Here is a 72089-nt window from a genome sequence, read left to right as displayed (position 1 = left end):
ATCTTTCATAGACCCATCTGCTGACATATCTGCTCCCAAATATACAAATACATCTATTGCTTCAAGACTCCCTCCTTTCAGTCTAATACATATTTAACCTATCATTGCCTTGACATTTTGCTATCCTCAGTAATTTCTTTGCAATCTAATGGGACATTTGCTGTTTGTTGAATTATTACAATGTTACTAAAAACTATGGTTACACAAACTTTGCTCATTACAGTTTGCTGTATCTTCACCATCTCTGTTCAGAATAATCACTCTACAAAACTGAAGATCATTTAATCAGTTTAAATAATATATAATTCTTTTGTAATTGGCCTTTTGTTATTAGCTACCTTTCTTATCGTACTTATGATTGTAGTTAATTGCATAACAGTCCTGCTTTCTTTGTGCTTACTATTGCATTATTTCATTTTAACTACATTATTTGTACGGCGTAAAGAAATAAATGTTATTATTAATAATATTACTGTATATTATTTATGAAAGCAATAAAATTGAACATTTCTGTTTTTAATTAAATTTCTCATTGGCAGATATACTTTAGGAGTGGACATGTGGAGCCTTGGATGCATTCTTGGAGAAATGCTGCTTGGTAAACCAATGTTTCCTGGTTCCTCGACACTTGACCAAATTGAGAGAATTATGTCAATTATATCTCCTCCGTCCAGAGAAGGTAATTGTTGTTACATAAAATTATTTTTAATTAATGTTGCCACAGAGGTTTTCTTTTTCCATCATTTTTAACGAATATTGATATCCACGTTTTATGCGAATTTTCGTAGGTTTTAAATAAAATTTTATAGGGCAAAATTGTCCAGCTGCTAATACTAGTAGAAAAAAATAAAAATATCAGTAGTTGTTGAGAATAGAAGCCAACAGCTTTTTGATTGAGTCAAAGGCATCAGGAAGAACATTGGCTAGTAGTTTGCCCAGTAGAATGTCTTAGTTGGGTAACACAGAAAACTTATGACTTTATTTATGATTGGTCTAACTGGTTAGCAGAGAAAACTTTTACGAACAATTTAGTTTTTCTGTTGCAAATTGGATTCTAGAAAGACTTAAAGCCTATTGTATCTGTAGATAAAATTTGAATTATATGAACCAAAGAGGTGATAATTATGTTTAAATCTGATAACCTGTTGAGTGTGCTTTGAGAATTTGACAACTTAAGTTATCTTGCTAATTATCTATTATAACATTCATGGTGCAGTGAAAAACTCATAGGGATCACACACTGCCTGGAGAAATGGAAAGCAATCTGGATTGATTCAAGGAAGGGGAGGTCAGGTTTGGTTCCTTTGATCAGGAGCCCCTCGGTAGCATCAAGGAACCTCCCATGAGGAATTATTATACTAAGCTTCATTCGTTTTCCACAGATCTCCATCTTGTTTCATCCCAGTACGCCTCTACACTGCTCAGTAAACCCCATGGAGGTCGAACCCCCAAGCCACTCAAAGATGTACTGGCAGGTGCACCCAACGATGCCATAGATTTGATTGAAAAGTTGCTGGTATTTAGTCCTGATAAAAGACTAACAGCAGAGCAAGCTCTGAAGCACCCTTATGTTGCAAGGTACTGTAAAAGTTTTAATATTATATGTAAGTACATGTATCTCTTAACCCTTTGAGGGTTTCGGACGTACTAGTACGGCTTACGACCCAGGGTTTTTGACGTACTAGTATGCCTAAATTCTAGCGCCCTCAAATCTAGTGGGAGAAAGCTGGTTGGCCTCCATATGAAAGAATGGGTCTATGTGGTCAGTGTGCATGGTATAAAAAAAATCCTGCAGCACACAGTGCATAATGAAAAAAAAAAAACTTTGACCATTTTTTTGGAATAAAACAGCGACTTTGCACTGTATTTTCGTATGGTATTTATTGTTGTATTCTAGTTTTCTTGGTCTCATTTTATAGAATGGAAGGCATATCATAGAAATTGAGATGATTTTGACTGGTTTTACAATGAAAAGTACCTTGAAATTGAGCTCAAAGTAGCAGAAATGTTCGATTTTTACCAAAGTTCAAAAGTAAACAAATCATGCCAAGCGTCCAATACACGTCAACTGGTGAGTCTAATATTCTTTTGCAAGTGCGCCAATATGATTCATACCATTTTTTACACTACTGCAGTAGTCTGCATAACAGTAAATCTTCTATTTTTTGTGAGAATAAAAATTCAAAGTGGAAAGCAAAAGAATGTAAGAGGGGCCTTGAGACATGACTAATGAACAGAGGAAATGTCATTTTAGTGCCAGGAATGTATTTCTTGTTTGTTCTGGACCCTATTCAGAAATTGGCATCTTTTGAAATTTGTGTGAAATTGGCAAAATTGCTAAATTCTGACCACTGTACTGGATAGTTGAAATTGGTAAATGGATGGTTTCTTGCACTTTCAATAGAAAAAAATGGAGTTCTAGCGACATATTCATGTTTTTTGTCGACTAGTACAGTGGAAATGGCCGAAAATGGGGCTCAAAGTGGGCAAAATTGCCGATCCGTAAACATCGCCGAGACCGCTAACTTCGCGAGAGCATAATTCCGTAAGTTTTCCATCAAATTTCATATTGTTGGTGTCATTATGATCGGGAAAAGATTCTCTATCTTTCATAAGAATTTTTTTTTTTTTTTTTTTTTTAAATTTGGCCGACCCTGAGAACGAGTCTTGGAGAGGGCCTGTCGACCCTCAAAGGGTTAACTTTAAAACTGATATCACCTCTATTGCTTACTATTTCCTCTCCCAACTATAGGGGATAAAGCAAATTATGTATACATCATAATAGAACAAATAATTTTTTTTAAGTGCATTGTTGCATTTCTCTTTATTATATTTTTTCAACACACCAGCTGTATCCCACTGAGGCAGGGTGCCCTGAAAAAAAAATCAGAAGTTTCTCTTAAAATTTAGTAATTTATACAGGAGAAAGGGTTGCTGACCCCTTGCTCCTGGCATTTTAGTCACCTCATGACAGGCATGGCTTATGGTGGAAGAATTCTTTTCCACTTCCCCATGGAAAGAAGCAGAAATAAAGAAGAACAAGACCTATTAAGAAAATAGAAGAAAACCCAGGTGTGTGTGTGTGTATACATATACATATGTGTGTATATGCATGTGTAGTGTGACCTAAGTGTTAGTAGAAGTAGCAAGACGTACCTGAAATCTTTTTGCTGTTTTTTACTTGTACATATTTTTTATGCAATGTGGTTTTCACTGGCAGAACTATATGTTGATTTGGAAAGCAGAAAGTTGATAAGACATGCCTGTATATTTTTTCACACAAGATTATTTACCTTCTTTACATGTATTGTTTCTATTAACAGATTTCACAATGTTGCTAATGAGCCTTGCCTGGAGCATGCAGTGGTGCCTTGTATTCGTGATGATGTGCAGCTTAGTGTTGATATCTACCGAAACAAATTGTATGAATTAATTGCCTCTAGAAAAACTCGTTTAAAGAATTCATCGAGTAGTGAGCGGGCTAATGGTGTCTACAGTTCAAGAAGCAATACCAGTCAGGCAAATGTTGCTCACAACTCAAAAGATCACAGCAGCTCACAATCTAAGTATAATAACCAAAATAATACTTCAAATTCTCAAAATACAAATCACCTCACCCCAATAAGAGGTACACAGACCTTTCAAACAAATCAGCCCATTAAAGTAAAAGTTGTTGCACGCAAGCTAGATAGACACTCCGTGGGTAACTTTGAAGAATGTGCTCGCCAGTCCTCAAAAGATAGTGATAAATCTTCAGCCAAATCATCAGCTAAATCATCATGTAGCTCTAGTCCAGCCAGCAATGGTCGTCACAAGTCTATATCTCCTGTAATCTCGAAGCCTGCAGAGTTAACACCAGAGAAAAGACGTGAAAGAACCTACAGTCAGCATCCTACAGGTGTGTGATTATATAGCTAATTATTGTATGTGCTTATTGATGATAAGGATGAGTTTATTTTGAATAAAAAGGCACAATACCATGACTGGAACAACAGGCACATAACCTGCACATGGACTGGTGTGTGACTCATTAATGTTCCAAGTCCAATTAAAATGCTCTCATAAGTTACTTTCTCTTATGTTCGGGTTGTTTGTGTATGAGTTTATTTTATTATACAGTTAGCCACTGTATCATAGATTTACTGCATGTGAAAGTTTGCATTTTTATTTCAGATGTATCGCAAAAGCATCGGAGTCTTGAAGGAGTTAATGCCATGGGTGGGGTAGTGCCTGTAGCAAGATCAGGAGGAGTGACAGTGACAGTTGGTGGGGGAGGTGGGTCAGGTGAGAAGCGTGGGCCTTTCACTAGGTCTGTATCCCTCACCTTCCCTGCTGCAAATGAGGGTTCACCCACCAAGGTTATTACTAGTTATAACAAACAAGTGAGTATGTCATGGTGCACTGATGCTGCTATCATATTCAAAGTAGATTTAGTGGAAAAGTTTACATCCTTTACAAAGTATGTAGCTCTCACATTTATCTAAAAAAATTAACTACTGTATATATGGGAAATCTATAATTAAAATGCAATTTTTGGAGCTAACTTGCAAAATATCTTATTGGCTCTTGGGACCTAAGAAAAATTTATTTTCCTGCCTACAAATTTAGTCAGTAAAGTCTTTTTTCGTTGTTCCATTTGTATATAATCTATGCATAATATTTTTGCTGATGAACAGCACTAAATTGATGCAGTTCTATAATTGAAGAGAAAGCTTTGGATAAAATATTAAATGAAAATCTGTCAGTGTAGCCTTCAGAATATGGCTGGAGTGCTGATGTAAGATGCATATAGCCACACAATACTCATATGATATGTCTTTTCATATTCTTTCCTTGATTAATACACAATATATACAAGGCTTCCGGTTAGCCAGACTTGAGTCCTGGAAATGGGAATTACAATGCCTGCACATTAAAGGAGGAGTTTGGGATATTGGCAGTTTGGAGGGACATCAAAATTGTCATATCTGAGCACCTCTATAAAGTCAGTGATTATGTATGAGTGATGGTTAAAATGTTGAATGATGATGAAAGTTTTTTCTTTCTTTTTGGGTCATCCTGCCTCAGTGGGAAATGACCAAACTTTCTAAAAAAAAAAAAAAATCAAGCTAATGAAGTGATGGATGGATGATGTAATTTGATACATATAAGGGACATATAATGTAAATAGAATAAGGTGATAACAGAGCACATGAAAATATTAATATTGATTGTGTGAACATTGAAATCACTGGACAGATAGAGGGATCTCTAAGTATTTTTTCTGTAATAATAAATAAAAGATTGTCACTCAAGTTTATAAAATTTTACAAATGAAATATTGAGAAACTCGTATACTATGCTGGTAAACTCCTAAAAGGTTTCAGATATGTGGATGGGGAAATACTTAAAATGCTGTTCTAATTGTATGTTAGACAACAATTTTAATATGTAATAGAAGTGGGTGGCTTCACCTGAAAAATGTAATGTGGAAAAAGTTCACAGGATATGACACTCAGAACAGAGATAACAGTAGTGATGAAGAAAGACTTAAAACACTAAAATTTCTTTGTGGATTGATAGGAAAAAATTGTAAGACATGGTAAGCTCAAAAATTCTGATTATAAAACTGATTATAATTTTGATGATAAAATTTTGATGAATAAAGATTTTTTAAAACCATTAAGAAAGAAATAATAGGTCATACTGGAGAAAATAATAATACCAAATGGATACTAAAATATTGTTTTACAAAGTGTTCGTATACTGGAATGAGATCCAGAAGGAGGAAGTATTGTATGTACTGCAATAACTGGAATTCATTTAACATTGGGAAGTGTTCAACCCACAGGGGTCATGTAGTGCCTGGGGAATGCTAAGCATTCAAGCTCGATCCATGGAACATAAGGGAAACCACTTGTTTGGATCAAGAGCCCCTTACCTGACATCAAGGTGCCCTCCACAACATCTGAAAACTTTAGCATTTAGTTTGTTATTAAATATTTTAAAGAGAAGGTCTCAAAAGCATATCTTTATTTTTATAACTAAAAATAAGTACTGTAATTAGTTCTAGATTTTTTCAACAAAAAAAAAAAAAAAAAAAAAAAAAAGAGGTAGAATATGCCAAAAACCTTTGAAGCTTAAAACACTGATATCAAATTAAATAAAAATTAGGGGATACTGTGAGCATAGCTCAACTCATCAAACATAATTTGAGGTTGCTTAATTGTAATTCTAAAAGATTAACCTCACAGATCACTTTTTTTGCCAATTCTATACTTATGATTATACAATACTGCACTCAAGTATTTTTTTTCTAAGTGTTTGCAGACTAAATATTGCTGCTTTCTTGTACATATAAACTAGAATTATTGCAGCTTTGCACAGGGTATCAAAAGAATTTGGAGAGTCCAGTTATTGAAACAAATTTTTAGCTTAGTTCAGAAATTTCAACTGTAACATTAACCTTGGTGGGAAAAGGGAAGGTTGTCGTATTATTGCACTTATGCACTGATATTCAGCCACTGATTTATGAGTATATCTCACAACATATTGAGGACATTTCTGTATGCAGTATACTATTCTAAACACTATGCACACTCCAAATTTGCCTTTAGCACAGCTCAGTTATCTTCCTTCTTTAGTTTTAATGTCCATGTTTAACTACAATATCTCTTTTCTTAGTCACCGTTGCTTCTTTCATCATCTCATCTGCACTGCCATATACTTTGTTATATCACAAAATTCCTCTTATTTAAGATATGACTCTTCATTAAGCAGTCTGGTGAAGTCTACTTCGGTGCTAGCTTTGCTGTCATCTTGGATTTGGATTGAAAACTCTTTCTCTCTCTTATATTTGCAACCAAACAAAACCTTTACACATTGCAAGGTATAAAAAATGAAATCGTAAGTAATAAAATGTGTTTGAACACTGTATCTAAGATTTCATTAAGTACTGTACATGTGCATCATATTTTGTTTGTGTTAATGTTTCCACATAAGAAAAATGTTTTTACTAAGAGTAATCTTGTCCTGTCTTGACATTCGTGTGTGTTCGTATTTGTAGTGTGAGTTTTAAGTTGCACACAGGTAGACTGCAAGACTGAGCAACTACTCATAGTATCACACACACAATCTCTCGTGTACTGTGCTTGAAAGTAGACCTTGCATGTTTCACACTTTTCTGCTTATTGTATGCATTCACGTGAATTAATATAATGCTTTACAGTTTAAGTACTGTACTGTATGCTTTTAGAGCAAAAAATTATTTCTTAGAATCTCATGGGGCCATTTTGAAAAAAAGATATACAGGTTGGCCATCACAAATCCAGCATCATCGGGACCTGTAGGGTACCGGATTAGTGACTGCCGGATTACCCAATTTATGCCCTATTTTTGGCCTATTCCATTGTTTCAGTCTACCAAACTCATAGCTATTTTGTTAGTATTTCTTCTGTAGTGCTGTTTAAATTCAGCAAGGTTTATACAAGCGTTGCACTGAACCTTCGCTACAGTGCAACTCTTGCAAGAACAGATCTTGCAAAAGTTCTTGCAAGATCTGTTCTTGTTTCTGGTTTGTTATACAAAATGGCTAGCTGGTTTATTATGCGTTAAAGCCCATCAACTACACGATGGTCTTTAAGGCCCGCAATAGAAATAAATCACTTTGTCTAGCTTTTTTGGGTTATCCTAGGTTCTCTATACATGCTGCTATGTTTGATAATCTATGTATCTGTATTTGTGTATACCCAAACATACATGTACATGTTTATTGTATACACACTCATCTGAGTTTTCTTTGATAATATCGTAATAGTTCTTGTTCTTATTGCTTTTCCTTTCATATCCATGGGGAAAAAGAATAAGAATCTTTCCTTTGTAAGCCATGCGTGTTGTAAAAGTCAACTAAAATGCCGGGAACAATGAGCTAGTAACCCTTTTTCCGCAGGGTAATATTTAGTGAAGGGATTCAGGGAAACCGGTTATTTTCATGTAGTCGGACTTGAGTCCTGGAAATGGGAAGTACAATGCCTGCACTTTAAAGGAGGGGTTTGGGATATTGGCAGTTTGGAGGGATATGTTGTGTATCTTTATATGTATATGCTTCTAAACTGTTGTATTCTGAGCACCTCTGCAAGAACAGTGATAATGTGTGAGTGTGGTGAAAGTGTTGAATGATGATGAAAGTATTTTCTTTTTGGGGATTTTCTTTGTTTTTTGGGTCACCCTGCCTCGGTGGGAGACGGCTGACTTGTTGAAAAAAAAAAAAATGTATGAAAGAGGGGAAGGTACCTAGGGATTGGCCGAGAGCATGTATAGTTCCTTTATATAAAGGGAAGGGGGACAAGAGAGATTGTAAAAATTATAGGGGAATAAGTTTAATGAGAAAAGTATACAGTAGAGTTATATTTGAAAGAATTAGAGGTAAGACAGAGAGTAGGATTGCAGATGAGCAAGGAGGCTTTAGAGTGGGTAGGGGATGTGTAGATCAAGTGTTTACATTGAAGCATGTATGTGAACAGTATTTAGATAAAAATAGGGAAGTTTTCATTGCATTTATGGATTTAGAAAAGGCATATGATAGAGTGGATAGGGGAGCAATGTATCAGATGTTGCAAGTGTATGGAATAGGTAGTAAGTCACTAAATCCTGTAAAGAGTTTTTGTGAGGATAGTGAGGCTCTGGTTAGGGTGTAGGAGAGAGGGAGATTACTTCCTGGTAAAAGCAGGTCTTAGACAGGGATGTGTAATGCCACCATGGTTGTTTAATATATTTATAGATGAGGTCGTAAAAGAAGTAAATGCTGGGATGTTGGGGAGAGCGGTGGGATTAAATTATGGGGAATCAAATACAAAATGAGAGTTGACACAGTTACTTTTTGCTGATGATACTATGCTTATGGGAGATTCTAAAGAAAAGTTGCAAAGGTTAGTGGACGAGTTTGGGAGGGCGTGTAAAGGTAGAAAGTTGAAAGTGAACATAGACAAGAGTAAGGTGAAAGGTGATGAGGGTATCAAATGATTTAGATAAAGAAAAATTGGATATCACATGAAATATTGAGAAGGAGTATGGCAGTAGTAAATGTTTTCAGATATTTGGGAGTTGACTTGTCAGTGGATGGGTTTATGAAGGATGAGGTTAACCATTGAATTAATGAAGGAAAAAGGCGAGTGGTGCGTTGAGGCATCTGTGGAGACAAAAAACATTATTCATGTTATATGGGTGTGAACCTTGGGTTGCAAATGCTGCAGCGAGGAGGCGGCTGGAGGCAGTGGAGATGTCCCGTCTAAGGACAATGTGTAAATATTATGCAGGGAATTTGGAGTGTGGAAATTAGGAGGTGTGGAGTTACTAAAAGTATTAGTCAGAGGGATGAAGAGGGGTTGTTGAGGTGGTTTGGTCATTTAGAGAGAATGGATCAAAGTAGAATGACTTGGAGAGCATATAAATTTGTAGAGGAAGGAAGATGGGGTAGGGATCGTCCTCGAAAAGGTTGGAGGGAGGGGGTAAAGGAGGTTTTGTGGGCGAGGCACTTGAACTTTCAGCAAGTATGTGTGAGCGTGTTAGATAGGAGTGAATGGAGACAGATGGTTTTTAGGAACTGACGAGCTGTTGGAGTGTGAGCAGGGAAGTTTGGAGAGGTATGTTATATATGCTTCTAAAGTGTTGTATCTGGGTGCCTCTCCAAAGACAGTGATTATGTGTGAGTGAGGTGAAGATGTTGAATGATGATGAAAGTATTTTCTTTTGGGGAATTTTCTTTCTTTTTGGGTCACCCTGCCTCAGTGGGAGACGGCTGACTTGTTGGAAAAAAAAATTATTTATTATGTCATATTAGATGAATTGCGATAGGTAAATAAGCCGTAGTGTTGATGTTAGCATAATAATAAAGTATATTCCCCTGCATCACGAGACTGAGCTCATGGCAACTGACAGTGTCTTCAAAGTCACCTTATCTTTGTACTGTGTATGTGCTTTACAAAACAAGAAGCATTTCTTTTATTTGTTGGAAACATGGCTAGGGCTAAAAGTAAGCAGGTTATAACAATAAATGGAGAAAAAGAAATTGGAGTGACTTATGCAGCAAGTAGCACCACCAAACAGTAGTAGCAGGTTGGTGTGGCGACCCTGGAAATTTGAAATTACCCTAGCCGAAATTAGTGCCGGATAACTGATGGAACCGGATGACTGATTGCCAGATTTGTGATGGCCGACCTGTAGTATAATAAAATAAATACTTAATAAATTGTTCTCAGGTAATACTTAACAGTTTGCAGTACACTTTGAAAAACTGGCATGCTCAAGCATGAGGCCATGCTGGTTTCTCAAAAAAGAAAAGGAATACATATACCTACTTGTTTTTTAGAGAAATACAGTAATGCTTTATGTAAGCAAAAATAAATGATCAGATATGCTAAGTAAAAATGGTTGACATGTCAGTTTCTCAAAAATTTACATGTTAGAGGCAGTCCTATTATGTGCTAATTTCCCAATATTTTGGTGCTAGTTTGAACAGATTTCTGTATTGTATGTATTTGTTGAGTCTGTGTGTAAACATAGAAATCAAAACTAGGGTTCAGTATCATTTGATTTTTTATGCATGCACTCTGAAACATCCCATTCCAAATATTGCAATTATCTCATGCATCCTCATATCTTTATTATTAACATTTTTTTTTACTCAGTAGCCATCTCCACCAAAGTAAGAGTGACCACAAAAGAGGAAATACATTCACAATCATTCATACAAGTACTGTCTTGATAGAAGTTTGTTGACATCACATCTAGGATTACCTTCTGACTGAAACATCCCTTCCCCTCTATCAGAGTGCAGGCACTAACCTTCCCACCTCCAGGACTTAAGTCCAGCTAACCAGTTCCCATGAATCCCTTCATAAATGTTACCTGTTCACTTTCCAGCAGCATATCCATCAAAGCCTCCAACCATTCCTGGAATGACCTCCCTGCCCCTCCCAACTTCTACTTCAGATTTATACAACCATTTTGTTTTACATCATATTCCTTTCCATCAGATAGGATGTGCACTTGTGCACGAGTATGGTTGTCGTAGAAGATAATGGATACATTACTTAAAAGTGCATGGAAATTTTGATTAGCTTGTCGTATGGGAAAAATTATGGTACAGTATTAATTTATCAATATATAAAACCACTTATTAAAAGGTAAGTTTTATTATTTATTATATTGCATGTTGACTGAATTATTTTGTGTTTTATAACACAGTATTAATTTTTTTATTAAAGTTATACAGGTATATGTATATGTTCAGTTTATATATAGAGTATATTTATTTTCACGGTAGGCATCATAAATATGCCCATGCATAAACACTTCACGAAAGAAAATGAGACCTCTCACCATAACCTACTGTCTTAGAAATAAAATAAAATATATGTGGGTTTCCTACCTAGGCTATTATTTTGTAGGATTACCTTGCTTCTTGATGCACTTTGAAGTCTCCTAGGCACTGATAAGACTAGTTTATGGAGGATAGAAGTCAATACCTTGCCACACCTGCTTACTGGCACTCAAGATTTTGGGGTTAGAAGACATGTCCATGCCTTGAAACTTACATTTAATAAGGTTCTCAATGTTTTTTTTTCAGATTTAAGTCGATTGATTTTCAGGGCAGTCATTAATTTATAGTAAATTACAATATTTTAGTCATTCTTTGTCTTTGGCAGTGTAGCAAGGAACAATGTCTTCCATACAAAAGTTGCACTGGTGCTTCGTAAAACTGTCAGGCAAAAACTCTGATAAAAGCTTACATATGTACATGCATATTTATGATGTCTGTATAACTAATGGCTATTATTATAACCTTAATTTTTAAAATGGTGGACTGTTAAGCCAGTGGAAGTGGAAGGCCTTAGTCAGATGACCAAAAGCTCCAATGGTGGGTCATCATATGACTAAGACCTACATCAGGAAACACTTGTACTGTGTTATGATGAATCTTACCTAACCTATACTTCTGTATAATATGCATTATATTATTTATCCAAACAAAAATCAAATTTGTCATTGATAGTAAAAAAAAAATGAGCATTACTAACAGACTTGCCTATAATATCAATGAATGAGTGTCTTAAATTTTAATAAATTTAATATTTTCTTATTTACAGGCATCACTTCAAAAAATAAGTCCCACTAAAATGCCTTCAACAGCTGTCTCACCAGTCAGTAGACACACACACACCAACATTTTTGGGCATGAAGCAGTGTACAGATCTCCAACAAAATACTCCACTACAGTTTATAGTACCAAGCCCTCGCATCCTTTATTTGCTACATATTCACAACATGCGACGATATCATCGGCAGCTTACAGGGAGCTACGCCAAGGGGTAAAATAAAATATAAGTGAGAGAAATGGTGAAATTGTGAGAGAAAACTTGAGTAGTTGTCAGCATAATGATTAGGAAAATGTTCAGCTGTGTATGGCAAAAAGGGAAAATTGTGTATCACATTTAGTAAAATCAGGAGGGAAAATTCAAGCAATGATAAAGATTTTGATGATATTTGGAGATGCAGCTTATATGACAAGAGTGTTAAAATTTGGTATATAGTATTGCTATTTTATAAACATACAGGTAAACTAATGGTTTTACAAAGTCATTTAGTACACAAGGTTTGACAAGGTTAAGGATCCCTAGCTTTATTGACAAGCTATTTACAAGTTAAGGATTCCTAACTTTATTGGCAAGCTAAGAGCTGTTACCTACATCAGCTCATTTGAAAGCATTTTTATTGTTATGAGACATACAAGTAGGGAACAGGATGAAGTTGGAGCCATCTGTGGGCCAGCATTTTCATTTGATCAACTGACTTTATCTCGTTGACATCATTATGTTGTACGAATGTGTTCCATACTCGAGTCATCCTGGGTATATATGATCTCAGATGGAGTGATGTTCTGGAGAAGTGTACAGCCAGAGTGAAGTTGCTGCTTTCTGCCCATCTTGTGGCATAAAAGCTTGTTTCACACTGTCCTCGAAGTGGATCCAAGTGTGGTACTTTGACAATATTGGCCTTGTACATAATAGTAAGGCCACCCACATCCCTCCTATGTTGAAGGCTCTGCTGAAATGACAGATCTATCCAGGATGGGTCCAGGCGAGAGATGAGACGTCTTGCTCTGTTCTCTACTCTGTCAAGCAGTCGCAGATGAGAGGGGGGGCAGGCAAACCAAGAAAGTGGAGCATACTCAAGGTGTGAGCGTACTTGTGCCTCGTACAGGATCTTGCAACCCCTACTGTCAAGCAGATACGAGATACGGCGAAGTGCTGTAAGCTTCCTGGCTGCCTTGTTTGCAAGATTCGATTTTTTCTCTCTCTCTCTCTCTCTCTCTCTCTCTCTCTCTCTCTCTCTCTCTCTCTCTCTCTCTCTCTCTCTCTCTCTCTCACTCTCTCTCCCTCCTACCCTCCCTCTCTCTCACTCTCTCTCCCTCCTACTCTCCCTCTCTCTCACTCTCTCTCTCTCTCTCTCTCTCTCTCTCTTTTCCCCCATCTCTTTTCCCCCATCTCTCTTCCCCCATCTCTCTTCCCTCCCTCTCTCTTCCCTCCCTCTCTCTTCCCTCCCTCTCTCTTCCCTCCCTCTCTCTTCCCTCCCTCTCTCTTCCCTCCCTCTCTCTTCCCTCCCTCTCTCTTCCCCCCTTCTTTTTCCCCCCTCTCTCTTCCCCCCTCTCTTCCTCCCTCTCTCTTCCCCCTCTCTCTTCTTCCTCCTCTCTCTTCCCCCCTCTCTCTTCCTCCCCTCTCTCTTCCTCCCCTCTCTCTTCCCCCCCCTCTCTTCCCTCCTCTCTCTTCCCCCCTCGCTCGCTCCTCTCTCTTCCCTCTCTCCTCTTTCTCCCCTTCCCCTCTCTCTTTCTCCCCCTCTCTCTCTTTCTCCCCCCCTCTCTCTCTTCCCCCCTCTCTTCCCCCCTCTCTTCCCCTTCTCTCTTCCCCTTCTCTTCCCCCTCTCTCTTTCCCCTCTCTCTTCCCCCTCTCTTCCCCCCTCTCTCTTCCCCCCTCTCTCTTCCCCCCTCTCTCATCCCCTCTCTCTCTCTTCCCCCCTCTCTCTTCCCTCCTCTCTCTTCCCCCCTCTCTCTTCCCTCCTCTCTCTTCCCCTCTCTCCTCTTTCTCCCCTCCCCCTCTCTCTTTCTCCCCCTCTCTCTCTTTCTCCCCCCCTCTCTCTCTTCCCCCCTCTCTCTTCTCCCCTCTCTCTTCCCCCCTCTCTCTTCCTCCCTCCCTCTCTCTTCCCTCCCTCTCTCTTCCCTCCCTCTCTCTTCCCTCCCTCTCTCTTCCCCTTCTCTCTTCCCCCCTCTTTCTTCCCCCCCTCTCTCTTCCCCCCTCTCTCTTCCCCCCTCTCTCTTTCCCCCTCTCTCTTTCCCCCTCTCTCTTCCCATCTCTCTCTTCCCCCCTCTCTCTTCACCCCTCTCTCTTCCCCCTCTCTCTTCCCCCCTCACTCTTCCCCCTCACTCTTCCCCCCTCTCTCTTCCCCCCTCTCTCTTCCCCCTCCCCCTCTCTTCCCCCTCTCTCTTCCCCCTCTCTCTCTTCCCCCCTCTCCTCTTTCTCCTCTCATCCCCTCTCTCTCTCTTCCCCCCTCTCTCTCTTTCTCCCCTCCCCTCTCTCTCTTTCTCCCCTCCCCCTCTCTCTCTCTCTCCCTCTCTCACACACACCACACCCACGCACACACCACACACACGCTACCTAGTAGCGACTAGTGAAGAGGCGGGGCCAGGAGCTAGGATTCGACCCCTGCAACCTCAACTAGGTGAGTACACACACACACACACACACACACACACACACACAGGAGAGATAGGGGGGACATGATAACGACATACAAAATACTGAGAGGAATTGACAAGGTGGACAAAGACAGGATGTTCCAGAGATTGGACACAGTAACAAGGGGACACAGTTGGAAGCTGAAGACACAGATGAATCACAGGGATGTTAGGAAGTATTTCTTCAGCCACAGAGTAGTCAGTAAGTGGAATAGTTTGGGAAGCGATGTAGTGGAGGCAGGATCCATACATAGCTTTAAGCAGAGGTATGATAAAGCTCACGGCTCAGGGAGAGTGACCTAGTAGCGATCAGTGAAGAGGCGGGGCCAGGAGCTCGGACTCGACCCCCGCAACCTCAACTAGGTAAGTACACACACACACACACACCACACACACACCACACACACCACACACACCCCACACACACCACACACACCACACACACCACACACACCACACACACCACACACACTACACACACACATACCACAAACACTACACACACACACACACACACACACACACACACACACACACACACACACACACACACACACACACACACACACACACACACACACACACACACACACACACACCACACCACACACATCTGGCAAACCTACGGATAGCATTCCGATACCTCAGTAAGGAATCGTTCAAGATTCTGTATACCATTTACGTCAGGCCCATACTGGAGTATGCAGCACCAGTTTGGAATCCACACCAGGTCAAGCACGTCAAGAAATTAGAGAAAGTGCAAAGGTTTGCGGCAAGGTTAGCTTCAGAGCTAAGGAAAATGTCCTACGAAGAAAGGTCAAGGGAAATCAGCCTGACAACACTGGAGGACAGGAGGGTTAGAGGAGACATGATAAAGACATACAAAATACTGCATGGAATAGACAAGGTGGACAGAGACAGGATATTCCAGAGATGGGACACAGAAACGAGGGGTCACACTTGGCAGCTGAAGACTCTGATGAGTCAAAGGGATGTTAGGAAGTATTTCTTCAGTCATAAAGTAGTCAGGAAGTGGAATACTCTAGCAAGTGATGTAGTGGAGGCAGGAACCATACATAGCTTTAAGACGAGGTATGATAAAGCTCATGGAGCAGGGAGAGAGAGGACCTAGTAGCATTCAGTGAAGAGGCAGGGCCAGGAGCTGAGTCTCGACCCCTGCAACCACAATTAGGTGAATTACGTGAGTACACACACACCCACACACTGAAAATGCAAGGCTGCAGTGCCATATCAGTAAGACCAGACTTCTGCAAGGAAGAGTGGATAAAAATATGATAAGTTGTTGACTCTGACAATCAGCATATTAAATTTAAAGATGATATGCCATGAGCATAGCTCTACTCTAGTAACAACAAATAAGAGGCAGTCATACTGCATGTGTGTGTAACTATCTGCTGTAATTGTAAGTGCTGTATTGTAACTGTTCAAGTTTGTTGGGAGGTGAGCTAGAGTTCTTAGTCCAGCCTCTTAACTCTCGACTGACTGTCATAATTGAGCCTTAGCCATGTTATTTTAACCCCTGTATGGAGTTTGCTTCCACTGTTTGTGTGTGTGTGTGTGTGTATGCATGCATGCATGTGTGTGTTTGCTCACATGTGTGAGCACATGCATGAAGTTATTAACTTGTTTACTGTGTAAACAATGCTAGGTGTCATCCATGCTGTTTGCCTGATCAAAATTAAGCTATGTAAAGAAAAGGGTTTAGCACACAATGTTTTGATATATGTACTTTATTTGGTATGCAAATTTAAATATTGAATAATGTGCCATAGAGGATTTGTGGATTAATAGGAAAGTTTTTAAACTAGTCTGTCCAGCAGTGGGCACTACACTGGCATTTAATTTATTGTACATGTTCATAATTTAAAAGAAAATTGTGGTGATGATTGAGCTGTGTGTAACACTTGCATTTGACAAAAAAAAAAATTATACTTTTAAGAAATTTAAGTCATTATAGTTTTCCTACATGTTTCTGTGGGCATAATCAAAGTTTGTTAATGTTGTATTTGAACATTAGTCTATATTTATTCACAAGGCTGAAGTCAGTACAGTGGAACCTCGGTTTTCGAATGCCCTAGTTTGTATGTAAAACTATGGTTATGTTCTGTAAAATGTATTTTTTGTTAATATTTTTGGGTGTCTGGAATGGATTAATTGGATTTGCATCATTTCTTACGGGAAATATTAACAAAAAATTAATTTTATAGAGAATAATTATTGTTTTACATACAAACTAGGGCATACAAAACCGAGGTTTCATTGTATTTTAATCCATCTGTAAACCACAGAGGTTCAAATTTTTACTGTATATTAAATATAGCATTGCTGTATGTTACCTCTGTGCAAATTTTTACATATAAACCTATTTCAAGCTCCTGATGTGTTGAGTGAAACACAAAAGACCTAGAGCTATCATTCAACTCCCCTCGTGGTTGTTGTGCATCTTGTATCACATGTTCATGTTTTTTGCATATAGTACAGTCAATTTGTAAAGAGCATTTTCTCAGTCCTTTACAAGAGGTGTTACTAATTCATACTTAAACACATCAGTACACCTTTTTCTTTTTGAATCTTTTGTGTCATACACTGAAGAGATGGGTCAAGTTACTGTGCTTATTCCTTAACTGTCCAGTATTTGCTTACATTTTGAATAATGTAAATTTAATCTGTTCCTTTAAGCTTAATTTTAATTTATAAACCATGATATAATTATTACTTCACAGGAGCAGCACTAAACTCGTAGGGGTTATACAGCACCTTTGGGAATGGGAAGCAGTCAGGTTTGGTCCAAGGAAAGGAAGGATATATTCAGTTTTGCAATCAGCTTCAATTCTAGAAATGAGAGGATGGATTCTATTCCTTAAATCAAAAGCTTTTTACTAGTATCAAAGTACCATTGTAGAGGGAAGACCATAATGTTGATATAGCTTACTTAATTTTAAAATTTAACAAAATCTTAGAAATTACAAAACAAGATTAATATTTCATATACCATACAGTTCCTTCCTCTGGACTTGTATTTCAACAGCACAGTTGTTTGGTTATCTGGTTTCCTTTTACTCTTAGATATCTCTATCATTCCTGCACTACTTTGTTCACTTTAATTTACAGGCTGAGCTCAGCCCTATGTAAATTATACTGTCACTTCTCAGAATGCCACCCACAACAGTCAAATAACACATAGATACCAAGTTACTACTAGGTGAACAGGGGCCACACATGCAAGGAAATATGCAAAATATCTCACATGACCCAGTATTGAACCCAGGACTTTCATTTGTGATCTGAAGGTGCTATCACTGAGTCATGAGCCATCTTTGTGAAACACCGTTTTTTTTTTTTAAGAGATTTCATCTCTCATTTCTTAGTTTATTCTGTAAAAGTTATCCATATACAGAAATTAAAATAAAACTGTCAAACCATTTATTATACTTTGACTCATTGTTAATATTTATGTTTTCATTTGTTTTCAATTATCATTTGATTTTTTACATATAGTAAGTGTCCTATTTGAATACTTTTTAATTGTTTCCCTATCCAAACTAATCCATACATAGCCAGGTATAATCATTCATTAGCCTTTTATGCTAGTCATTGAATTTTTTTTTTATTAATAAATCGGCCGCTTCCCACCAAGGTACGGTAGGCCGAAAAAGAAAAACTTTCACCATCATTCACTCCATCACCGTCTTGCCAGAGGCTTGCTTACACTACAGTTATAAATCTGCAACATTAGCATCCCTCCTTCAGAATGCAAGTACTTTCTATCTCCAGGAATCAAGTCTGGCCTGCTGGTTTCCTTGAATCCCTTCACAAATATTACCCTGCTCACACTCCAACAGCATGTCAAGTTCTAAAAACCATTCGTCTCCATTCACTCATATCTAACACGCTCATGCATGCTTGCTGAAAGTTCATGCCCCTCTCACACAAAATCTCCTTTACCCCCTCCCTCCAACCTTTCCTAGGCCGACCTCTACCTCAACAGTCTCTGTCCAGGCTGACTGTCTTACTAGATTGAATCTGTTATTCATTTCATCTCATTTACCTTGGGAACTGAAAGACTTGATTTTTTTCACCTTCATTTGGCTTTGGCCTTATCTGATCTGGATTAATGGAGCCAGGTGTACACCTCTACAGGTTCCTGTTTTAATTTGGATGCCATCCATCATTAGGGTCTGTGTTTATGTTGACATTATGATATTTTCCTGTTGAAAGTTTTGTATAGTCTAGTGTCCTGTTTTGTTACAAGATTGCAACATTACCCACTGTTGTCATTCCTATGTTTGTTTCTACAAGCCCTCTTATATGTTACAGTAGCAAAATCCTAATAATTTCTGTCATTGTTGCATCTTTTGAATCTTAGCATTCAATCCCAAGTAGATTATCTTTCTGTTTCTTGTTTTACTATTCTTCCTTCCTCTTCTGACTCCCACCTTGTAAAATCCCTGTGCCTCACATATGCCCTTCTTTTCTTTTCCAAAAACTTGTTTACTTTGGATTTGCAATATCTTTCATAATTCACATCACACATACATTTGATGTTTTTTATTTTTAACATGCCATCCATTTTCCACTAAGGCTTGGTGACCTAAAAAAGACAAAAATGCTTTCACCATCACTCACACAGTCACTTGTCTTGCCAAAGGTGCACTAATACTATAGTTCAGATGCATCTCAAAACTGCAAATATTCTCACCCCTCCTTCCTGCCTCCAGCACTCAAGTCCAGCTAACTGGCTTCCCTGAACCCCTTCATGAAAATTACCTTGATTGTACTCCATCAGCTCATCATGTCATAAAAGCAACTACCCTCCACTTACTCCTATCTAACACATTCACACACATCTGCTGGATATCCAAGCATTTACTGTATACACTGTTATATTTATCAAGGGTTTGAAAAATTTGAGCATCTGCATACTTTTCAGTCATCCTCCCTAAAAATGTAGTTTTATACGTGGATGACTTTTACATTTATTGGCAAGCTACTTTTTTATTGTCTTTAATTACCTTTATTCATTCATTTCCTCTATTCCTATGCCTTCTAATTGGCCAATGCTTGCTGATCTTTGATGCTGTTGTTTGTCTTATGTTGTGCAGTGCTGAATTACCCCCATGAGTTTATTGCTTTTTATTATTGATGAGAAATAGACAAATTCATTTACATGGATACTTTATTGATAATTTTTCACCCATGAAGGGACTTTATTAAGCTGCAAACTTATGACATGATAAATTCCCAGCACATGTTAACACTGTTAAAAGTTTCCACATTTCTACATTTGCTTCTGTTTCTTATCTTTTTGGTATTTTATATCATACCCTTTTTTTTTTTTTCAAAAAATTGACCATATCCCACCAAGGCAGGGTGACCTAAAAAGAAAAACAAAAATTTATCTTTAAATTTAGTAATACATACAGGAGAAGGGGATTACTAGCCCCTTGCTCCCGGCATTTTAATCACCTCTTACAACTTGTATGGTTTACAGAGGAAGAATTCTGTTTCACTACCTCATGCAGACCGTACCTTCCTATTATTAAATACTCCAGACTAATGTGCCTTTCTTTTTATTCTATTATTTTCATTATACTGTGTTTTAATAAGAGCTTGAGTCATTCAGCCATTTCTTTACTGAGTTATTTGACACTGAATATTATTTGATTCCCAGATGTTTGTTTTAAGGTATATTATGTTTGCATTTTTCCATGATCAACTCTCATGAAAGGTCAAATTTGGAATACTATGTACAGTATAATATGTATAATTATTCACTAGAGGTCTTTAATACTTTTTTCTTTTACAACCATTTACATCTTTCAATCAATAACTCAAGTCATGAGATACATTTACAACTGAACAACAAGTTGCATTTGAATATTTTGTTCAAGTATTTGACATTAACCAAAGGTAGTAGTAAATTTGCTGTCTTCTATGGAAGATCCATAAATTACTCATAATTTTGAACTATCCTATTTTGAATTCTATAATATAAAAATTTTGCTTCAGGTGATTGCTTTCTTGATCAGTTTGCCCTGTTTTTTTGCAAGGTCATTAATATTGCTCAATAATGATGCTACAGTGTTGGTGTTACTACCACCACACATCAGAAGAAAGATTGACTAGTTTTCGCAACTTTCATGGAGGTTTAGTCAGATGTTGCCCACAATATTTCTGATGAAGAATTAGGCATATGTGCAATATCTTTATTGTAGCCATTTTGTCATTCAGTGGCTTTATCAATACAAATTCAAGGACATAATTGGAAGACAATAGAACTATATACAGAAGATGAGTTAATCAATCCCTCATCCTTGGACTTGGTGAAGAGTACCATAGTTGTGAAGACTCCTCACCAACTCCAAGGCTGAGGGACTGATTACCTCATCTTTTGTATATAGTTTTACTGTCTTCCAGTTGTGTCCTTGAATTTGTGTTGATTAAGCCACTGGATGGCAAAACGTCTACAACAAGGATACCCATATATTGAACGTGTGTCAAAGTCTTCATCTTGTTGGTATTTGATACCATACATGTACACACAATATTTCTGTAGTTAGATAATTGACCAGCCATGAGATAACTTTAGAATTTCTGTAGTTGTTAGAATGCTCTGCAAGTCAATCACTTCATAGTTTGTGTATATTTAAATATTTTTGCACAATAGGTATTGGATATATGATCAAGTTTAGGTCTATATTTTCAGAATATTAGTACATTAAAACTTATATATAGAACTCTGTGTATAAAATAGCATATTGTCAAAGCTGAATTTGTTGTAATGTTGAAGATTCCATTTTTTATCTTTACAGCTAAAAATTTTGTAGGTTCTCATTATTCCCACCTGTGTACAATTACTTATGCTTATGTGTTGGTGAGACTAAAGAATTGTTTTTAACTGACCTTTGAATCTTTCATTTTGTAAGGCTTTCCAGCCTCCTTGTAACGTATACCGTCCATCATGCAAGAGCCTCCCAGTACTTCTTCCTTCTTGATAGTGCTTGTGTTTCAGTTTTGTAGAGCTTGTACAGTAAATATTTCCTATATAACTGCAATTAATCAATAAATTACTGTTCACTCATTAACTTCTTTAATATTTTCTAAGTAAGTATATAATTTAGAAACTAGAATTTGTATCACAGGATATCAGAACTTAACAGATGTTGTAATCTGGTGATAAATATTTTTTTTTTTTTTTTTTTTATTATTATCACACCGGCCGATTCCCACCAAGGCAGGGTGGCCCGAAAAAGAAAAACTTTCACCATCATTCACTCCATCACTGTCTTGCCAGAAGGGTGCTTTACACTACAGTTCCTAAACTGCAACATTAACACCCCTCCTTCAGAGTGCAGGCACTGTACTTCCCATCTCCAGGACTCAAGTCCGGCCTGCCGGTTTCCCTGAATCCCTTCATAAATGTTACTTTGCTCACACTCCAACAGCACGTCAAGTATTAAAAACCATTTGTCTCCATTCACTCCTATCAAACACGCTCACGCATGCCTGCTGGAAGTCCAAGCCCCTCGCACACAAAACCTCCTTTACCCCCTCCCTCCAACCCTTCCTAGGCCGACCCCTACCCCGCCTTCCTTCCACTACAGACTGATACACTCTTGAAGTCATTCTGTTTTGCTCCATTCTCTCTACATGTCCGAACCACCTCAACAACCCTTCCTCAGCCCTCTGGACAACAGTTTTGGTAATCCCGCACCTCCTCCTAACTTCCAAACTACGAATTCTCTGCATTATATTCACACCACACATTGCCCTCAGACATGACATCTCCACTGCCTCCAGCCTTCTCCTCGCTGCAACATTCATCACCCACGCTTCACACCCATATAAGAGCGTTGGTAAAACTATACTCTCATACATTCCCCTCTTTGCCTCCAAGGACAAAGTTCTTTGTCTCCACAGACTCCTAAGTGCACCACTCACTCTTTTTCCCTCATCAATTCTATGATTCACCTCATCTTTCATAGACCCATCCGCTGACACGTCCACTCCCAAATATCTGAATACGTTCACCTCCTCCATACTCTCTCCCTCCAATCTGATATTCAATCTTTCATCACCTAATCTTTTTGTTATCCTCATAACCTTACTCTTTCCTGTATTCACCTTTAATTTTCTTCTTTTGCACACCCTACCAAATTCATCCACCAATCTCTGCATAAATATACATGTATATTTCAGTGAGTTTTTTCCATAGAAAAACACTTAAGAGGAATATTAAATTGTAAAAACAGCAGGTCAGATTGCTGCTTTATCTAAATGAAACTCCCAATAATTGTTTTTTTATCTGATATAAACTACATCAAATGGTAGGGAATTACAGTTTTTTTTTTTTCAGATTCGTTAGGTAGGAAATTAAAGAATTTGGCTCTTAAAAAGTACCCGAACTACATTATTACCCTATTGTGTTGCACAGCCTCAGGAGCAGTTTTCATTTTTCTTAGTGAAACTAAGTGTTGTCAATTTGTTACATAAATTTTCTGAGATTTTAAATTAAACATTATTATTATTTCTATACTGTATATTAAAAAAATGAGGATTTACATCAATGAAAATGTTAAATTTTGTATTTTAATCTTAATTTTCAGTTTGTGCCTATATATTTCATAAATAATTTACTGTAACTTATATTAAATTTTAGATATAATGTGAATTTTTTTTGTTTAATCAAGAAATGCTACACAAGTTTTTGGACTCATCACAATGTATGTGAAACTCGTTTTGAGAATAAAGGTGTTCCTCAACTTAAAAATGAGGTTATGTTCTGACAAAACACATTGTAAGTCGAAAATATTGTAAATTGAATAGGAACATGATATGATAAATATTGTCACTGAATAAGTAAATAAATATTTACTATAAGTAACTAAATACCAATATTGAAAAGTAAATGAATACAAGTTACTGACTTGCTGCCTTCATGTTGGGTAATTATCTTTAGTTTCATCTCCATAGTAATGGTTTTTGCAATTGCAAGTATGCTTGAGCATGTTAGATAGTAGCGAATGAAGACGAATGGTTTTTAGGACTTGATGTGCTGTTAGAATGTTAGCAAGGTAACATTTATGAAAGGATTCTGGGAAACCGGTGGGCTGGACTTGAGTCCTGGAGATGGGAAGTACAGTGTCTGCACTCTGATGGAGGAGTGTTAATGTTGCAGTTTTATAACTGTAGTGTGAGCGTGCTTCTGGCAAGATAATGATAGAGTGAATGATGATGAAAGTTTTTCTTTTTCGGGTCACCCTGCCTTGGTGGGAAACGGCCAGTGTATTAATAAAAAAATAATAGTAATTGCTTTTGCATCATTGTGAAGTTGAAATAACGTAAGTTGAACCATCGTAAGTCTAGGAGCACATGTTCTTTTAAATAATGAGCATGCAAGGTATGCCTCAGTCACCTCAATCAACCACTAATGTAGTAATGTTGTTATGGTTGGGGTATATGAGTGATAGGGTGACTCTTGTGCTGTAAAAGCACACTTGGCTAGGAATGGTGGTTAGAGGCTTTCCTGGCTATTTAGGCTTTACATTGGTGGTCACTAGTGGGAACTTCCTGAGGATGCAAGAGCCCCACCCCCATCAGACCCCTTGGGAGTATTCTTGTTTAGTTATTACTACTTTGGATTTGTGTACCACCTTTAGGAGTTTAATGTGTGGGTGACCTGGGCTGCAAGTTGCCTTTACTCTGTTTGGAAACTCCCTAATGAATTTCTCCATCATTATGCTATTCCTCAAAATTTATTATTGATTATTGTTATTATTATTTTTACAGGGGTTAACCACTTAATGATGGCAGTTATATAGTAAAGAGTGCAGTTATTTCCCTGTACATGAGGATAGGACAGATATTGGTTATTATAATCATGGGAAAGCATAAAACCCACAGTGGTTGTACAGAGCCTGGGGAATGGGGGTTTCTTAATATTGATTCAGTGAAGCAGAGTGTAGATAAAGTTCCATGTATCAAAACCCTTTATGAACATCAAGACTTTCCCTTGAAGGGGAAAGAGAAGGGTAGATAGTCATATACTGCAGATATACCGCATGAAATTTCAGCTACCTTTAAGTGTCAATTGTACCTTGAAGTGGCTATGCTTAAAATATACTAAAGCTATTAAAAATTATTCATAAAAATTTAATTTTATGAACACAAACCGGCTTTTCATTGGCACGATTTCATAGATTTGTATTGCAGTTTGAAGTATCACATGAATTGTGATATCTGCATCAAGTATCAAGTGAACTGTGATGTCTGCATCATGTGAATTGTGATGTCTGCATCATGTGAATTGTGATGTTTGCATCAAGCATCATGTGAATTGTGATGTCTGCATCAAGTATCAAGTGAATTGTGATGCCTGCATCAAGTATCATATGAATTGTGATGTCTGCATCAGATATATGAATTGTGATGTCTGCATCAAGTATCATATGAATTGTGATGTCTGCATCAAGTATCATATGAATTGTAATGTCTGCATCAAGTACAGTAGTACCTCGGTATTCGAACTAAAGGCTGTTCGAGTGCCGATCTGTTTGAGTACCAAACTGATTTTTCCCAACCAATTTTCTTTTTGGGTGGCTGTTATCACTAATCTTCTTAGGCCCCATGGTGACTTATTTATACAAGTAATATAAAAAGGCACCAAAAAAATGCGAAGAAACACGAAATAGTTTACAGCAAAGTTCTGGCAGGTCATGTTTGGTCGAGTGGCAAACAGTCAACTCCTGAGCGATTTTTTTATCGAACAAAGTGTTTGAGTAGGGAGCTGTTCGAGTACCGAGGTACTACTGTACCGTATGAATTGTGATGTCTGTACATTTGACAAGACAGCTACTGAATGAGTGACTGATGGTGAATGTGTTCCTTCTTAAGGTCACCCGACCTTGGTGGGAAACTGCTGATGTTGTCAGGGACATGTAAAAAGTAAAATTTGCTAATAGACATGAAAAATTTAACATTGCTGTACCATGATATTTATTGTAAATAGAATTAATATACATTTAATTAACAAACAGATACTGTACTGTACTTGAATATTATTAATGTCATACTTATTTCAAAGAATATTGAGATTAAAGCTGGGAATACAGAATACAGTATAAAATATGCAGTTTAGTTTAGTTAAAATATCCCAGAAATTTATTCACCTCTGTTTTTCATGCATTTTGTATTTCTATATAGCCTTTTAGCTATTACTGTTGCTTTTTTGGATTATTGCAAGGCAGGTTATTGGCCAATACACACACACAGTATCATACTTCTTTATGTATATGTACACCTACATGAATGCATATGCTCATATATATACGTATAGGCATACATGTGATCTTTCACATAAGTGTATATATGTGTATGTGTATACACAAAATAGGGAAGATATACATGCACATCCAATGTAAATATGTATTTGTTCTAGAGATAGAATACAAGTAAATGTATATACATTTCTCATTTGCAATACAGTAGCAGGAACTTTTTACTTAATGTACCATTGTAATTAAAAAGTATCATAAAAAATTAGGGAATATCCTGAGTTTAAAATAAAATGAATTTGAGCTTAATTTTATTTTTTGTCTTACGTGTTATTTTAATAATTATGAAAACTATTATAATTGGAATGAGCTATAAAAATTACCACTGTTTTACTTGATGTTTAATAGCAAGTTTGTAATTAAAAAGAATATTGTTTAGACATAGATTTACTCATTGCTCATTTAAAAAAAAACAGCACACTTATGTGTAATTTAACTGTAGTTTATGTATTGCAAATAATTAATTTATAAAATGCTTGAGTATGAAATACAAACATAATTCCCTGTATCATAACATTAATGATACATAATGCCAACAGGTTGATGAATTTGATAAAGATACCCAAGTGTTGCACATGTGTTTAATTCATCATTATTATTTGTGAACAGTATATTATATTACATTGAAGATATTAAAGGTTCTTGGTAGTGCCTTGTACCATCGTAAGCATTTCATTGGCCAATAAATGAATAAGCACACTTCAGTAAAGGCCTGAGCAGTAGACATTTTAAGGCTCATCTCAAAGCAACTACTGTATTGTCCTTTCTTTGCATTAAAAAGTATTTGTATAGACACTGCATTTGAAGTACATTGTAACTTTGTAGACTATAACAAACTTCTGTTGATAAAAAGAAAGTTGTTATGAGTACACTATAACTGTACAGTATACAGCATAACAAGTGGCTCACTTTTTATGTAACATAAACATTTTAAGCCAGTTAAAGCTACTGAAATGCTCATATCCTAATGAACCTTAATATTAGCCAATTTTATTAAATAAAAAACACAAATTTACATGTAGAGTATATTTACTAATATCTGACAGGATCCAGTGTGCCTATTTTATATCTTAATAAAATCATGGAAGCTCTTTTAATTTGTTCTAATTTATATTAATTTTGAAACTATACTCCTTTCCCAAATACTGGAGAAAACTTCTTAATACAGTACTTATAATTCCTTAAAGGATTTCATTCAAGCAAAATTCAGTAGGGTAGTTCAGTCTAGTATTTTTTTCATATTTAAAAAAATCCAATTTAATGATTGAGGTCCATGACTAGTGGTCCTATTCTGAGTTGGTGCCGTGTGATGGTCTTTCATGTAGATGTTAAGGTACTATTGTGTTCATGTTCTGTTACGAGTTTTTGTGCCATACACAGAAATGGCTACATTTTTATTTCCCACTGGAAGCTGTGATATATAACTCCCAATATGAAGAAATATTTATATTCAAATACGTACATTGTTTCCTTTGATAGGGCATACTTTCAAAATAATTATTTGTGCAATGGTACTGATCTCATGCTTATAACTAACAATTATATAGCTGTGCATAATTTATGTAAATTGTAGAACACAAAATGTTATGCATAATAGTATAATCAGTATTTATTCTGATCTCAGAACAAAAATTAATGTGTGATCCACCGAAGACATATTTAAAATAAAAATGGAATAAATTTTTATTTGTTTATGTGTTCCTTTTATTCTGTAAGCACTTTACTGAGATGTCAGTGTTATACAACAATATTGTCTCTTCAGTATTTAATCTAAGGTTTAAAACTACTAGAAATGTACGAGTGCTACAAATTTAATTTGTTGAGAATGACATGCAGCAATTTTGAATGATCTCGAGAAAGATGAAGGAATGCATTGTTAAAGTGAGTTCAGTATGTTCTAAGAAATATTAAGGTCATAAAATTATAAAAAAAATTGCTACAAAACTCTTTTAATACTAAGTGCTATATGACCCTTATGGGTTTAGCACTTGGTATGATTATAATAATGAAGATATTTACAATAAATAATACTGTATATTTACAGTAAAAACAAGCTCTAAACACATTCATCACAATAATAAGAAGACAGAATATATACTTTCTGTACTCCTTAAACTTCCCTTGCTAACTCTTCCTCTGTTATACTTTTCACTCTCACTAGAGCTCGCAGGATTTACTTCCAATGCTGCCACTGCCCTATCACTCTTACCTTATCTTCCCTTCTTGCAGACGGCTCTACTTTTGACATACAATCACTCTTTGACTTTTTGTCAGCAACTGCTTTTACTATACTAACTTTGACACATAGCCCTTAGCATCCCTCTCTGCATAGCTGTTTATAGCCCCAGCACTATTTTCTGCCCTGCAGTGCTGTATGACGTCAGTTTAGCACTTTCTTTGATTATAATAATAATTCACTCTCGCTAGTCTTGGATCAGGTATATTACACCTTTTAGGACACCCTACTCTGCAGTGCTGTATGACCTTCTGGGTTTAGTGCTTGGCTATGATTATAATAATAATGTACTCTTGGACATTAAAAATTCAGTCAAATATCTAACATTTCTAAGATTCTTAAAATATTGGTGGTAATGAATTAACGGTCAAAATTTTGGGTAATTGAGCACTGTATGAGACTAATTTGCTGTGTGACCCTTGTAGGATAAGTGCTTCATTTTTTATTATAATAATGAGGCTTCTTAATACCCCATTCAATTGAAATAAAATGTTATTTAATAGGAAAATGAGCTTGTAGGATTTAGTAATGAGAAGGTAAAAAAAATATAGACAAAGTGACTGGTCAAGCAGAGGAAAAATTGTTAAAAAAAAAAAAGTGTGGGTGCGAGAGAGACCTGTAGATTGTAATTATAAATTAGATAAGACCTGTCAATGGAAACCCTTCAAGGGAGGTTCCTGGATGCTGATGAAAGGCTCTTGATCTAAGATATTGGTCCTGACCTTCCAATTCTTTGACTAAATATGATTGTTTACTATTTCCCCTGGCACTGCATGATATGACTCCTACAGGTTTAGGATTGTGGCCTCCCCTCCACGAATGTAATAATGAGAAGATCTCTCATTTCATTGATAGAAACCCTTCCAAGGCCTCAACCACTAATGACATCACTCAAAATCTTTTATTTCATGGGTAGAAACCATCACAAGGCTCCTCCCCCTAATGACATCACTCAATAATTCACATTTCATTGGTAGAAACCATCACAAGGCTCCGCCCACTAAGGACAACACAGAACAGCTTCTTATGACTTTCTGTTGTTCTCTCTTAGTCATAAATTCTCATTAAATGTTATCTACTAAAAAAATTCACTCATTAACTTTTATGCTATGAATCCAAGCAGTCCCGACCAGGCATTATTTTTACATGTATATATATGACTGTGTAAGGTGCAAAACATATTTCTCAAATTAAAAAATATTGAACTGACAAATTTTGGGATTTTATAATTATACTTATGAAGCGCTAAACCTGTAGTTAGGCGGGCATACAGTGCAGGGTACTGAGGGATGATTAGGTTTGATCCAAGGAAAGGAGGTAGCGCTAATTTCTTGGAAAAAGCCCTTCACTAGAATCAAGTTACCCTTTGTTAATAATAATAATAATAATAACCATTAGATAATCTTCATTTCACCACATACATGTACGAGGTATACAGTACTGGCTGACATCAGTGACATACTATATATAAAGCTTCCTGTTATCCAGAGCATTTCGGGCAAATTAAGTCAATTTTGTCCCAGGATGCGACCCACACCTGTCGACTAACACCCAGTAAAATAGGTGTGCTAGCCACACCTATTTTACTGCTAGGCGAACATGGACAGCAGGTGTCAAGGAAACACATCCTAATGTTTCCACCCGTACTGGAGATCGACCTGCGGACCCCAGTGTTTGAACTGTGTACAGTATTATTATTATAATAAAAAGGAAGCGCTAAGCCACAAGGGCTATATGTGTACAGTAATTGTTCAATAAATATTCAATAACACAAGTTATCAACAGCGAGTCATATTATTATTATTATTATTATTATAATCAAGGGGAAGCGCTAAACCCGGAGGATTATACAGCGCCTGGGGGGGGGGATGTGGAAGGCATTCAGGCTTAATTCGGGGAACTGGAGCACAGATCCAATTTCCTAAATCAAGAGCCCCTCACCAACATCAAGGAACCTTCCTTGAGGGGAGCGAGTCATATGAGTCACTTCAACACTTGCATTTCATTCCCAGAAACTCTTTATTTACATCCAGTACAACAACCAGTCACACTGAGGATAAAGTATTACAGCATTGTGAATGCCTAAAACAGCTACTAACTTTAATTCAATTTTCCAAATCCACCATCATAATACACTTATTATCTCTTACATCATTAAAAGTTGATAATGAGATTCCTGCTGGCAAACAGATGAATAAATAAAACAATCAATCAGTCATCTCTCATTTTATTCATTAATGTGGTTGGTTTATTATATATATAATGTCTAAAAACTGCAAGAGGTGTGAAACAGCAAGTCATAGGAAAGGGTTGTTGCCCAGATCAACCCTTGTGACATCATTCATAGGCGGAGCTTTGAAACAAGCCCCTCCCTCTAATGACGTCACTCAAAATCTCACATTTCATTGGTAGAAACCCTCAGAAGGCTCCGCCCACTAAGGACAGACTCAAAACCACAGCTTCTTATGAGTTGCTGTTGCTCTCTCTTGGTTATAAATTCTCTCACTAGATGGCATCTGCTAAAAAATGCACAATTTAACAACCTACTCACAGCCACAAACAAACAAACATGATGGTTGATCCAAGCTGTCTCAGAACCTAGGCAGTTAGGGTGTCAATTTTTATTTTCTCTCTACTGATTTTACAGGAGCAAATACAATTATTATTATTATTATAATCATGGCTTAGTTTAGGGAACTGGAGCACAGATCCATTTCCCTTGATCAAGGGCCCCTCACTAGCATCAAGGAACATCTCTCTTGATGGGGAGCGAATACTAGCAAGTTTAAGTTCAAAAGTACTAATTAGGCAGGCAATAGTTTTTTATTCAGTTATATGTACAAAGCGCTAAACTTGTAAGTGCTCATACATCGCAGGATACCGAGGGGTAATTATGTTTTATCCAAGGATGAGGAGGTAGTTCCAGTTCCCTGGATAAAGAGCCCTTCACCATAATAATAAAAATAATAATTTATCCCACGATGATGCCATTTATAACTAATAAATTGTCATCAGCACGTCATAAATAAGAGAGAATTGTTAATATGCATACAAATTGTTTTTTTCTTCCTAAGAAGCTTTTTTTTCTGTGTTAAAAAATATTGTTTCAGCGCCATCTATTGGCATCAATAACACTAACAAGTTGTCAACAGCAAGTCATAAGAGAGGGTTGCTAAGATGACAAACTTCCCTGTGACGTCACTTTAAAGCTCACATTTCATTGGTAGAAACTATTTTCATCTCCAGTATAACAACCAATCACAGTAAGGATAAACATATTGCTGATGCATGAACGCCTAAAAGGCTAGTAACGTGACTGCTGATTGGTTGTTTCTTAATGTAAATATTAAAAGTGGACAATAGTATAGTAGAGTGCGCTTTATAACCTGCTGTTGAAATTATATTATTATTATTATTATTATTATTATTATTATTATTATTATTATATTCGTGGGGGAGCACTAACCCGTTGGAGTCATTCAGCGCCTGGGGAAATAAGTGGTATTCGATTAAGGGAAACTCAAATTCTTTGGATCAAGAGCCTTTTCCTGGCCTCATCTACCTTGAAGGAACATTGCAAGTCAAACGAGGTATTTTTTGCTTTTGAAATGTCCTCAAAAGATGCTTGACACCTCTAAAACCAACCAATAAAAACAATTAAATTTTTATGTACATTATTATACCAATAGGTGTCATCTATTATTATAATCAATAAAAGCGCTAAACCTACAAGGGTATGTGTCATCTAGCGCCGGAGATGGGGGTGAATGGGATGCAATCAAGTTCGATCCAAGGAAACGGAGAACAAATCAATTTCCCTGGATCAAGAGCCCCTCACCACCTTCAAAGAACCTCCCTTGAGAGGTATTGTTCTACTAATTATTATTTTATTAATATAATCAAGGGGGAAGTGCCAAACTAGTAAGATTAAATAGCGCCTGTGGGGTAGGGGGACAGAAGGTACTCAGGCTTAATTCAGGGAACTGAACACAGATTCAGTTCCCTAGATTGTTGTTCTACTAATATAGGTTAAGAACAGTTTGTGCATAATTTTGTGTAACTGTCATCGATTTGTACGATTTAAATTATATTAAAATGAAAACTAAGCGCTATACCCACCAGTGGGTGGAGAGTAGACAGTGTCAAAGTTATCTTTATATGCAACATGGATCTTTTGGGTTACCTTACTCTTGGCTCTCTGGTAACCAGATTTCTGGCACTTGAAGTATTGTACATTATTAATAGGGGAATTATTATAATTATGGGGGAGCGCTAAACCCGTAGGACTATACAGCGCATGTGGGGAGATGGAGGTATTCAGGCTCAGTTCAGGGAACTGGAGCACAGATCCAATTACCTAGATCAAGAGCTCTTCACCAGCGTCAAGAGAGGATTTATATGGGAACCATTAAACTCGTAGGAGTCATACAGCACCTGAGGGAATGAAAGGCATTCAAGTTTGATTCACGAAATTGGAGCATAGGTCAAATTCCTGGGATTAAGAACCCCTCATCAGCATCATGAACATTCTTTGAAATCCAAAGCATTATGCATGGAAGGAAACAGGCTAATATTCAGGTCCCTTCACCCAGTTATATTATTCCTGGGGGGATTGGGAGGACGAGGGGAGGGGAAGAACTGAACTTGTGGAGGCTATATACAGCACCTGGAAAACAATAGCCAATCGGGTTCTGTCCAATAATAATTAAAAAGCGCTAAACTCAAAAGGGTTACAAAGCGCTGCAGGGAACATGGGTAAACTAACTTGAACTATAAGCCTCTACCTTGAATCAAGGAACCCTCCTTGAGGGTTCTCAACCCACGATCTATGCAGAGATTTCATGTCTAATAACCTCAAGAATATGCTCGACTAATCTCCTGAAAACTATGCCATGACACTGGTTTAGATAACCAGTGGCAAGCACACATTCTCCACCGTCACCATGATGCAAGATATCAAGGGCCTACCAAGGTCCAGAAAGTCTAATCACTGGACTGTTCGTTGAGATCTGTCAGATGTTAGGCCACAAGATATCTCCACATTATGGCTCTGCCACTTTAAGATTTAGTTATGCTCTCAAATTCATGGTCAATGGCCAGTGTGCAGTAGGCACAAGTGTCTCTGGAACCAGAGCCAGAGAGAAGCACTAAACCCATAGGGGACAGAGTACCAGAGGAAAGGAAGGCATTCAGATTCCATGTAAAGGAAGGATGCACCAACCACCAAGTCATCGAATTAGTAAAACATCAGCAACAGCATTGTTAGCAAAGGTAATAATCAACAAGCATGTTAGCTAAGCACTATTCCAGGATGGCTTGCTCAGAATCAAGAGCAAGGCTTAGCAAAATTCTATTTAGCAATCATTAAATCAATAAAAAGCAAAACAGGAGATCTAAATAACTTGCCACCATTCATATATATAAAAGCAGCTCATGTAATGTCACCCATTATTTTAACACTGTTTAACAAGTCTGTCAAGTCCTCAACCTTCCCATCCACACTCAAGACAGCAAGGGTTACCCTGATCCTTAAAGGAGGTGATCCAACTGATCTGAACAACTATAGACTTACATCAAACTTGCCCTTACTTTCTAAAATATTCAAAAAAATAATACACAAACGACTTTACTCCTACCTCATATCCAACAACATACTTCACCCCTGCCAGTTTGGATTTAGACCAAAAAAAAAAGTACAAATGATGCGATCATACAAATGCTTGAACTAATGTATACAGCCTTCAATAAAAATGAATATCCACTGGGGCTCTTCATTGACCTTCGGAAAACATTCGATACAGTGGACCACAATCTCCTGCACCTGAAACTAAATCATTACAGCATCAGAGGACATTCCCTCAATTACCTAAAATCTCATCTTAATGGTAGACACCAGTATGTATATGCATATGCAAATGGAGTCAATTCCACTATCCAGCCTGTAGCTGTCAAAGTGCCCCAGGGTAGTGTCCTAGGCCCACTCCTCTTTCTCATCTACATCAGTGATCTCCCGAATGCATCTGAACTCCTTAAACCAGTTCTATTCGCAGATGCCACTATTTATGTCTACTCCCACTCAAACCCAGTTATACTTAGACAACATAAACGAGCTGCTAAAAATACACACACACGTACATGGATGATGACCAACAAACTCTCTCAACATAGACAAAACATACTTCATGCTATTTGGAAACAGAGTCTTAAATATCCAACTTAACATATCGATAAATAGTTTCCCTATTACAAGACACACTGAGAGTAAATTTCTAGGTCTTCTCCTTGACTGTAATCTTAATCTCATTCCCATATCCAGTATATATCCAAGAAAATTTCCAAATCAGTAGGCCTCCTTTCAAAGATATGATACTATGTACCCCAAACACTCCTTACCCTATACCATTCTTTATTATATCCCTGCCTCACCTATGGTATTTGTGCCTGGGGATCAACCTCAGCCAACCACCTTAAACCTTTAATAACCCAACAAAAAGTTGCTGTGCAGACGATTACTAGCTCCTGTGCCAGACAGTACACCCCACTACTTTACAAAAGCTTGAATCTACTAAATATACAAGACATACACTCATTATTGTGCCCACTATATACATATACAGAGCATTAAATTTTACTAGCTGAACCAGTAGTTCCCCTGACAACATACAAATTTAAGGCTATGCTTAAAAGTCATCTCATCTCCCAATATTAACCAATAACAACTTTAACCAGTTTGATGCAACTCCCAAATATTATATATGACCTCAAGTCTATTAAAACATCTGCCAATCCATGAATTATTGCTGTCTGCTCCATTAATTGTAATATTGTTTTTATGTGTAACTTCAAAATAATAATTCTTATAAACCCCCACTTAGACTACCTCACATTAGTATTAAGATAAAATAAAGATTTATTAAAAATTTAACCATACTTAATCTTGTCTAGACTTAGGTATTAGGATAAGTCTGCCCAAAATGCCCCAGGATGATAGTGGCTTTCTTTGTACTTAATATTGTAAATACACTTTGTAACCTTGCAAAGAAATAAAATCTATCTTTCATTTATGGGGAAAATGTTAAACCTACAGGCGAGTTTACCTAGCAACAGGCAATAGCAAACCAGGAAGATAGCAAAGCTGCCCACTTTGTCACCATTTCTGGATATGCAGGTGCTAAACCCATTGGGATCATGTAACACCTGGGAAAGGGGAGGATGTATCTGGTTCCTTGGATCAAGAGCCCTCACCAGCAACCAAGTCACTTCTTTGAAGGGTAGCAACTTCTAATACTTCCACCACCTGACATACTACTAGGTTCACTTGACAGTCCCATCTTGGGGTGGAGCAAACCATCTCAGCACTGCAATTAGTGGAAGATAATACATTTAGGGTGCAGTGCTAAACCCACCGGGTTCCTAGTGCCTGGAAAATGGGAAGCAGCCACATTTGATCCAAGGAAAGAAAGTACAATTCCTTGGCCAAACACTCACGAACATTGTAACTATCTTCGCCAGAAGCAAGGAACCTACCTTCATGGGAAATTGGTGGGATGAATAACAATGATCCAATTCATAATTCCCCTCAGGAAAATTTAATAAATGGGGGCAAATCCCCATTATGTAACCCAAATAAAGGAAAGAGGGTGGCCTAGTTTAAGGGGCTTAGTCTCTTAAACTATGCCACCAAGTTAAGGTATCCTAGTGTTGGGAAATCCCCACATGGAGTTCTTCCCAGGTGCCCCTGTATCCTCTGATAGTATACGAGTAAAAGGTGGCTATGAATTTGGGTGCTCATTTACATGAGCTGGATTTCACAAGAGAGAAAAATTTCACTCTCAATGATTAGGTTCAACTGAGAAAGGGGTTAGGGTATTTAGACAATCCAAGAAAGGGGTTTAAGAGGTCCATTCCTCAGATCAAGAACCCCCTCACTGATGCATGAAACTTTTCTGAACTGTTTAAGAGTACATGTTGTAATGTAAGCACTAACACCATTAAAAAAATTATCTGCCAGATTTAGCACCAGACACCATGAGCATTTCTCTGCTCCAGTAATTAGTCAACCACATCATCTGATTCTCTGTATCTAGTAATCGAAAAGTTTATTTTGAATAAGCACTAAATTGTCCATATTTTTATCATTAAACCATTAATAATGAGACTAGTATCATATACTATAAAATATGCATTATAACCATGGCAGTAAAAATCAGTGAGGCACAAGGCTATAGAAAATCTAATAAATTAGAGTTTTGCCAAAACTATACAATAGGAAAAAAATTGTTACTTCAATTTAGTGACCACAGTAGTGAGAAGGGTATGTTACATAAGAGAGGAGGGCCACTGCAGCAGGCCTATTGGCCCATACTAGGCAGGTCCTTCACAATCCATCCCACTACACCTACACAAATAATCTTACAATTACTTCCATGTAGTCCTATTATTATTATTATAATCAAAAAGAAGCGCTAAGCCACAAGGGCTATACAGCGCTGCAGGGTAGGGAAGGAAGCGAGGGTATTGGATGGCAGAAGGGAGGAGGGATGATCAGTAGGTTACAGAAAACAGCGGGGCAGGGGATAGTACGGGGGTAGAGGGTAGCAAGAGATTGAAGTAGAAAGGGCTGAAGGTATCAGAATTTGTGAAGTAAGTCAGTTGTTGTCAAAAAGTCAATGAGAGAGTCTGGATGAAAGGTGGGTCCATCAGCGAGAAGGGAAGATAAAGAGAGAGCAGCAGAGCGAAGACGACGACGGAGGTAAATTCTGCGTGCTCGTTGATAGAGTGGGCAGTCCAACAGAATGTGGCTGACTGATAATGGAACTTGGCAATTCTCACAGAGAGGAGCAGGGCACCTCTCCATGAGATATCCATGAGTAAGATGAGTATGGCCAATGCGAAGACGGGAGAGAGTAGTCTCCCAACCTCGACACTGGTGATAAGAAGACGGCCAGTAACCTATACTCGGTTTAATAGATTGAAGTTTGTTGCCGAGCATAGTAGACCAACGTTGTTGCCAACGGGTGTGAAGTTGGGAAGATATTGCAGCAAAATAGTCCGTAAATGGAATACCTCTACATGAAACTGGTAGGTCATGTACTGCTGACCGCGCAGCAGTGTCTGCCTGTTCATTGCCCTGTACGTCAACATGACCAGGGACCCAACAAAAAACAATATCTTTATGCTTGGTAAAGATGCGGCGTAGCCAAAGTTGGATACGGAGGACTAAGGGGTGAGGTGTATCAAATTTCTGTATAGCCTGTAAAGCACTAAGGGAGTCTGAGACAACCACAAATGATGACACAGGCATAGATGCAATACGGATAAGTGCTGTAAGGATGGCATACAATTCAGCAGTAAAAATACTAGCCGAAGATAGTAAATGCCCTTGTATGATGCTGTCCGGAAACACTGCTGCGAATCCTACGCCGTCAGAAGACTTAGAGCCATCTGTGTACACAGCAATGGCATGAGAATGAGAGTGAAAGTGGTCAAGAAAAAGAGAGCGGGAGGAGACCGTAGACAGTTGGGCTTTCGAGCAAGGGAGAGAGAAAGAACAGACTCGAACAGCTGGAACTTCCCAGGGGGGTAGGGAAAAGTGAGATGCTACATGTACATAGAAAGGTGGTAATTGAAGAGAAGACGAGCGAATGAAGGCGAAGAGAGAAGGGACGGAGTAAACAGGGGCGGCGAACAAATAAAGAATGTCTACTAATATCAGTGACCATTCTATAAATGGAAGGATTGCGGAGATCATGAGAGCGTACATAGTAGCGAAGGCAATGGGCATCACGGCGATCGGATAAGGATGGAACGTTCGCTTCTGCATAGAGGCTCTCGACAGGGGAAGAGCGAAAAGCACCAAGGCATAAACGTAATCCTTGGTGATGAATGGGGTTAAGGCTAGAGAGAGTAGCAGGAGATGCTGCTGAATAGATCTGGTCACCATAATCAAGTTTCGATAAAATAAGGGTGGAATGTAGGCGAAGGAGGGTTCGACGATCAGCTCCCCATGAAAGATGAGCAAGGGTTTTAAGAAGGTTCAGCCGGCTGTGACAAGTTGCCTTCAGAGAGGTAATGTGAGGTTTCCAGGATAACCTACGATCAAAGAGGAGGCCCAGAAACTTGACTGTATCACGTTCAGGGATACGGGAGCCATAGAGGTACAAAGGATGATCGGAGATGACAGAGCGTCTAGTGAAAGTAATTTGGTGGGTTTTAGTGCTGGAAAATTTAAACCCACGTGTGGTGGCCCAATTGGAAACACGGTCGACTGCATGCTGGAGAGAAACTGTAATAAGATGACAGTCAGCGCCTGCACAGGCAATAGCGAAGTCATCAACATAGAGTGATGACCAAATATTTGATGGAAGACTAGAGGCCAAATCATTAATAGCAAGGAGAAAAAGTGTTGTGCTCAGAACACATCCCTGGGGGACACCTTCAGCTTGGATAAAGTCCGGGGAGAGCACATTATTAACCCGAACACGGAAATGCCTGTCAGTTAAAAAGTTCTTAAGGAAGGATGGAAGATTGCCTTGAAGGCCTAAGGAGTGGGCTTGGGCTAAAATATTATACCTCCAAGTTGTGTCATATGCCTTCTCAAGGTCAAAAAATATGGCAATAACTGAGTGGTTATTTGCAAAGGCATTACGAACATACGTATCCAAGCGTAGTAAGGGGTCTATGGTAGAACGTCCCTTACGAAAGCCATATTGACGAGTGGAGAGACTGTTGTGTGTCTCTAAATACCATACTAAACGTCTATTTACTAGGCGTTCCATCACTTTGCAAACTGCACTGGTAAGAGCAATGGGACGATAGTGGGAGGTTTCATGTCCCATAGTGCCTGGTTTGCGGAAAGGGAGGACAATGGCGGATTTCCGCAGCTGTGGAAGAACTCCTTTGACCAAATAAGATTGTAAAGGCGTAATAGGACTGCAAGGGCTGACTGATGTAAATGTTGTAGCATATGAATATGAATGTCGTCGGGCCCAGCTGCCGATGATCGGCAAGCTGAGAGTGTTGCCTCCAGTTCTTGAAGTGTAAAAGGCACATTATACTGTTCTTCTCTGAGAGAAGAAAAGTCCAAGGGTGCTAACTCTCTGGCAGACTTTGAGGAAAGAAATGAGGGGCATAGATGGAGTCCCTGAGAAATACGGACCAGATGATTGCCAATTTCATTGGCAACATCTAGTGGGTTTGCTATATCAACACCGGCAACCCGCAGAACAGGAGCCGGGTCAGGAGAATATTTACCACTCAGTTTTCGTACTTTTTTCTAGACTTCACTCATAGAGGAAGCAGAGGTGATGGTGGAGACAATCTCGCCAGCAAGTGCGTTTAGCATCACAGATGACACGGCGAGCGATCGCACGCTTCTGCTTAAAATCAAGAAGTCTCTCTGTGGTTCTATTGTACCGGTACCTGCCCCATGCAGCACGTTTCAAACGTACTGCACGAGCACAAGCAGGAGACCACCAAGGCACGCATTTCTGAGAATGCCTGCCCGAAGTTTGGGGTATAGAATGAGAAGCTGCGGTTAAAACGGAGGACGAGAAGAGGTGTAAAAGCTCATCGATGGAGGACGAAGAAGGAACCTCTCTAAAAACAGTTAGGTGTGAGTAAAGGTTCCAATTTGCCTGATCAAATTGCCAGCGTGGGATGCGAAGAGATGTTGAATATGAAGGGGAAGTAAGAATGATTGGGAAATGATCGCTGTCCTGTAAGTCCGGAAGAACAGACCAAGTGAAGTCTAATGCGGCGGAGGAAGAGCAGACTGAGAGATTGATGCAAGAGTGTGAGTCCGAGGATCAAAATGGGTGTGAGTACCTGTATTTAAAACATGGAGGGGGTGGGTGGCAAGAAAAGCCTCTAACTGAATGCCACGGGAATCACAGCGAGACCCCCCCCCCCCCCAGAGGAAATGGTGGGCATTAAAATCACCAAGTAACAGAATCGGTGGTGGTAATGACGAAACAAGAAAGGCAATATCCGGAATAGATAATGCCCGAGAAGGAGAGAGATATAAAGAACAGAGCGTATACCACCTATGCAAGTGGATACGGGCTGCTGTGTAATGCAGCGAAGTACGAACAAATAGCTGATGGTACAGAATATCAGTGCATAGAAGAAGGGCACTTTCATTAAAGGTCCCATCAGGAAAAGGATCTGAAGAATACAATAAATTATAGCCTGAGATGGGAGAGATAACAGCAGAGTGTAATTTTGGTTCCTGTAAGCAAACACCAACAGGGGAAAACTGGGAGAGTAACATCTGAAGCTCACCCCGATTACCCCTGAGGCCGCGTATATTCCACTGTAAATAGGCCATGATTGGCAATGATAAAGATACCTGAAATCCGCAGGTAAGGTTTCCTACGGACTAGAGGGGTTAGAAAAGTCCACATGCGGAGGCAGTGGAAAACGTTCAAGCAGCGAAGGAACGGTGCGCTGTGAAGAAAGGAGCTGTGCAGATGGAGTAGAGGAGAGAGAAGGAGTGGAGGGTGGATCAGTGTCCATTGATGGTTTGGTCTCTGCAATAAATTCAGAGATTGCTTCAAGTGTTTCAGAATTCAGAGACGACGTATAGGAGACAATATTGGAAATGGTAGGGGGAGGATGAGTAAAGATTGGAACGGTAATGGACTGTACCAAGGTAGGGGGGGGCGAAAGGGTGGAGGGAACTGGAGAAGCGTGGAAGGGGACAGAAGAGGCAGAAACCTGGGAGGTGGCAGAAGAGGAAGAAACCTGGGAGGTGGCAGAAGAGGAAGAAACTTGGGAGGGAACAGGGGAGGAAGGTGAACCTCTACACTTGTAACCGAGCCAGTGAGAGGGGGAGAACCAGGTACAGAGACAGGGAAGGGAAAATGAGGTGGAAGATGGGTAGGAGGTGTTAACGGACCTTTTTTTTACTTTTGAGAAGTAGAGGGACGATTGGGAGGTGTCACACGAGATCTCGTCGCTACTGAGGCTTGTGAGAGAGAGAACACGAAGAAGCGAGATCAGACACAGACACTGAAGTAGGGAAGTCTGAGCCGAGGACAGCAAAAGAATTAGCTACAGGAGTGACTATGGGAGAGGTAACCACAGAGGTGGGTGCAGAAGATGGGATACCAGAAGTGGGGGGACGTTTTGAAACACGGGAATAAGAAACACGAGGTAGTCTCCCTTGGAGGCGGAGATGAGAAACTGCCATGGCATAAGGGAGACCTTCTGCCTCTTTGAGGTAACGGATTTCCCGCTCGTTTAAGTAGACTTGACAACGGCGAGAGTACGAAGGGTGAGCCTCATGACAATTAAGGCAAGAGGGAGGTCGATTGCAAGACGTATTAGAATGGTCATCGGCACCACAGACTGGGCATTCAGCGATAGATCTGCAATATTTCGCTGGATGGCCAAATCGCCAGCAATTTCTACACTGTTGCGGTGTAGGGATCACCTTTCGAACTTGTAACCGATGTCCTGCTACATAAACTGAGGATGGGAGTTCACGGCTGTCAAAAGTTAAACGAGCCACATTGCTAGGGTATCGTCTCCGCCTGCGGGCAGGAAGAGCATAAGTGTCTACCTTGAGGATTGGGAGATCTTGGAGTTCCAGCTCTTCAAGAATGTCAGTGCCACGTCTGGAAATTTTGTTGAACTATGGTATGGGGCAGAATGACGGTACAAGAATTGAGGGAATGATGCTTTTCAATAGTTACAGGAACAGTATCGATATGGGAAAGACGAGAAAGCTCATGAGCCTGGGTAGCATTCTGTACGGTGACGATGCACGTACCGCTCTTAAGAGCATGAAAAGAAATATCTTTACCAACATGGCGTAGGAGTGCCTTGCCAATACTGTGGTCAGAAAGATAGGCAGTAGAGGAAGTCGGTCGTAAAGTGAAGAATTTAGTCCATTGTGCAGTCTGAAACTGAGCGTGGAAAGGTAGTGAAGGACGTGTCGATCTTTTCTGAGAAGAACGAGAAGGTGGAGCAGTATCATCAGCAGGTAATTGTCATTGGCATTTAGGCGTGGGACCAGAGTTGGTCCGACGTGGAACAGGCCGGCGATTCGAAAATTGCCGCACCGTAGAGGGAGAGGCCGGAAGCAGTCAGAGGAGAGTGAAGGTCAGATAAATCGAAAGAGTCAGTCGAGGCCTCAGTACCTGAAGCAGGTGAGGAAACAGCACCGGCAAGAGGTACAGAGGCATGAGGAGTGTCCGAAGAGTGGTCCAAATTATTATAATCAAAAAAGAAGCGCTAAGCCACAAGGGCTATACAGCAGAGTGGTCCAAAGATGAGGCGGGGTCAGAACGGGGTGCGGTATCAAGAAGAGGCCCCGGGGATAGCAGGTTCATGGACTAGGGCTGCCATGGTTAGGTTACTTCTTTCTTTTTGTTTTTAAGAAAAAAAAAAGAAAGAAAATAAAAATAAAAAAAAGAATAAAAAAAGGGGGGACCGGGGAGGGATAGTTCCTAGGAGGAATGAAAGGGCCAGAAATCTCCCTCCGCGCCCAAGAGGACCTCAGCACCGCAAGTAGCGCAGATGCAGCATGGAACCCGTGCCATACCCTACCCATCATGCCAATAATCCGGCAATCCGGGATAGCAACCTCACATCTGCCGAGCTACCTCGGTGGACAAAAGAGAGGGCGGCCGGAAATCCGCCACAAAGCATACCTCCTTCGGCCACCACCCCCGGAATCCAAAAGGTGGCTTCCAGAGATACACCCGTCGCCCGAGACACCCAAAGCCACCCTCCGGGATACCGGAGAGGGATCAGGACATCCCCAGGCAATCCAGATTCCACGGCAAACTACGCCACCGCCAAGAACCTCAACGGAATGGGATGGACCCCGGTACCCTTTCCCCTATCTAGGAACTAGCGTGCCTGTGGGGGAAAAAAAAAAAAAACCAAAGGCCAAAAAGGGAGGGGTGGGGAGGAGGAGGAAAGGAAAAAGGGGAGAATGGGATAGGGAACGGGGGACTGGGGGGTAATTAGGTTCGGTCTGAGGAAGTAGACCGACAGGTCTAATTCCTCAGACCAAGAGCCTCTTCACCACGCCAAGGAGCCCCCCTTGAAGAGGCATGTAGTCCTAGGATTGCCACATGCACTAATCATTACTGTTAATCTCACAGAACTGAAAATGCCAACTTGAGAACAAGATCAGCATTTGCTCATGACTCAATGTTTGTCAATAGCAGCTAATATTTTAGTTTTGAATAATACCTAGTGAGGACCCCACAAGCACAGACTGATACATTACTACTACAGCAATTTTCTTTTTAGATTATAATCAGAACTAAATACTAAATCTACAAGGGTCATACAGTGCTGCTGCTTTTTTTTTAGAATACTCACTTGGAAAGTGATCCCCAGGCACCTCTTACTAGAGGAGAGTCTAGTCATTCAACTATGCTGAATAGCTACAGCATCAACAAATAATCTCATTGATTTTTCATATCTAATTTTAATGTTATATTCAGGCCTATGAAAAAATGTGATCCCAAATACACTATCACAGATTAGGTGCAATAATCAAATTTATACACAAAGAAATGCTAAACCCATGAGCACTATACAACTATATGAAATGAAGTTGGAGCTGGTAAACCTAAGAATAAAATGAATGTTGATTATATACAAAATAGTAAATAGGTCTATGAACTTATTGAATGGGACAGTCAAAAATTCCTATGAAGTAATTTACAGATTTAAGAAGACTGACAGCATACCATGCACAAAGAATTTTGAAAAGTAACTGTATATTATGAAGAAAATGCTAAAGTAAGAGAATTGAATTCCATACACATTATAATTATCATGGGGGAGCACTAAACCCATAGGATTATACAGCGCGTGGGAGGGGTGTAAGGTATTCAGGGAACCGGAGCACAGATCCAATTCCCTAGATCAAGAGCCCCTCACCAGTCAAAGAAACTCCCCTGAGGGGAATTCTATACATAAAATACTAAAATGTCATAAACTACTCTGTCATCCTGGACAAAATAAATTAACATACCTGGTTAAACTTTTATTTTTATAATGCACAGGAATAAGTTAGAATACACTTGTGTCACTGCTTAACTTTTTTACCATTATCTACATAAATGACAAATGTACAAATCAAGTATCTACAACACTGCCACAATTCTTTATTTTAAAAATGAACTCCCATAGAAAGTATATATATTGTTAACAAGTCAATCTTTCAAATGAGTATAGAGGAAGTGATGGAATGCCATTAAAAGCAATGAGTTATTCTTTATTTTACTGAAGGAATCTTTAAAAGATAAATGCTTTTTTTTTTTTGTTAGTGTGTATCTTGAGACCGAGTCTCAAGTTTGTCTGATTAGCAGCCTATGACTCCTATCTTCACAAACAAACTGGAGACCCAATCTCAAGATATTACAAATGCACGTAGATGAGGCAATTTAAAACAAGAATGTACATTCTTTTCAGATTTTTCCAGAGAAGATTCTGAACTCCAACTAGTCATTCCAATTTTTTATCCAGGCACTGGGAAATAGATGAGAAAACTTTCTTGAAGTAATTGCAGGGCTCAATCTTCACCCTTAATTTTCTGGCATCTGTGATAGTCAACAAAGCTCTTGTAGCAGTACCTAATGATAAAAAATTGCATTAATGTCATATAGGAATATAGAGTAATAACAAAAAAAAGGGTAGTATTGTATTACTAGATAAACTGAATCTAACTGAAATGACCATGAAAGGGTACTAGCTAAATTTTACTTCAGATAGGAATACAAATATTTTAACAAAATATGTATGCCTGGCCATGGCTGAGATTACATATGGTGATTAACAGTGACTAGTATGTAAGAAACATGCAGCAAACAGGATATTTATTAAGGAAACATTTTGCCATCCAGAGGCTGTCAATCCAATACTGGGACCAGAAAACTGAGACTGATCAGGTGGTGCACCACCTGACCAGACCCATTATATTTTTTTTTTTTTCAACAAGTTGGTTGTCTCCCACCAAGGCAGGGTGACCCAAAAAAGAAAGAAAATCCCCAAAAAGAAAATACTTTCATCATCATTCAACACTTTCACCACACTCACACATTATCACTGCTTTTGCAGAGGTCCTCAGAATACAACAGTTTAGAAGCATATACGTATAAAGATACACAACATATCCCTCCAAACTGCCAATATCCCAAACCCCTCCTTTAAAGTGCAGGCATTGTACTTCCCATTTCCAGGACTCAAGTCCGACTATGAGAAAATAACCGGTTTCCCTGAATCCCTTCACTAAATATTACCCTGCTCACACTTCAACAGATCGTCATTATATACACTATATACATTATATACCCATTATATACACTCAGCAATTGCTCTTGTTGCCCAATCTCAGATCATGCCTCCTAAATCAGAAAAAATATTAAAATAAGAATTAATAAGAAACTAGAAACTGTGTAAGATTTACCCGTTACATAACCGTTTGACAAAAAAAAAAAAAAAAAAAAAAAAAAAAAAAAAAAAAAAAAAAAAAAAAAAAAAAAAAAAGGCAATCTTGCCACTACCACACATTTAACATGCTTCAGTCTCTCTCACAAAGAAAACATAAATGGAGGGTAATTGAGGGTCCAAGCCGTAGATCTACGTCATGAGCTCGGCTCGCACAGATAAGCTGGGAGCAGTAAATTTGGGCCTAGATATGAGAGAATGCATCTATGTGGTAAGTGTGCACCATATAAAACAAATCCTGCAGCAACCAGTAAATAATGAAAAAAAAAATGCAACTGTTTTTTGAATTAACCCTTTGACTGTCAGTGTTGTATATATACGTCTTACGAGCCAGTGTCGGTGATGTATTAATACTGCAAAATTCTAATGGCTTCAAATCAAGCGGGAGAAAGCTGGTAGGACCACATTTGAGAGAATGGGTGTATGTGGTTAGTGCACAGTGCATAATGAGAGAGAGAAAAAAAAAAAAAAAAAGCCGACCGTGTTTTTTTGGATTAAAACAGAATTTGAGGTGTATTTTCATGTAGTATTTATGGTTGTATTCTCATTTTCTTGGTCTCATTTGACAGAATGGAAGTCAAATTACAGAAATAGAGATGATTTTGACTGGTTTCACAATGAAAAGGACCTTGAAATTGAGCTAAAAGTAGCGGAAATGTTCGATTTTTGCAGATGTTCAAGAGTAAACATCCGATAAGTCTCCAACTAGCCGTTCTAATATGCAATCATAAATGGGTTGACATTATTTATGCAATTATTACAATAATGCAGTAGTCTGCATAACAGTAAATCTTCTATTTTTTGTGTGAATAAAAATTCAAAATAGATAGCAAGAGTAATTTAAGAGGGGCCTGGAGACGTGACTAATGAACAGAGAAAATTTTATTTTAGTGCCAGGAATGTCTGCACTGTTTATTCTGGACCCTATTTTCAAATTGGCATCTTTTTAATTTGTGTGAAATTGGCCAAATTACCAATTTGTCATTTTCTTGGGTAGTGTAAATAGCTGACTGGGCAGTTTCTTGTGCTCAATCGATAAAATAAAGTAATACTAGCGAATTAGCTAAGAATTTGGTTGACTGGAATAATTTAATAGGCCTAAAATAGGAGTCAAGGTGGGCAAAATCGCTGATGCAGCAAAATTCAAGATAGTGTAATTTCGTCAATTTTCCATAAAATTTTGTGCTTTTTGTTTTATTACCTTCAGAGAAGATTCTCAACCAGTCTTTTCAGATTTTTCCAGGGAAGATTCCAGACTCCAACTGGTCATTCCAATTTTCTATCCAGGCATTGGGACATATAGAAGAGAAGACTTTTTTGAAGTAATTGCAGGGCTCATAATCTTCACCCTTAATTTTCTGGCATCTGTGATAGTCAACAAAGCTCTGGTAGCAGTACCTAATGAGAAAAAATTGCATTAATGTCATATAGGAATATAGAGTAATAACAGAAAAAAGGGTAATACTGTGTTACTAGATAAACTGATCAATCTAACTGAAATGACCATGAAAAGGTTCTGGCTAAATTCTACTTCAGATAGGAATACAGTGGACCCTCCATTTTTGTTAAGCTCTGTTTCTGTGATTTTCAGTTATCACCGACTTTTTTCATAAAAATATAGGCTCTGTTTTCGTTACTTTCCTGTATTCGTTGGTCATACAGAACACATCCGAGTGGCCGTGCGCACACACAGCCTCCCACACACCCATTCAGAGGCAGTCTGGCATTGTTTCTCACCAAGTGAACATAACCCTGTGAGGACATACGAAACATTTCGTAATAATCCATGGTTTTTTGCACTTGGTTATTGTGTGACTGCTAAATAAGCCATCATGGGCCCAAAGAGAGCACCAAGTTCCAGACCTTTTGTAAAGAAGGTGAGAAACACGATAGAGCTCAAGAAAGAAGTTATAGCAAAATACGAAAGTGGCATAATTCTTATTTTCAAAGCAGAAGACAAGTCGTTACCATTGCATAAGCGTCTCAATCTTCAAGAAAAACAAGTGTCATCAAGAGTAAATTGTGTGCGATGTGGAAGGCTAACAATAAGGCATGGGTCACGAGGGAAATTTTCCTTGATTGGTTCAATGAAGTGTTTGGCCCGAGTGTGAAGAAATACCTTGTAGAAAATAAATTGTCACTCGTGTGCCTCCTGGTAATGGACAACGCTCTTGCTCATCCTCCAGACTTGGATGACCAACTGTTGGAGTTCAGTTCCATTACAGTGAAGTTCTTGCCCCTAATACCACTCCTCTCATCCAGCCCATGGACCAGCAGATCATTTCAAACTTCAAAAAACTCTACACCAAAGCAATGTTTCAAAGGTGCTTTGACGTGACCTCAGACACTGAATTGACCCTAAGTGTGTTCTGGAGGGATCATTTCAATATCCTCTTGCTTGGAGAAAACTGTGGCCAGAATGTGTCCAAGAGAAGGATTTTGAAGGGTTTGGGGCTGACCCTGTCGATCCTATGCCTGTTGTGGAATCTACTGTTTTGTGCCATTGGGGAATTCCATGGGGTTGGATATGAGTGGCCAGGATGTGGAAGAGTTGGTGGAGGACCACAGTGAGAGGAACTAACCACTGAAGAGCTGCAAGACCTTCATCTGCAACAGCAACAGAGCACAGCTGAGGAAATTGCTTCAGAGGAGGAAGAGGGAGGGAAGAAGGTGCCTTCTTCAAAGATTAAGGACATTTGTGCAAAGTGGAGCGAGGTGCAAACACTTGTGGAGGAACATCACCCTAACAAAGCAATTGTAGGCCATGTCTGCAACATGTTCAATGACAATGCCTTGTCCTATTTTAGGCAAATCTTAGAGATGCCAGAAACAGAGCTCTCTGGAACAATTTTTTGTGCAACAGGGGTCCAGTGATTCAAGCTGGTCCTAGTGCCAATGAAAAACAAAGAAGGGAAGTAAACATGGATAAGGACTTGGTACCTAAAGTCTTCATAGAAGGGGATTCCCCTTCCAAACAAAAATCAGTGCTCCCTCTCCCCTCCATGTCTTCCATACACCAACAAGTCTTTTCAATAAAGGTAAGCTTGATGTTAAATGTTCATTTATACATGTTATTAGTGCTTTATATTTATTTGTCATTCTTTTCTGTATATTATATTTAATCTCTAAAAAATTATATTTTGTTAATACTTTTGGGTGTCTGGAACAGATTAATTGGATTTACATTATTTCTTATGGGGAAAATGGTTTCAGTTTTCGAGAACTTCAGATTTCATCACTCTCTCTGGAATGGATTAATCATGAAAAGGGAGGGTCCACTGTACAAACATTTTAACAAAATATGTAGGCCTGGCCATGGCTGATATTACACATGGTGATTAACAGTGACTAGTATGTAAGAAACATGCAGCAAATAGGACATTTTATTAAGGAAACCTTTTGCCATCCAGTGGCTGTCAATCCAATACTGGAACCAGAAAACAGACTGATCAGGTGGTGCACCACCACATGATTCAGTTTCACTCACATAAAAGAAAACATTAATGGAGGGTCCAAGCTGCAGATCTACATCATGAGCTCAGCTCACTCATATAAGCTGTGAGCAGTAAATTTGGGCCTAGATATGAGAGAGTGCATCTACCTGGAGGTTATTCTGGGGATCAACGCCCCCGCGGCCCGGTCCATGACCAGGCCTCCTGATGGATAAGGGCCTGATCAACTAGGCTGTTACTGCTAGCCGCACGCAGTCCAACGTACGAGCCACAGCCCGGCTGATCCGGCACTGATTTTAGGTATCTGTCCAGCTCTCTTGAAGGCAGCCAGGGGTTTATTGGCAATTCCCCTAATGTTTGATGGTAGGCTGTTGAACAGTCTTGGGCCCTGGACACTTATGGTGTTTTCCCTTAGTGTACCAATGGTGCCCCTACTTTTAATTGGGGGCATTTTGCATCGCCTGCCCAATCTTTTACTTTCGTAGGGAGTGATTTCTGTGTGCAGATTTGGGACCATTCCTTCCAGGATTTTCCAAATGTAGATTATGATATATCTCTCCCTCCTGCGTTCCAACGAGTACAAGTCAAGTGCTTCCAAGCGTTCCCAGTAGTTAAGGTGCTTGACAGAACTTATACGTGCAGTAAAGGATATCTGTACACTCTCTAGATCTCCAATTTCACCTGCTTTGAATGGAGATGTTAATGTACAGCAGTATGTGGTAAGTGTGCACCATACCTGGAGTTTACCTGGAGAGAGTTCCGGGGATCAACGCCCCCGCGGCCCGGTCTGTGACCAGGCCTCCTGGTGGATCAGAGCCTGATCAACCAGGCTGTTACTGCTGGCTGCACGCAAACCAACGTACGAGCCACAGCCCGGCTGATTAGGAACCGACTTTAGGTGCTTGTCCAGTGCCAGCTTGAAGACTGCCAGGGGTCTGTTGGTAATCCCCCTTATGTATGGTGGGAGGCAGTTGAACAGTCTCGGGCCCCTGACACTTATTGTATGGTCTCTTAACGTGCTAGTGACACCCCTGCTTTTCATTGGGGGAATGTTGCATCGTCTGCCAAGTCTTTTGCTTTCGTAGCGAGTGATTTTCATGTGCAAGTTCGGTACTAGTCCCTCTAGGATTTTCCAGGTGTATATAATCATTTATCTCTCCCGCCTGCGTTCCAGGGAATACAGGTTCAGGAACCTCAAGCGCTCCCAGTAATTGAGGTGTTTTATCTCCGTTATGCGCGCCGTGAAGGTTCTCTGTACATTTTCTAGGTCAGCAATTTCACCTGCCTTGAAAGGTGCTGTTAGTGTGCAGCAATATTCCAGCCTAGATAGAACAAGTGACCTGAAGAGTGTCATCATGGGCTTGGCATCCCTTGTTCTGAAGGTTCTCATTATCCATCCTGTCATTTTTCTAGCAGATGCGATCGATACAATGTTATGGTTCTTGAAGGCGAGATCCTCCGACATGATCACTCCCAGGTCTTTGACGTTGGTGTTTTGCTCTATTTTGTGGCCAGAATTTGTTTTGTACTCTGATGAAGATTTAATTTCCTCGTGTTTATCACATCTGAGTAATTGAAATTTCTCATCGTTGAACTTCATATTGTTTTCTGCAGCCCACTGAAAGATTTGGTTGATGTCCACCTAGAGCCTTGCAGTGTCTGCAATGGAAGACACTGTCATGCAGATTCGGGTGTCATCTGCAAAGGAAGACACGGTGCTGCAGCAACCAGTGAACAATGAAAAAAAATTGCGACCATGTTTTTTGGATTAAAACACCGAATTTGTGGTGTATTTTCGTATAGTTTTTACGGTTATATTCATGGTTTCTTGGTCTCATTTGATAGAATGGAAGATATATTACAGCAATAGAGATGGTTTTGATTGGTTTTAGTACTGAAAATAGTTTGAAATTGAGCTCAAAGTAGTGGAAATGTTTTGATTTTTGCCGATGTTCAAGAGTAAACAAAAGACATCGCGCGTCCAATACATGTCCAGCTGGTCGATCTAATGTACGTTCACAAATGCATTGATATTATATATACAATTATTACAATACTGCATAACAGTAAATCTTCTATTTTTTGGTATGAATAAAAATTCTTTGTGTAAATAAAAAATGAAAATGGAATTCATCTGTAAAGCCTGGAAACATAACTAATAAACAGAGGAAATGTTATTTTAGTGCCAGGAATGCTTGCATTGTTTATTCTGGACCCCATTTTGAAATTGGAATATTTTGAACTGTGTGAAAGTGGCCAAATTACCAATTTCTGATCACTTTATTAGGTAGTTTAAATAGTTGACTGGACAGTTTCTTGTACTCAATTGATAAAATAGAAGTAATACTAGCGAAATAGCTAAGAATTTGGTCGACTGGAATAATGTAATTGCCAATGCAGCAAAATTCGAGATAGTGTAATTTCATCAATTTTCCATCAAATTTCTTGCTTTTTGTTTTATTACCTTTAGAAAGGTTCTCTACAAATTCATAAGAAAAAATACAAATCCTGCAGCACACTGTGTATAATGAGAGAAAAAAACTGAGACCGTGATTTTCGATTAAAACAGCGACTTTGCAGTGTTTTTTCGTATGTTTTTTATAGTTGTATTTGTGATTTCTTGGTCTCATTTGATAGAATGGAAGACATATCACAGAAATAGAGATAATCTTGATTGGTGTTAGCACTGGAAATGGCTTGAAACTGAGCTCAAAGTGGCGGAAATGTTAAATTTTTGCCGATGTTCAAGAGTAAACAAACGACCTCACACGTCTTATACACGCCAGCTGGTGGGTCTAATATACATTCACAAATGTGGTGATGATATTTATACAATTATTACAATATTGCATAACAGTAAATCTTCTATTTTTTGGTGTTAATAAAAATTTATTATGTGAATAAAAATTCAAAATGGAATTTATTTGTAAAGCCTCAAAACATAACTAATGAACAGAGGAAATGTTAGTTTAGTGCCAGGAATACCTACATTGTTTATTCTGGACCCTATTTTGAAATTGGAATATTTTGAACTTTGTGTTAAATTGGCCAAATTACCAATTTCCGGTCACTTTATTTTGTAGTTGAAATGGTTGACTTGGCGATTTCTTGTGCTCAATCGATAGAATAGAAGTAATACTAGTGAAATAGCTAAGAATTTGGTCGACTGGAATAATGTAATTGGCCTAAAATGGGAGTCAAAGTCGGCAAAATCGCCGATTCGTAAATATCGCTGACACATCAAAATTCACGAGAGCATAATTTCGTCAATTTTCCATCAAATTTCGTACTTTTTGTTTTATTACCTTCACAAAAAGATTCTCTACCATTTCATAAGAAAAAATAACAATTTTTTTTTTTTTTAAATTCTTGGACACTGGGGCACCACTTCAGATTTGGGCCTTGGACCCTGAAAGGGTTAAAATTCTTGGACCCTCAAAGGGTTAAGACTTCTGTTACACTTGAACATCATGTTTCATTCTTGGATTGTCATGAGAGGGGGAGGGATCAGGGTCATTTTCCAAGTGATATTATTTATTTATTAATGATATAATGTAGTAGGTTGGTAGACAGCAACCACCCTGGGAGGTACTACCGTCCTGCCAAGTGAGTGTAAAACGAAAGCCTGTAATTGTTTTACATGATGGTAGGATTGCTGGTGTCTTTTGTCTGTCTCATAAATATGCAAGATTACGGACATGTCTTGCTACTTCTACTTACACTTAGGTCACACTACACATACATGTACAAGTTTATTTATACCCACTCATCTGAGTTTTCTTTGATTTTCTCTTAATAGTTCTTGGTCTTATTACTTTTCCTTTTATATCCATGGGGAAGTGGAATAAGAATCTTTCCTCCGTAAGCCATGCGTGTTGTAAAAGTCAACTAAAATGCCGGGAACAATGGGCTAGTAACCCCTTTTCCTGTAAAGATTACTAAAAAGAATAAGAAGAAAATTGTCAAAGTGGGAAGTCTGAATGTGCGTGGATGTTGTGCAATTGATAAGAAAGATGATTGTGCATGTTATGAATGAGAAGAAACTGGATGTCCTGGCTTTAAGTGAAACAAAGCTGAAGGGGGTGGGAGAGTTTCAATGGAGAGGAATAAATGGGATTAGGTCAGGGGTTTCAAAGAGTTAGAGCTAAAGAAGGAGTAGCAATAATGTTGAAGGATAAGCTATGGCAGGAAAAAGAGGGACTACAAATGTATTAATTCAAGGATTATGTGGAGTAAAATAAAGATTGGATGTGAAAAGTGGGTTATAGTAAGCATGTATGCACCTGGAGAAGAGAGAAGTGTAGAGGAGAGAAAGAGATTTTGGGAAATGTTGAGTGAATGCGTGGGGAGTTTTGAATCAAGTGTGAGAGTAATGGTGGTTGGGGATTTCAATGCTAAAGTGGGTAAAAATGTTGTGGAGGGAGTAGTAGGTAAATTTGGGGTGCCAGGGGTAAATGTAAATGGGGAGCCTTTAATTGAGCTATGTGTAGAAAGAGATTTGGTAATAAGTAATACATATTTTATGAAAAAGAGGATAAATAAATATACAAGGTATGATGTAGCACGTAATGACAGTAGTTTGTTAGATTATGTATTGGTGGATAAAAGGTTGATGGGTAGGCTCCAGGATGTACATGTTTATAGAGGGGCAACTGATATATCGGATCATTATTTAGTTATAGCTACAGTTAGAGTAAGAGGTAGATGGGAAAAGAGGAAGGTGGCAACAACAAGTAAGAGGGAGGTGAAAGTGTATAAACTAAGGGAGGAGGAAGTTCGGGTGAGATATAAGCGACTATTGGCAGAAAGGTGGGCTAGTGCAAAGATGAGTAGTGGGGGGGTTGAAGAGGGATGGAATAGTTTTAAAAATGCAGTATTAGAATGTGGGGCAAAGGTTTGTGGTTATAGGAGGGTGGGAGCAGGAGGAAAGAGGAGTGATTGGTGGAATGATAAAGTAAGGGGTGTGATAAAAGAGAAAAAGGTAGCTTATGAGAGGTTTTTACAAAGCAGAAGTGTTATAAGAAGAGCAGAGTATATGGAGAGTAAAAGAAAGGTGAAGAGAGTGGTGAGAGAGTGCAAAAGGAGAGCAGATGATAGAGTGGGAGAGGCACTGTCAAGAAATTTTAATGAAAATAAGAAAAAATTTTGGAGTGAGTTAAACAAGCTAAGAAAGCCTAGGGAAAGTATGGATTTGTCAGTTAAAAACAGAGTAGGGGAGTTAGTAGATGGGGAGAGGGAGGTATTAGGTAGATGGCAAGAATATTTTGAGGAACTTTTAAATGTTGAGGAAGAAAGGGAGGCAGTAATTTCATGCACTGCCCAGGGAGGTATACCATCTTTTAGGAGTGAAGAAGAGCAGAATCTAAGTGTGGGGGAGGTACGCGAGGCATTACGTAGAATGAAAGGGGGTAAAGTAGCTGGAACTGATGGGATCATGACAGAAATGTTAAAAGCAGGGGGGGATGTAGTGTTGGAGTGGTTGGTACTTATGTTTAATAAATGTATGAAAGAGGGGAAGGTACCTAGGGATTGGCAGAGAGCATGTATAGTCCCTTTATATAAAGGGAAAGGGGACAAAAGAGATTGCAAAAATTATAGAGGAATAAGTTTACTGAGTATATCAGGAAAGGTATACGGTAGGGTTATAATTGAAACAATTAGAGGTAAGACAGAATGTAGGATTGCGGATGAGCAGGGAGGTTTCAGAGTGGGTAGGGGATGTGTAGATCAAGTGTTTACATTGAAGCATATATGTGAACAGTATTTAGATAAAGGTAGGGAAGTTTTTATTGCATTTATGGATTTAGAAAAGGCATATGATAGAGTGGATAGAGGAGCAATGTGGCAGATGTTGCAAGTATATGGAATAGGTGGTAAGTTACTAAATGCTGTAAAGAGTTTTTATGAGGATAGTGAGGCTCAGGTTAGGGTGTGTAGAAGAGAGGGAGAATACTTCCCAGTAAAAGTAGGTCTTAGACAGGGATGTGTAATGTCACCATGGTTGTTTAATATATTTATAGATGGGGTTGTAAAAGAAGTAAATGCTAGGGTGTTCGGGAGAGGGGTAGGATTAAATTATGGGGAATCAAATTCAAAATGGGAATTGACACAGTTACTTTTTGCTGATGATACTGTGCTTATGGGAGATTCTAAAGAAAAACTGCAAAGGTTAGTGGATGAGTTTGGGAATGTGTGTAAAGGTAGAAAGTTGAAAGTGAACATAGAAAAAGAGTAAGGTGATGAGGGTATCAAATGATTTAGATAAAGAAAAATTGGATATCAAATTGGGGAGGAGGAATATGGAAGAAGTAAATGCTTTCAGATACTTGGGAGTTGACGTGTCGGCGGATGGATTTATGAAGGATGAGGTTAATCATAGAATTGATGAGGGAAAAAAGGTGAGTGGTGCGTTGAGGTATATGTGGAGTCAAAAAACATTATCTATGGAGGCAAAGAAGGGAATGTATGAAAGTATAGTAGTACCAACACTCTTATATGGATGTGAAGCTTGGGTGGTAAATGCAACAGCGAGGAGATGGTTGGAGGCAGTGGAGATGTCCTGTCTAAGGGCAATCTGTGGTGTAAATATTATGCAGAAAATTCGGAGTGTGGAAATTAGGAAAAGGTGTGGAGTTAATAAAAGCATTAGTCAGAGGGCAGAAGATGGGTTGTTGAGGTGGTTTGGTCATTTAGAGAGAATGGATCAAAGTAGAATGACATGGAAAGCATATAAATATATAAGGGAAGGAAGGAGGGGTAGGGGTCGTCCTCGAAAGGGTTGGAGAGAGGGGGTAAAGGAGGTTTTGTGGGAGAGAGGCTTGGACTTCCAGCAAGTGTGCGCGAGCGTGTTAGATAGGAGTGAATGGAGACGTATGGTACTTGGGACCTGACGATCTGTTGGAGTGTGAGCAGGGTAATATTTAGTGAAGGGATTCAGGGAAACCGGTTATTTTCATATAGTCGGACTTGAGTCCTGGAAATGGGAAGTACAATGCCTGCACTTTAAAGGAGGGGTTTGGGATATTGGCAGTTTGGAGGGATATGTTGTGTGTCTTCATACGTATATGCTTCTAAACTGTTGTATTCTGAGCACCTCTGCAAAAACAGTGTTAATTTGTGAGTGTGGTGAAAGTGTTGAATGATGATGAAAGTATTTTCTTTTTGGGGATTTTCTTTCTTTTTTGGGTCACCCTGCCTCTGTGGGAGACGGCCGACTTGTTGAAAAAAAAAAAAAAAAATTATTTTGTAATAAAAATAGATCTATTAAATAATGTCTCTCATTTTTAAACACCCTATTTCAACTAAAAAAATGTAGGCAGATATATAATGAATTATAATCACTGTTCAAATGACCCTCTAAAGCTCAACATCTGTTTTTCAGTGCTTTTTTTTTTTTTTTTTTTTACTTTCTACATCCAAAATTCATGTTACCTGTTCACACTCCAACAGCAAGTTATATACCAAAAACTACACTTTGACTAATTCCAGTCTAATACACTCACACATACTGGATGCTCTTGCTCCATCATTTCTGAATTGCTAAATATCTTAAAAATCCCTCCTCCATTCTTAAAAATTATGCCTTTCTTATCATATATCATCTGATTCGTTCAATCTTTATTCCTTGCATAATATTCACATCACACTTTGATCTCTAACATGACATCTCCACTGTCTCCACCCTTCTTGCTACAACACCATCTCCCAAAATTAACCACCCAAACATATACAGTGGACCCCCGACATTCGATAAATCCGACATTCGATGCATTTTAACGCAAAAATTTCACCTCAACATTCGATCGAAAACCCACTATTTGATGTGATTCGTACGAGACGTGTCCATGTGTGGCCTGAACTGCCCCGTGTGTGCCAGTGTTTACAAGCCAGCCATATTATCACTGTTTTTGGTGCTTGTTTCTGCAAAAAAAGTAACCATGGGCCCCAAGAAAGCTTCTAGTGCCAACCCTTCGAGAAAAAAGGTGCTAATGACTATTGAAATGAAGGAGATAATTGCAAAGCACGAAAGTGGAGTGCATGTGTTGGAGCTGGCCACGTTGTATAGTAAACCCCAATCAACCATTATTAATCTATTGTTATTGTACGTAATTATTCTATTGCATTAAGCTTAATATTTCATGTGGTAAAATTTTTTTTTTTTCATACTTTTGGGTGTCTTGCATGGATTAATTTGATTTCCATTATTTCTTATGGGGAAAATTAATTCGACTTTCGATATTTTCAACATTCAATGAGCTCTCGGGAATGGATTAATATCGAATGTCGGGGGTCCACTGTATTATTGCCACCATCAACTCAAAAATTTCAAAATATAAGATTTCAAAACTAAAATGGTCTCCATCTCATTATGTATAATGTGCCAAAATGTAATACTGTAACTTGTTAATCAATTACATACTTGTTAATTCAATTATGGCAAAACCACTACTACCTCTGTTAAATTATAAAAAACATTGTTCAATTCGAACAAACTATGATATATAAGCCTAGTATTAAGTAGTCTGTTAAGCATTAAGTTTAGTCTGCCCAAAATGCTCCAGCATGAAAGTGGTTTTCTCTGTACTTAGCAAATCAAAATTGTAATTACACATTGCAAACTATGCAAAGAAATAAAATCTGCCTTCTCACGTGCTAAACAGACTTTCTTCTCTCCCAAACTCTCTACTCCTGGGAATTCTCTTGTCCTCTGTCTTCCCTTCATTACCAGTCTTTCTGATCTCAACAACTCTCTCCATTCCTTAGACATCAAACTTACTTTTTGCTAGACTAACATTCTTCGCACTGATCTAGTTCATACCTCTCCTCCCTCTATAGATGGCCCTGGTGTCTACTCTATTTCTTGTTCCTCCTGTCCTCTTCAGTACTTTGGAGAAACTGGCCAATCTCTTTCTGACAGACTTAGCGAGCACAAAACTAGTGTTAGGCTTGCCGACACTAACAATGCTCTTTTCTGTCATGTTAGAAATCACAGTCATCCTACTGACTGGCCTTCTGCTAAAACTGTCTTCCCTAATTCCAACTCTAACAGTCACCGTTTGGTTGAATCCTTCCTTAAACAACTTTCCTTGTATCTTTGTCCTGGCTTTGTCTCTGTAGATGCCTTCCTTTCCCATTACATTATAAAATGCTTCAAACTTCAGAATACCTGATTCTTTTTTCCCCTTCTCCCTCTTCCCCCTTTCCTCATTCCTCTTTCTCCTTTGGGTTTTCTTTCTTCTGCCTTGGGTCTTCTGCCTCTGTGTTCTGGCTCCTACCCTCTGTGGGCACCTAGCTCCCTTGCAGTGCTCCTCCTAGCATTTGACTGACTCCACTACTACCTCTCTTGCTCCCATCAATGTCTGCTGGCCTATATATACTCCCTCCTTCTCTCCTTTTTGTCAGTGTGACTTTGTAAATGGTCCAAGTCAGACCGAAACGTCGTCGTAAGCTCCTCTCATCAATGTGCGGGTTATTTGTGTATTGTTCCAGTCACAGTATTGTGCCTTTTTTTATTTATAGTGTGTATGACCAAATTTAAGGTATCAAAAGCGTATACAGTAGCCAATGTAGGTCGGTAAGTGTGGCATGTAAAGAGTATGTAACCTTTATTTGGTGCATGTACACACCCTCATTGAAAGGCTATCTCCCCCAACCAGCGAACCAGGTACTAGGGTTGATGATGGGGCCCCATCGTTCAATCAGTCCCCAGGTTCCAGCCAATGAAAAGATGGTTTGGGCAATCGCAGAGGTGATGTGGGTACCACTCACCTGTTTGCCCTTGTCATTCCCATTCTAGAGCTGGTTGAAGCACGGTCTGCTCTCTAGTGGCTTCTATTCTGCCTTGCTTACCGTGGAGTGCACTAATACCTATTGTTGTACATAGTGTATATAGTGTGTATACTTCTGTTCTAAATTGGTGAAGGATAATACAAGTCAAAAGTTTTTCTGCTGTTTATTTTGCTCCCTTTATACCCAGGATAACAGGCCTCTGGGACTCCTGGGTTGTAATAGTAAGCATCAACCATCCTGGGAGGAACTATCATCTTGTCAAATATGAGAGTGAAGCAGAGACCTGTTAAATATTTTGTACTCTGGAAGGATTTTTAGATTTTTTTTTTTAACATGAACATATAGAGATGTCATGTCTGAGGGCAATGTGTGGTGTGAATATAATGCAGAGAATTCGTAGTTTGGAAGTTAGGAGGAGGTGCGGGATTACCAAAACTGTTGTCCAGAGGGCTGAGGAAGGGTTGTTGAGGTGGTTCGGACATGTAGAGAGAATGGAGCGAAACAGAATGACTTCAAGAGTGTATCAGTCTGTAGTGGAAGGAAGGCGGTGTAGGGGTCGGCCTAGGAAGGGTTGGAGGGAGGGGGTAAAGGAGGTTTTGTGTGCGAGGGGCTTGGACTTCCAGCAGGCATGCGTGAGCGTGTTTGATAGGAGTGAATGGAGACAAATGGTTTTTAATACTTGACGTGCTGTTGGAGTGTGAGCAAAGTAACATTTATGAAGGGATTCAGGGAAACCGGCAGGCCGGACTTGAGTCCTGGAGATGGGAAGTACAGTGCCTGCACTCTGAAGGAGGGGTGTTAATGTTGCAGTTTAAAAACTGTAGTGTAAAGCACCCTTCTGGCAAGACAGTGATGGAGTGAATGATGGTGAAAGTTTTTCTTTTTCGGGCCACCCTGCCTTGGTGGGAATCGGCCGGTGTGATAATAATAATAAAATAATATAGAATGACAGGTAAATCTTACACACTTCTATTTACATTCAGTGTACATGTACATTTCCTTTCCTCTGTGCTTTTTTGTAGTTCTTAATCCTGTAATATTTCCTTTCTAACTTGTGAGGCCTGGTCTGTGAATGGGCCATGAAGAGGATAAGCCCCAAAACTACTCAACAAAAGTTGCCAAGGAAAATTACTTTGGTAAACGATACAAATATATATGTTAGTAAATGCAGAAACAAAAGGAACTAAAACTAACCTTCACTTCAATCACAACTCATTACCACTATATCGGTTTAGTGCTTTCCCATTAAAATAATAACAACGATTAAAAGTGGTATAAGTAAAAATTGCTTAGAAATCATAAAGGAATTTAAATAACGTACTGTATAAACAAAAAATGCAAGAGAGATTGCTGTTGAAAATCACTGAAGCAAAAACACTCAAGCCAGAAATACAGTGGAACCTCAAATATTGAACTTTCTTCAGTCCAGAAGGCTGTCCAAGTGCCGTTACCGAATGAATTTATTCCCATCAGGAATAATGTAAATTAGATTAGTCCATTTCAAACCCTCAAAAATACACTTATAAAAGCACTTACAAAAATACACTTACATAACTGGTTGAGTTGGGAGCAGTTTGATTTTTGAGGTTCCACTGTAATATTAATTTTTAAAGGGGGTGGACTGGTAAGCTAGCAGTCAGACAACCAAAAGCTCCTGTGGTGGGTCATCACACCACTAAGACCAGTGTTAGGAAACACTGTCCCATTTTCTGACAAACCTTACCTAACAACTGTAAAGGCTCAACATCTTAAACTTAAAAGTACAAAACTTTAGTGAATGTCTAAGGAACAATTTACAGTAATTTTGCTTACTTGGTCTGATTCTGATTTGGGAACCGAGGATCGAAAGGTGCTGTCTCCAGTTTTGCATTGGAAGCCATTATGGCAGATGACATGGTAACTGGAATGCAGAAGTTTTATATTTTAATACTGTAATAATTACCCAGCAAGTTTATTTGATTTGCAGTCTATTTGTTCACCTGCAGACCATTACGAAATGCATAAAATATAAAATAATGTAATACACAACCAAAGCTAAATGCAGTTTTAATTTTTTTTATTAACATATCGGCCATTTCCCACCAAGGCAGGGCGACAAGAAAAAGAAACTTTCATCATCATCATTCATGCAACCACTGTCTTGCCAGAGGCATACTTACACTACAGTTAAAAAACTGCAACATATCAACATCCCTCCTTAACTCTTTGAGGGTTTCGGACGTACTAGTACGGCTTACGACCCAGGGTTTTTGACGTACTAGTACGCCTAAATTCTAGCGCCCTCAAATCTAGTGGGAGAAAGCTGGTAGGCCTCCATATGAAAGAATGGGTCTATGTGGTCAGTGTGCACGGTATAAAAAAAATCCTGCAGCACACAGTGCATAATGAGAAAAAAAAAAAAGACAGTTTTTTTTGGAATAAAACAGCGACTTTGCACTGTATTTTCGTATGGTATTTATTGTTGTATTCTAGTTTTCTTGGTCTCATTTTATAGAATGGAAGGCATATCACAGAAATTGAGACGATTTTGGCTGGTTTTACAATGAAAAGTACCTTGAAATTGAGCTCAAAGTAGCAGAAATGTTCGATTTTTACCAAAGTTCAAAAGTAAACAAATCATGCCAAGCGTCCAATACACATCAACTGGTGAGTCTAATATTCTTTTGCAAGTGCGCCAATATGATTCGTACCATTTTTTACACTAATGCAGTAGTCTGCATAACAGTAAATCTTCTGTTTTTTGTGAGAATAAAAATTCGAAGTGGAAAGCAAAAGAATGTAAGAGGGGCCTCGAGACGTGACTAATGAACAATGGAAATGTCATTTTAGTGCCAGGAATGCATTTCTTGTTTGTTCTGGACCCTATTCGGAAATTGGCATCTTTTGAAATTTGTGTGAAATTGGCAAAAGGGTGGTTTCTTGCACTCATTCAATAGAAAAAAAAAAGGAGTTCCAGTGAAATATTTCTGTTTTTTTGTTGACTAGTACAGTGGAACTGGCTGAAAATGGGGCTCAAAGTGGGCAAAATTGTCGATCCATAAACATCGCCGAGACCGCTAACTTCGCGAGAGCATAATTCCGTAAGTTTTCCATCAAATTTCATATTTTTGGTGTCATTATGATCGGGAAAAGATTCTCTATCTTTTCATAAGAATTTTTTTTTTTTAAATTGGCAGACCCTGAGAACGAGTCTCGGAGAGGGCCTGTCGACCCTCAAAGGGTTAAGAGAGCAGGTATTGTACTTCATGCCTCCAGGGCTCAAATCTGGCTAACTGGCTTTCCTCAATCCCTTCATAAATGTTACTTTGCTCACACTCCCAACAGCACATCATAAACCATTAGTCTTCACTAGCTCCAAACATACTCACGCACACTTGCTGAAAGTCCATGCCCCTCGCACACAAAACCACCTTTACCCCCTCCCTCCAACCTTAAGTAAATGTAGGCAGACAAACAAAAAATGTGTGCACAAAAGAGATTAAGGGCAAAAGCCCAATCCCATCATTGTATTTACAATGCGTTAGCAATGGAATAACCAGCAAGGTGAACAAACTTAGCCAACAGATCCAATTCCTCAGTGATATTTTCCTATTACAAATATTGTGTATATGCTTTACTTAGTGCAACAGTTAGCCGGACTAAGTTCTGGAGGTGACTCACGAAGTCATAATGACACGAGGTGGGATGTACAGTGCCTGCACTTTTAAGAATGCATGTGGATGTTGCAGTTGGGAGGGTCGTTTGAACTGTGATGTTGGCAAGTGAGTAAATGAGTGACTGCTGAGTAACTTAGTTTTTCTTAAATTTATAAGGTTTTAATCATGATTTATATATGCCGTATCTTATAGCTAAGTTTTAAATAACAAGATTTTAACAGGCACCCCAATGGAAACAAGTCACTGAGTATTGACTTTTTTTGGGGGTTATCCTAGGTAATTTACATACATGTTACTATGTATAATAATTGTAATCACCTTAATTTATATAGCTGTACTTATGTGTAACTGAACCTAAATAAACTTACTTTGTCAGGTCACCCTACCTCAGTGCAAAATAGCAAGAACATTAAAAAACATATATGTATAAACAAGATTCAGATCCGAGTATAGGACAAATTACTCATGTACTGTGTGATGTAAATGTTGAAATTGGGTACCTACATAAACTGGGATCAAAATATAAATAAAAAGAGGAATTTTAAGGTTGTCTTATATTAAGTAATCAGGGTAAACAGAGATGAGCTTGCTTTTTATTATACAAATTTTCCACTATCAAGTGGCCTGTATAATTTGGAGCATAATGAATTTTTTTTTTTTTTCTGGTACCAAAAGAGTAACTTAACTTACCTTATAATCTGTATTATTATTAAAATCATAACTAAATGCCAAACTCACAAGGGTCTTTATAAATTGTTAAAGATTTTGAGAAAAATAAAAAATAATAATAAACTTAAAATTTAACCCCTAGATTAATTTGGTTATAGTTTTTCTATGGGGTGGGGGGGATCCAAAGAAATGCCTTTTCCCTATAAGCCAAAAATATAACCACCTTCATTACACAACCCACTATACATTATAAATTAATACAAATTACTGTACTGGGAAGATTACCTGTAATATCCTCAGGTGAAGAATGCTAAACCTTTTAGAAGAAAAAAAAAGCACAAACGATGCAATTGTAATAATGCTCGACCTACTTTACACAGAACTGGAAAATAAGGAATATCCATTAGGACTCTATTGAGCTAAGGAAAGCCTTTGATACAGTAGACCACGGCATCCTACTCTAAAAACTTGATCATTACAGTATAAGAGGCCACACACTTATATATTTCAAATCCTACCTTACTAACGGGTATCAATACGTCACCATTAAGGACACAACCTTGTCTACACGACCACTTGATACTGGAGTGCCATAGAGAAGTGCCCTTGGTCCCCTGCTCTTCCTCTTATGTATCAATGATCTTCCCAATGTATCACAACACCTTAAACCAATTCTCTTTGCTGACGACACAACTTATGTCATCTCCCGCCCAAATCTTGCCTCACTCAACACCACTGTTAATGAAGAGCTACAAAAAATATCAACCTGGATGACTGCCAATAAATTTACACTGAAAAAACCTTTATATTGTTTGGTAACAGAACAGGTGTTGCACAACTGAACATTAATGAGGACAAATTCCTGGGCCTACACCTTGACAGCAATCTGAATTTCAGCACCCATATCAAACACACAGCAAAAAAAAAAGTATCCAAATCAGTTGGGATCCACTCTAAGATATGTTACTATGTACCACAATTAGCCCTACTCGTGTTATACTATTCACTCATCTATCCCTACCTCACCTATGCTTTTTGTGCTTGGGGATCAACAGCAGCAACCCACCTAAAACCAATAACACAACAAGAAGCCGCAATAAGAATTATCATGCAATTCAATCCAAGGCAACACCCCCCCCTCCCCCACTCTTCAAAGACCTAAACTTACTCACTGAACAGAACATCCACACTTACTACTATGCAACCTACATTTACAGAACCATAAATTCCAATATTAACCCTGAACTAAAATGCTTTCTTGATAGCTGTCACAGGATACCAGACACAAACATCTCTGACATTCCCCGAACTGCAGACTCTGCCACCATTTTCAAAACTAGTCAAAAAACATCTCATCTCCCTAACACACCCCACCATCAAAATTATCCAATCTCTCTCTCACACACACACACACATCCTCCTCATTTACACCTATACTGACCCAAATGAGTGTAAACAAAATTCCAAATATAGCTATTGCCTAATGAATCTCAAGTTAGTCCTAAGTTTGCCTGACATACTCCAATATAGGAACTTTAATAGAATAACAAAAAGGCACAATACCGTGACTGGAACAATACACAAATAACCCATACATAAAAGAGAGAAGCTTACGACGACGTTTCGGTCCGACTTGGACCATTGACAAAGTCACACTGTGTGACTTTATCAATGGTCCAAGTCGGACCGAAACGTCGTCGTAAGCTTCTCTCTTTTATGTGCGGGTTATTTGTGTAACTTTAATAGAAACTATCATGCCAAGACAAAACCATTCTTATTACTAATTTTACAAATAGTTATATTCTTATATGTTCTGAACTACCTCACTATTGTATATCCATTTAATAATTTGTAATATAGAGGAAGAATTATTATTAGTCTGCCCGAAATGCCTTGGCATGCTAGTGGCCTTCTTTGTAATTGTTTTATATGTAAACCACCCATTGTATCTTTACAGAAAAATAAACATTTTAAAGGGGGAGGGGAGAATAGGAGGTAATCAGGTTAGATTCAAGGACGGGGTCGGCAAGTCCAATTCCTCGGATCAAAAGCACCTCACCAACGTAAAGGAACCTATCTTTAAGGACAGGTTCCCCCCCCCCCCAAAAAAAAAAAAAAAAATCATTTTTTTTCCCAGTATCGAACCAAATTTAAGGTATGATTGTTTTAAAGCAAAACTGTCTATAGAAGTAAACCGTAGTTGTTACTGGTGTGTATGTGTAATAATATATATATATATATATATGCCTTCCATACCCAAAGATAAAATAGCCGGCCCTGGATAACACTAACAACCAGCTTACTACAAATTTGCCATTTTATAGCCCAGCCTCCGGTCAAAACACTTCAATAACTACACCCAACGTCTCTTGGTTCCATCAGATAGCCTCTAGAAACCATTTTTACTTCAACATGCAGCAAGAAATCAAGTGAAAAAGAAGAGTGAAAAGATAGTACACCGGCAATACTCACACAAGATGGCTGTGGTGTGGACCAGCTGACACAGCGCCACCTGTCTCACTGCGCACACTCACACCTCTAATAATAATAATAATCATAATAATGCAATGATAATAATAATAATAATAATAATAATAATAATAATAATAATAATAATAATAATAATAATAATAATAATAATAATAATAATAATAATAATAATAATAATAATAATAATAATAATAGGGGATGTGTAGATCAAGTGTTTACATTGAAGCATATATGTGAACAGTATTTAGATAAAGGTAGGGAAGTTTTTATTGCATTTATGGATTTAGAAAAGGCATATGATAGAGTGGATAGAGGAGCAATGTGGCAGATGTTGCAAGTATATGGAATAGGTGGTAAGTTACTAAATGCTGTAAAGAGTTTTTATGAGGATAGTGAGGCTCAGGTTAGGGTGTGTAGAAGAGAGGGAGAATACTTCCCGGTAAAAGTAGGTCTTAGACAGGGATGTGTAATGTCACCATGGTTGTTTAATATATTTATAGATGGGGTTGTAAAAGAAGTAAATGCTAGGGTGTTCGGGAGAGGGGTGGGATTAAATTATGGGGAATCAAATTCAAAATGGGAATTGACACAGTTACTTTTTGCTGATGATACTGTGCTTATGGGAGATTCTAAAGAAAAATTGCAAAGGTTAGTGGATGAGTTTGAGAATGTGTGTAAAGGTAGAAAGTTGAAAGTGAACATAGAAAAGAGTAAGGTGATGAGGGTATCAAATGATTTAGATAAAGAAAAATTGGATATCAAATTGGGGAGGAGGAGTATGGAAGAAGTGAATGTTTTCAGATACTTGGGAGTTGACGTGTCGGCGGATGGATTTATGAAGGATGAGGTTAATCATAGAATTGATGAGGGAAAAAAGGTGAGTGGTGCGTTGAGGTATATGTGGAGTCAAAAAACGTTATCTATGGAGGCAAAGAAGGGAATGTATGAAAGTATAGTAGTACCAACACTCTTATATGGATGTGAAGCTTGGGTGGTAAATGCAGCAGCGAGGAGACGGTTGGAGGCAGTGGAGATGTCCTGTCTAAGGGCAATGTGTGGTGTAAATATTATGCAGAAAATTCGGAGTGTGGAAATTAGGAGAAGGTGTGGAGTTAATAAAAGCATTAGTCAGAGGGCAGAAGAGGGGTTGTTGAGGTGGTTTGGTCATTTAGAGAGAATGGATCAAAGTAGAATGACATGGAAAGCATATAAATCTATAGGGGAAGGAAGGAGGGGTAGGGGTCGTCCTCGAAAGGGTTGGAAAGAGGGGGTAAAGGAGGTTTTGTGGGTGAGGGGCTTGGACTTCCAGCAAGCGTGCATGAGCGTGTTAGATAGGAGTGAATGGAGACGAATGATACTTGGGACCTGACGATCTGTTGGAGTGTGAGCAGGGTAATATTTAGTGAAGGAATTCAGGGAAACCGGTTATTTTCATATAGTCGGACTTGAGTCCTGGAAATGGGAAGTACAATGCCTGCACTTTAAAGGAGTGGTTTGGGATATTGGCAGTTTGAAGGGATATGTTGTGTATCTCTATACGTATATGCTTCTAAACTGTTGTATTCTGAGCACCTCTGCAAAAGCAGTGATAATGTGTGAGTGTGGTGAAAGTGTTGAATGATGATGAAAGTATTTTCTTTTTGGGGATTTTCTTTCTTTTTTTTGGGTCACCCTGCCTCGGTGGGAGACGACCGACTTGTTGGAAAAAAAAAATAATAATAATAATAATAATAATAATAATAATAATTAAAGATTCAAGATTCTATTTCTTTGCCAAGGTTGCAGTGTGTAATTACTATTTTGATTTGTTACGTACAAAGAAAACCACTATTATGCCGGGACATTTCGGGCAAACTAACCCTAGTGTATAAATCTGTAGTGCAGGGAAGGCGGGGTAGGGGTTGGCCTAGCGTGTTAGATAAGAGTGAATGGAGGCAAATGGTTTTTAGGACTTGACGTGTTGTTGGAGTGTGAGCAAGGTAACATTTATGAAGGGATTCAGGGAAACCGTCAGGCTGGACTTGAGAGATAAGATAAGATTTCGTTCGGATTTTCAACCCCGGAGGGTTAGCCACCCAGGATAACCCAAGAAAGTCAGTGCGTCATCGAGGACTGTCTAATATATTTCCTAGAAAATGTACAGAGAACTTTCATGGCGCGCATAACGGAGATAAAACACCTCAATTACTGGGAGAGCTTGAGGTTCCTAAACCTGTATTCCCTGGAACGCAGGCGGGAGAGATACATGATTATATACACTTGGAAAATCCTAGAGGGACTAGTACCGAACTTGCACACGAAAATCACTCACTACGAAAGCAAAAGACTTGGCAGACGATGCAACATCCCCCCAATGAAAAGCAGGGGTGTCACTAGCACGTTAAGAGACCATACAATAAGTGTCAGGGGCCCGAGACTGTTCAACTGCCTCCCAGCATACATAAGGGGGATTACCAACAGACCCCTGGCAGTCTTCAAGCTGGCACTGGACAAGCACCTAAAGTCGGTTCCTGACCAGCCGGGCTGTGGCTCGTACGTTGGTTTGCGTGCAGCCAGCAGCAACAGCCTGATTGATCAGGCTCTGATCCACCAGGAGGTCTGGTCACAGACCGGGCCGCGGGGGCGTTGACCCCCGGAACTCTCTCCAGGTAAACTCCAGGTCCTTAATCTTGTCCCCCCAGGATGCGACCCACACCAGTCCACTAACATCCAGTTACCTATTTTACTGATAAAGATTAAAGATTCTTTTTTCAGCATGATACAGTGTATGTACATATGATGGGTGACATTTTGGTGTGCATGCAGAGCATTTTGGGCAGCAGGTGTTTTATGGAAACGTCCTAATGTTTCCACCCGTACTGGGGATCGAACCATGGACCTCCACGTGTGAGCTGAGTGCGCTAGCAATCGAACTACGGGACAATTTAATTTTCAGTTTAATTAATGAAATGGTTATAATTATAACCATAATTTTTAAAGGGTGGACCGGTAAGCCAGTGGAAGGCCTCTTTCAAATGACCAAAAGCTCCAACTGCTGGTCGTCAAGAAACAATTTTCCTGTTTCCTGACCAATTTAAGGCTTATTCGGCTACACGTGGGCCATTAATGCTAGTTTAAATGATATTTTAAATGGGAAAATATGGATTAAGGTGACGTCTCTGTCCTAAATTATATAAACTGGGAAAATAGCCTAAGCAACACGGATCCCAACCTACGCCTACAACAAATTAACTCTGTGGAACTTCGGGTACGATCAGGGTATATTCCTTAAAAGAAAAGAAGATGTAAACTGGAAAGAGAAAGACGCTCCCTATACAGGCGAAAGCAAAGAATAACAGAGCGGTTAAAAGAGGCCAATATATCTGCAATACGTAGGGAGACACTGGTCAGAGAAATAACAAACATTGAACTAAAGCTAAAGGAATCTTACAGGAGTCAAAAACGCGAGAACTAAAAGCCATAAATGAAACTGAAACCCAAAGTACTTCATTTCTTATGCCAAATCAAAGTCGAGAGCAACATCCAGTATTGGGCCCCTACTTAAGCAAGATGGGTCCTACACAGATGACAGCAAGGAAATGAGTGAGCTACTCAAGTCCCAATATGACTCAGTTTTTAGCAAGCCGCTAACCAGATTGGGAGTCGAAGACCTATTATTATAAACAAAAAGAAGCGCTAAGCCACAAGGGCTATACAGCAGTTGAAGACCTAAATGATTTTTTTATGAGAGACAGAATTTGGTAGACACAAACCTATCTGATATTATCCTAACGCCAAATGACTTCAAAAAAGGGATAAATGACATGCCCATGCACTCTGTCCCAGGGCCAGACTTATGGAACTCCGTGTTCATCAAGACCTGCAAGAAGTCCCTATCACGTGCTTTTAACATCCTATGGAGAGGGAGCATGGACACGGGTCGTCCCACAGCTGCTAAAAACAACAGACATAGCCCCACTCCACAAAGGGGGCAGTAGAGCAGAAGCATAGAACTACAGACCGATAGCGCTAACGTCCCATTTAAAAATCTATGAAAGGGTTCTAAGAATCAAGATCGCCAACCATCTGGATACCCAACCCAGTGTATCTAAACCTATGCTGGCGTGGGTTACATGACCCAGACCAGCATAGGTTTAGAGCAGGTCGCTCCTGTCTGTCCCAAATACTAGACCACTATGACAAGGTCCTGGATGCTCTAGAAAACAAACAAAATGCATATGTAATATACACAGACGTTGCAAAAGCCTTTGACAGGTGTGACCATGGTGTAATAGCGCACGAAATGCGCGATAAAGGAATAAGAGGAAAAGTTGGTAGATGGATCTATAATTTCCTAACAAACAGAACACAAAAAGTAGTAGTAAACAGAGTAAAATCTGAGGCGGCTACGGTGAAAAGCTTCCGTCTTGTTCTTCATCCTCATATCTGACATAGACAGGGATATAAGCCACAACGCCGTGTTTTCCTTTGCAGATAACATCCGAATTTGCACGACAGTGTCCTCCACTGGCAATTTTGCCCAGTTTGTGCTAATTCATCATTCGACTGCTGTCCTTACTGTGTGTGTGTGTGTGTGTGTGTGTGTGTGTATTCACCTATTTGTGGTTGCAGGGGTCGAGTCTTATCTCCTGTGTGTACTCACCTAGTTGAACTCACCTAGTTGAGGTTGCAGGGGTCGAGTCCAAGCTCCTGGCCCCGCCTCTTCACTGGTCGCTACTAGGTCACTCTCCGTGAACCATGAGCTTTATCGTACCTCTGTGTGTGTGTGTGTGTGTGTGTGTGTGTGTGTGTGTGTGTGTGTGTGTGTGTGTGTGTGTGTGTGTGTGTGTGTGTGTGTGTGTGTGTGTGTGTGTGTGTGACTCAACAATCAATATTTGCACCAATAACAGTTGTGACCGGGTGTGGAAGTGTGAATTGCTCATTACTTTATAATTTGTTCATGGTTGTAGCCATCTATAAACGTAAGTAACCATTCTTACAGGATTCATTACCCTTGTAACTTGGGGGTTCATTGCCTTTGTACCTAGTTCAGCTATCAAAACTTCTGGGGCCCAGTCCCTGGACCCATTACGTACCTCTGTAATCTGTAAATATCTTTGTAACTTGTCATGACTGTGACCAGACCTACCTGGAGTTCGTTACCTTTGTAAATTGTGAGTTGTAAAGTAAAAGGACACAAGTGCAACTAATGTGACATTTATTGTGGCAACGTTTCGCTCTCCAGGAGCTTTATCAAGCCATTACAAACAATACACGGACACAGAGGGTATATAAAGGCTCAGAGTGAGGTGCAATACTAGTGAGGTACCATTTAGATGTTCACTAGTGGTAGTGGTAGTGGTAGTAGTAGTAGTAGTAGTAGTAGTAGTAGTAGTAGTGGTAGTGACAAAAGTAATACAATATGGTAGAGCAATTAATTCGTACATGAGTAAAAGGATATAAAAGCTATTACTTGGGTAACATAAAAATAGGTTGGACAAATATATAGAGTGGAAAGAGGCAGCTTGTTTCAGTGTTCACTCTCTGTAATGTGCTTTGTGTAGTATAACAGGAGAGACTATGTGATGGCAGGGTTTACTGTTTTCAGGAGGATTCTTGCTAAGACTTCGGAGATGGTGAAGCTGCCGTTGTTTTGTTTAATTGTATTTGAAACAGCTATCAGTGCTGATTCGAGGCACTTGCATCTGCGGAAATTAGTTTCATTGATCACTAATTGGGCGTCTCTGAATTTCATGAGATGATTGGTGGAATTTCGGTGTTGTACAGAGGCGTTGTTCAAGTTATCGTTCCTACATGCGTAAATGTGTTCATTGAGGCGGGTGTCGAGGTTTCTTGCTGTTTCACCTACGTAAATCTTGTCACAGCCTCCACAGGGTATAGTGTAAACTCCTGCATTGACTGGTTCGTGGTGCTTGGATTTTGTCCTGGTTAGATCCTTTATTGAAGTGCTAGAAGCGATGGCGACTCTGGTGTTAGCTTGTGAAAGTACTTTTGAGACGTTCAATGCAACCTGGCTGTTGGGAAGAATTATAACTTTGTTGGGAGTGGTGTTGATGCGTGGAGAATTAATGATCTGAAGAGCTCTTTTCTTGCAGTCTTTGATGAAAAAAGAAGGAAAATGTAACTCAGTGAATGTTTGGTGAATGTATGTACATTCCTCGTCAAGAAACTCAGGACTACAAATTCGGTATGCTCTTAGGA

General features: G+C 38.9%; 2 protein-coding genes across 3 annotated transcripts in view; one reads left to right on the top strand and one right to left on the bottom strand.

The window, feature by feature from the left end:
- Erk7 (Extracellularly regulated kinase 7) overlaps window positions 1-12673 on the top strand; it is a 281631-nt gene extending 268958 nt beyond the window's left edge. Inside the window, exons 5-9 of the mRNA XM_053799300.2 lie at window positions 540-679; window positions 1383-1578; window positions 3324-3898; window positions 4174-4382; window positions 12126-12673. Coding sequence (XP_053655275.1) covers window positions 540-679; window positions 1383-1578; window positions 3324-3898; window positions 4174-4382; window positions 12126-12356 — 1351 coding nt within the window. The 3' untranslated portion in view covers window positions 12357-12673. The remainder of the gene's footprint in view (window positions 1-539; window positions 680-1382; window positions 1579-3323; window positions 3899-4173; window positions 4383-12125) is intronic.
- Window positions 12674-44356: 31683 nt separating this feature from the next.
- COX6B (Cytochrome c oxidase subunit 6B) lies at window positions 44357-65937 on the bottom strand. Of its 2 annotated transcripts, none has more exons than XM_053799299.2 (4): window positions 65871-65937; window positions 60886-60973; window positions 47034-47230; window positions 44357-44958 (listed from the first exon to the last, which is right to left on the bottom strand). In XM_053799299.2, exons 2-3 carry the CDS (start codon window positions 60966-60968, stop codon window positions 47062-47064), a joined length of 252 nt encoding a protein of 83 aa, XP_053655274.1. In that variant the 5' UTR covers window positions 60969-60973; window positions 65871-65937; the 3' UTR covers window positions 44357-44958; window positions 47034-47061. The 2 variants fall into 2 exon arrangements, with proteins under 2 accessions (XP_053655274.1, XP_069959058.1); XM_070102957.1 differs by lacking the exon at window positions 65871-65937 and adding an exon at window positions 63684-63706.
- Between the last annotated feature and the right edge of the window lie 6152 nt (window positions 65938-72089).

The sequence above is a fragment of the Cherax quadricarinatus genome, chromosome 84 (assembly GCF_038502225.1).
Source record: "Cherax quadricarinatus isolate ZL_2023a chromosome 84, ASM3850222v1, whole genome shotgun sequence".
Lineage (NCBI taxonomy): Eukaryota > Metazoa > Arthropoda > Malacostraca > Decapoda > Parastacidae > Cherax > Cherax quadricarinatus.
This window is presented reverse-complemented; position numbering and strand designations above follow the sequence as displayed.

Coding starts and splice junctions, on each gene's coding strand:
- COX6B (XM_053799299.2), bottom strand. CDS start 60,968: ATGTCATCTGCCATAATGGCTTCCAATGCAAAACTGGAGACAGCACCT. Junction 47,231..60,885: donor CCAAATCAGAATCAGACCAA/GTAAGCAAAATT, acceptor TTTTCTCATTAG/GTACTGCTACCAGAGCTTTG.